This window comes from Thamnophis sirtalis, unplaced genomic scaffold (assembly GCF_051295495.1).
Source record: "Thamnophis sirtalis isolate CommonGarterSnake01/CBP01778 unplaced genomic scaffold, rThaSir2_p1.2 scaffold_7, whole genome shotgun sequence".
Classification (NCBI taxonomy): domain Eukaryota; kingdom Metazoa; phylum Chordata; class Lepidosauria; order Squamata; family Natricidae; genus Thamnophis; species Thamnophis sirtalis.
In genome coordinates, this window is record NW_028261387.1 from 78,000,559 (window position 1) to 78,072,647 (window position 72,089).

The 72,089-nt window shown below is 40.0% G+C and overlaps 1 pseudogene; it reads left to right on the forward strand.

The window, feature by feature from the left end:
• Window positions 1-40,927: 40,927 nt before the first annotated feature.
• LOC106542820 (small ribosomal subunit protein eS12 pseudogene) lies at window positions 40,928-41,356 on the forward strand (annotated as a pseudogene).
• The last annotated feature ends 30,733 nt before the right edge of the window (window positions 41,357-72,089 follow it).

A 72,089-nucleotide genomic window follows, 5' to 3' on the forward strand; every position in this document is an offset into this window, starting at 1 on the left:
CACTCTGCAAGAAACAACAGAGTCCTAATTATGCATAGGAATGCCCTACAGACCCAATCAACATGTAGCTGTAGACCATATTGTAGTATTTCATGGATGAGCTAGAAGATAAGTGCTCCACATGAAACTAAGCCAACCTGCTTTCATCTCCCTTGTTGCAAGATTGATGCTAGCCCTCCAGGTATATCAGACAGAAAGTATGGCCAGAGAAGTGAAGTTTATTTTATTGTTGTTGTTGTTAGTTGTGAAGTTGTATCTGACCTATCGCGACCCCATGGACAACATTCCTCCAGGCCTTCCTGTCCTCTACCATCCTCTGGAGTCCATTTAAGCTCACGTCTACTGCTTCGATGACTCCATCCAGCCACCTCATTCTTTGTCATCCCCCTTCTTCTTTTGTCCTCAATCTTTCCCAGCATCAGGCTCTTCTCCAGTGAGTCCTTCCTTCTCATTTGGTGGCCAAAGTATTTGAGTTTCATCTTCAGGATCTGGCCTTCTAAAGAGCAGTCAGGGTTGTTCTCCTCTAGGACTGACCATTTTTATTGCTTTGCAGTCCAAGGGACTCGCAGGAGTCTTCTCTGGCACCATTGTTGAAAGATCTAAATTCTTTGGCGCTCAGCCTTTCTTATGGTCCAACTTTCACATTGCAATTGGGAACTTTATTGTAAGGCTACATTAACATAATCTTACAAGTCTGAAAGTACAAATCTCCCACTGTCAGTCTTAACTGCTTGATTAATTAGGGTGTGTCCTTCTGGAGTTTCTTTCTCTGACCATTAAGTATCTGTGAGCTCCTTCCCCTCTTGTCTGATCATTCCCCAGGCAACATCTCTTCCCCTCATTCCTCAAAGTCTTTTCCACATAGCATTACGTCCAGTCATCAGCCACAGTCAAGGACAGTAATTATTGAGACACTTAATCTTAATAAATCTTCAGAAATATACATGGCAGGAAATTCAAGCAATGCATGCGACCAGGTAAGGATCAATCATAATGGAGCTCCATCTAAGAGACTGATTTTTTTCAGTTTCTCTTAAGTAACGGGCTGAGAGAGCAGGGAAGATCTAATAAAGTTGAAGAAGCATTAAAACAACAATGGAAAAACAGGAAGGGAAATCCAAGATGGCCAGGAATGAAACAAAAGATAACGAGAAAAGAGGTTTCTTCTTAAGCTACAGTAGGAAGAGTAAAAGAAATCTATCTATCTATATAAAAACGGCTGTGTGTTTGCGTGCTCAGGTGTGTATGTTCCAGCGTAACTCTGGAACACCTTGAGCAATTTCAATCAAACTTGGTACACAGATGATTTACTCTCTGGAAACTAATACTGTGGGGCTAAGACACCCCTAACACCCCTCAGAGTGTGTGTTCTGTTAAGATACATCCTGTTGTACCTTAAAATGACTTCTACTGTACTGTCTTAAAATTGTACTGTACTGCCTTAAAATGGCTTCTATTGTGCAGTGCAATGGAATTGCCATGGTAATGGCTTCATGGTACTCCACAAGAGGGCTCCCTCTGGTAAGGAGAAAATCCAACATTAGAAGTTACGTTTGGTTTGGACATTTCCCCCTATAAATAATACCCGGAAAATGCCGGGTTATCGGCTAGTAGAAGTATAAAATCTTCCTTTTAAAAAAACTGTGATGGTGCTCAATCTTCCTGAGTTTCTCACTTGCTGAAAAGGGATCAATCACTGCTGAACAACAATCCTTTCTGCTTTGTGCTCCTATGAAACCATTTTCAAGTAATTAAACAACAATTGTGTTGCTGATACTAACCCAAGCTAGTTTCTTGGTCCATAAAGCACCCATTGTCAACTTATGAAGTAGCCCATCAATATTATTGCCAGGCATAACATTCAAGGGATGCTGGATGAGATAATAGAAAGAAGGGAAGAAACAAGATGAAGCATTGTGATGTGGGGATAGCAAAGTAGTTTGTCAGTTCAAGTGCCAGCTTGGGATGTTTTTCTAAAACAATTCCATTTCAATAAATGTGCATTTGTGACTCATTACTGTGCATAGACCAAGTGTCTTCCCTGAAGGCACTTTTTGCAATGGGGATGTCTCCATTTCTGGCTGCACAGGATCATAGATATTTGAAGAAATTGCAAAGCCGACTTCCTGATAAGGAATAAGCAAAGTGTTTTGTGGATGGTTTTAAATAACAGGCTTCTGGTTTAATTCTTTTATTTAATGGAAAAGTTTTACATTTTTATTGATCTTTGTGTCCTTAGGATAGTACTAAATTATCTGCCTTACACATTTAGTGAGACAGAGCAGAGACAAATGTAAGTATTATAATGTGTTCTCAGAATCTGGAGGTTGTATGCTATGATATTATAAGCAACTAGCCGATTACCCGGTATTGCCTGGGTATTTATTTATAAGGGGGAAATGTCCAGACCAAACGTTATTTATAATGTTGAATTTTTCTCCTCACCAGAGGGAGCCCCCTTATGGAGTACTGTGAATCCATTACCATGGCAACTCCACTGCACTGTACAGTAGAAGCCAGTATGGCAGTATAGCATAACAGGCTGTATCTTAACAGAACACACACCCCGAGGGGTGTTAGGGGTGTCATACCCCCACAGTATTTTTCATCTGTGTATCAAATTTGGTTGAAATTGCTTGAGGCATTCCAGAGTTATGTTGGAAAACACACAGACACACACACACACACACACACACACACACACACAGCCTTTTTTATACAGCATATAAAGGAGGAGGAGGAGAAGGAGGAAAAGGAGAAGGAGGAGTTGGTTATAACAACTAATTTTCCTTATTGCCATTGGAGGTGGGTTCTCTTTCATTAGAATCTGGATGATGATCTATTAGCTGCTCTCCTCTTTTCAGACCTTTCAACAAAATGCATACAGCTTCTTGAGTCTCATGTTCACCCAAAAGATCTTTAAATATATGTAGGCTGCACTGTCCTAGTCCTTGGTATAATCCCTAGATGGTGGAGATTATGCAAAGAGCAAGTTAAGTGATTCTGTTAATATCAAACTCCAACGTACCTCCAAACAGAAAATGGAAAGGGTGCAAATATCTATTTGTTCTTGTTTTTAAGTTGGAGAAATCCAGGGCCTCTGCTAGGAGACTCTGATTACAATATTAATATAGTTATTTTCTTGTATTGCTCCTTTGTAATTGTTTTGTTACCCATGCTCTAAATCAGTCTCTCTCTCTCTCAACTCAGCAACTTTAGGTTGAATTCTAGGAATTGGTCTAAATCATGGGTGTCAAACTTGTGGCATCACATTGTCATTACATGATGTATCGTGACTTTCCCCCCCTTTGCTGAACTGGGGGTGGGGGTGGCCAGGTGTGACACATCCAGCCCATGGGCCGCGAGTTTGACACCCCTGCTCTAAATTATTCTGTTTCCCATAGTTTGCCTTTCTTGGTTCAAGAAAGGCAAACAATATCCCTTTATATGTGTGTGTGCGTGTGTGTGCATCAGTGGTGGGTTTCAAATTATTTTAGAACCTCTTCTGTAGGTGTGGCCTGCTTTGTGGGAGTGGCTTGCCAGCCAAGTGACTGGGTGGGCGTGGCCAACTTGTAAAATGTGGTGAAACTCACTTAACAACTCTCTTGCTTAGCAACCAAAATGTTGGCTCAGAAACTCTGGCATTTGAAGCACGCAAGTCTTAAAGCTGTCAAGTTACAAGACCCTTGCACCCCTAACCCTTTAGAAAAAAACCCCCAGGGGTGTTCAATTCAATTCAATTTATTAAATTTATATGCCGCCCTTTTCCCCCGAAGGGGACTCAGGGCAGCTAAGGGGACTCAGGGCGGCACAAACTTGACAGCTTTAAGACTTGTGGACTTCAACTCCCAGAATTCCTCCTCCAGTCATGTTGGCTCAGGAACTCTGGCATTTGAAGCACGCAAGTCTTAAAGCTGTCAAATTACAAGACCCTTGCACCCCTAACCCTTTAGAAAAAAACACCCCTAGGGATGTTCAAACTTGACAGCTTTAAGACTTTAAGGTTTAGATAAGACTCTTAGAGGTGGGAGGGGCAATTGGTGAGCCAGCCAATCAGTGAGCAGTGGGAGGGGCAAGCGTGGTGCGGATGGGCAGGGGGAGGGAGCTGGAACCAGTTGTAAATGGCATGGTAGATTTGTGGAACCTCTTCTATAGAAGAGGTTAGAACTGGCAGGAACCCACCCCTGGTGTGCCTGTGTGCGTGTGTGTGTGTCTGTCTGTGTGTGTATGAGAGAGAGAGAGACAGAGATACACAGAGTGAAATGATGATTATTTGCTAAGATTGTTGTCAATCTTTAGAATGGGTCCCTTCCTCCTGGGTGTGTCTCATCTGTCATCTTGACAGGTCTCTAATCCACATGCAGGGAAATGCGTAATCAACCTGCCTTCATGCAGCTCGTGCTTTTCATTTAATATGCTTCAGAATCTCAAATGGGATTTTATATTTTCATTGTGTTTTATGTGGAGATCATTCTTTAATTGAGTGTTATGGCTTTGCTCTTTTTTTCCTTTATCTTATCTTAGTGTAACCTCTGTAAATTCATAGCGCTACAAGAGGGCTTGCAAAGCAACTACTTAAAATTCTATTTTGCATTTTCAAAAGCCAAAAAAGCATTTAGTCATCAGGTTTCTCTTCAGTCTAAAAAGCCCTTCTGTCCACATAATCTCAAAACAGTATAGAAAAGATTATGTCCATAGTCTTCTTGCTTCAAAAGGAGGCTTGCTCTGAAAATTAATATGTCTCATCATCCTGAAACCAAAGTGTGAATCAATGTCCCAAAGGTGTTTTTTCAAGAGGCAACTGAACTTTTTTTGTTTTTTCCCTTGAAGAGGTTTCACTTCTCATCCAAGAAGCTTCATCAGTTCTCCTTCAGAACTGAAGAAGCTTCTTGAATGAGAAGTGAAACATCTTCAAAGAAAATCAAAGAAAGCCCAGTTGCCTTTTGGAAAAGCACCTTTGGGATAACCATGACCTGGATAACTGAGAATCTCCATTGATGTTTACATAACAAACATTTCCTATTAAAAAAAATACATTCATAATGTTTCTTATATTTCAATATCGCAATTCAAGCAAGGGGTTGAAGGTTTAATTGTTTTGACTTCACCAGAATTGTCTCTTACTATCTCTTTTTACTGAACCAACAAACAGCTTTTTCTCTACCCAAATATTGGCCTAAAAACCTTACCATAGGAGTAATTAACTACCTGGAAGTGGGGGGGATAAATTCAGGGCAAGATACAAATTGAATTCAGTAATTACATATTTAATTTATTCATTCATTGGATTTGCTGCAAAACCTCAATAAGTGGTAATATTTGATTGACTTTCTCTGGGTTCTGAAGTTATACAGAATTGAGTTATAGCTATCCAGACCTCCAGGGCATATCAGAACTGTTGATTAGATTGATAGAAAGAAATCAAAGAAAAAACAAAAATTTGAAGAAAACTAGAAAAGTAGTTTCTGATATTCTTTACAGCAGTTGTAAGTACAATTATATTTTTACATCTTTAAATTTGCATCATATTCTTCTTTCTGCAATCTAGCTCATCATCAGAAATATAAATCACAAGTTCATTTTTTTCATTTTTATGGAAAAAAAGTCCATAGGAGCCTTTTGGTCCCCAATAAATGTAGATAACATCTTTTCTCTAATCAAATAAGTCCATTTATCCTTTTCAGAAAAACTGTAGATTAGTTTGTGAAGATGAACATCCTGGAAGAAAGAAACAGCAACCAACTTTTGCCCAGAAAACAGCACGGATCTATTCAAGAAGTTCCCAATGTTTGAACTCAAGATGAAAAATATTTTACATCAACTCTCAAAGTTCAAGATCACCTATCCTGTACTTTTCCTCCAGTTGCATTCTCATAACAATGATGGGTTGCGTTGAGAGATTGCTATCCAAAAGTAATTGTGTGGATGGACCTGAATGTGAAATACCTCATCCTCACACAAAATCCGACCCATAGTGCTTTAAAATAAATATAGCATAAAACTAGATGTTTCAATAGTTTCCAACTATGTGAGGATTTAACAAGAGAGTCTTAAAAGCAAATTGATACTTTCCTTTGGAAAATGCTGCAGTACAGAAAAAAAATAGAATCTGGCCCAATCTTTTGAATTCAAAAATCTTCTGTTTGCTTCCCTTTGCTCAGTCTTGGCAGGTATAGGTGAAACTGCCCAAAAAGGTCCCAGATGAACCCTTGTCAAAAATAGCAATAGCACTGAGACTTATATATCACCCAGGGGTGGGTTCCTGCCAGTTCTAACCTCTTCTATAGAAGAGATTCCACAAATCTATAGTGCCGTTTAGAATCGGTTCCAGTTCCCTCCCCCCGCCCGTCCGCACATCAAGATGAAGAGCGAGAGGAGGAATTCTGGGAGTTGAAGTCCACAAATCTTAAAGCTGTCAAGTTTGAACACCTCTGGTTTTTTTCCCTAAAGGGTTAGGGGTGCAAGGGTCTTGTAACTTGACAACTTTAAGACTTGCGTGCTTCAAATCACAGAGTTTCTGAGCCAACATTTTGGTTGCTAAGTAGGAGCGTGGTTAAGTGAGTTTCACCACATTTTACAAGTTGGCCACGCCCACTCAGTCACATGGCCAGCAAGCCACTCCCATCCAGTCATATGGCTGACAAGCCACTCCCACAAAGCAGGCCACACCTACAGAAGAGGTTCTAAAAAATTTTTGAAACCCACCACTGATATCACCCCATAGTGCTTTACAGCACACCTTGCGAGAATTACAATGTCAGCATATTGACCCCCAACTTTAGTCCGCACTTTTTTTTCAATCCAAATAAAATATTTCCATGATTTGTTAGTCTTATGTGTCTCTTCCTCATTGTTGACTCTTAGATTTTAGATATCTTGAGGTAAAAAGTAATTTTCCTCCTTCCTCTTCTTCTTTTTCTCCTCCTCCCCCCCTGTTTTTGTCTTCTTCTGATGTTTTCTATTCCATTGTTTGTATATCTTTTGGAAACAATTCCAAAGATTAATTTTGAAAGCAAGCAGCCTAGATTTTATTGTGTAGAAAATTTAGATATATCTTTTTAAAATAGCTGTAAGGCAATTAATTAAATATTAATTAAAATCACGGTAACAACATCAATTAATTAGGGTGCTCATTTGAAGTCATTGGTAATAACTTGAATTTCTGGCTCATTAAACCAACAGTAGAAATCCTGCATAGCATCAGTTCCTTTGCTGAAGAGTATTAGACTCTGTGATGTGATCACTAAAGAAGAAAGCGAAACAACAGAAGCAACTCCGGAATTCTTCAGACAATATTGCGAAGACGGAAATTACTTATCAGCTAGCTTTTCTCCCTATTTAAAGCTGGAGAGCCATTTATGCTTCCTTTGTTTTTATGACAGCAGTTCCATCCCAATGCTTTTAAAAAGTAATTAGTATGGATGCATCAAAGATCTATGAAATATAATTATTGGTATTTACTCTCTGCCCTTATCCTCTCCTAATTACTACTGATTGTTGAAGCATCAAGAGTGTTCCAGTTCATCAAGCAAAGAAACAATTAAAAAACAGACATGCGGCATCTGCTTATAATTTAAAAATCTTTGAACATACCGGCAGATTGTGAAATATAAGTGGGACTGCCTTTGTTTTTGGATAGGCAGGCTAAGTTTTGCTGCTAATTATGTTGCAGGAAAATCTAAGATGACTTGGAAAAAATAGTAAATCTTTTTTTTTCTGTTTCCAAAAGGAACAAAGTCTTCTCATATGCAGAATTTCAGAATCACTAGCATTGTTAATATCAATAAGACAGATATTCTCTGAAAGGTGGCATTAAACATTGGAAATGGGTAGAGTAGAAAATAGAGTAGAAAATAGAGTAGAATAGAATAGAGTAGAGTAGAGTAGAGTAGAGTAGAATAGAATAGAATAGAATAGAATAGAATAGAATAGAATTCTTTATTGGCCAAGTGTGATTGGAAACACAAGAAATTTGTCTTTGGTGCATAATAGCAATAGCAATAGCAGTTAGACTTATATACCGCTTCATAGGGCTTTCAGCCCTCTCTAAGCGGTTTACAGAGTCAGCATATTGCCCCCAACAACAATCCGGGTCATCATTTTACCCACCTCGGAAGGATGGAAGGCTGAGTCAACCCTGAGCCAGTGAGATTTGAACAGCCGAACTGCAGAACTGCAGTCAGCTGAAGTAGCCTGCAGTGCTGCATTTAACCACTGCGCCACCTCGGCATAAGCTCTCAGTGTACATAAAAGATATGTGATAAATCATGATCATAGTCATCATAAATACATTCATTATGAATCATAAAATACAACACTTAGTGATAGTCATAGGAAACTAAATAAACAATCAACATAAATCATACTAGCAAACTAAATAAAACAATATAAATCATAAAGATACAAACAACAAAGTTATAGTCATATGTAGAAAAGGAAATAGGTAATAGGAAGGATGAGAAGAATAATAGTAATACAGTCTTAGTAAGTAGCTTGACAATGTGGTGGGAATTAGTTGTTTAGCAGAGTGATGGCATGGGGGAATTACTAAAACCTTCTAGATGGGTTCAATCCATAAGTCTCAGAATTCCTAGCCATTCTTCTAGTTAAATGAGACTTCTAGAAGCTGTATCATCAATCAATTTGAAACATATCAGTTTGGATAAGGCTGATATAAAATACATGGGAGCCAATCTATTATTTCCTTATTCACAGGACCATGTTGATGATGGAACTTACTTGAAGTTTAATTGTTTCCAATACACAATCTGTTTTTCATGATATCATTTTTCTTTCTGCATCAGGGAAACTGCCTTCGAACAAAGACCCTCCATCCATCTGCCACATACTGAACTCTCCTACACTATTCTGCATTGCACTGGCAATATGTTACAATCTGTTGCCCATGGATAGTTAACGTAACTCATTGGATCTCATCCAAAGTTCTTTGTGGACCTCTTTCTGGAGGCAGATGGGAATCTAGTCTCTTTAATGGGGAAGCAAAGCACAGACAAAACATGCCACAAAGCACTTTCATCTGATGCAAAGATGATGGTAGGAAATGGACGTGTTTACTACCACTTGCAGAGCTCTGACATATTTGATTGCCTGCTACAAGTGGTTATCTGATTGCAGGCATCTGCCCACAAGCAAAAGAATGTGCAAACATGGAGCCAGGGATGATGATCCTGAAGGAAGTAATTCCAGCAATGACTGAGGTGGATCTGGCAGGGCCTCAGGAGGACACCCTGCCTGCACCATCCGGGCTCTGAAGTCCAGCCACCCAGCCCTTAGCAGAGGTGTGCTTTAAAGATACAGTGGCAGAGCACTAGTAGACCGGCCGGAAAACAGGCCAGCAGGCTCTAATCTGTAAAGTGTCCAGATCTTTAATGGGGTCATGGCTCAGCTTGGCTTATTTATTGGGTTCATTCCCTGAGAGAAAACATTGCGATAGATTAGTCATGTTTATCTTCTGTGCTTTGAACTCTGGATTCCACCTCACTGTGTCTCTCGTCTTTTCCCTTGGATTTGTTGCTTGCAAAATCCCTGGTCTTGACCCATGCCAAGCCTTGACTACATTGCAGTTGATCTAGCTTGAAAGGACTCTCTGCTTCTAGAAGTTTTGCCTGAGTATGCCTATTTCTGGATAGCGGCAAGTTTCCAACTTGCTATCTGGTTGGCTGGAAATCAGCAGTGCTGGCACAGAAAACGCTACCATTTAGGAATATCAAAAAGAAGTTGGTGTGTTTCACTCAATATAGAAAGGCCTTTGATTGGGTAAATCAGTAGAATAGGCTTAAAACAATGGGAATCCCAGAATGTCATATTGACCTTATGAAAAGCATATGTGAAAGCCAGGACATCACAGTACAGACAGAGCATGGTAAAATACTGACTCCAGGTTGGTAAAGGAGGGAGACAAGGATGTATCTTCTCTCCTTATTTATTAAATTAATATGTTGGATATATATTCTGAGAAGCTGGATTGGAAGGCAATGAGTTTAGCAACTTGAGGCATTACCAAAGCACTAATATGAGCTTTGGCTCAGTGGTTAAAGATGCTGAGCACAGGTTCAAGACCTGAGTGCTGTGAAGCGAAGTGAGCTCTCATTACTTGCTTCAGCTCCTGCCCACCTAGCAGTTCAAAAGCATGTCAACTCAAGTAGATAAATAGGTACCATGTCAGTGGGAAGGAAACATCGCTCCATGTCCCTTGACAGATAGTCATACTAGCCACATGAACCTAGAAATGTTGTTGGACAATGCTGGCTCCCTCAGCTAAGAAACAGAGATGAGCACTGACCTTTAGAGTTGGACATGACTGGACAAGGGAACTGACCTTTAGAGTTGGACATGACTGGACAAGTGCTCTGAATGTCACACTGTAACCACATATAAAATGCTTTTCTTCCCAATAAATAAAGTGTATTTGCCCAGAAACATCAAGTGTAGAAGATACAGCTTGGACTGTGAATAAAAAGAAGCTGGGGATATGGATTTGTTTCTGAAGGGCACCAAGTTAAGGTGGGGCAGTTTAGATATTATTGAACCAGATGGCCCATTTGCCTGATGATAAGGCTATTACGCTGATCCATTCCTTTTTACTCAAGGGACAGCTATGGTGCAGTATGTTCTTACTTGGGATTAAGCCCCCTGAATTTAGTACAAACTACCTTTGAGTTAATTATTCAGATGCTCAAAAGGCATGTTGCAGTAACGCTTACCTCGTTAATCTCAGAACAAGTGTTGAAAATTGCTTCTAAAAAAGATACCTTGCATAATTGGGCAAAGCATTGCAATGTTTTGATGAAGCCCTTCCATAAAGGTGGGTTCTGAGTCGTGATGCTCAATTACCGAAAACAATTTAACAGCAATATTTCCCTGTGCCCGTCCGCAGGGAAAGCAGCCAGTGATGGCAAAAGCATTTTTATTACCTTCAGATAATAAGTCTCTCAGGAAGAAGAGCCAAAAAGCAGGACTAGCAATTTAAGTCTTGAGAAGTAGATATTGTCCCTTGTGCAGAAATGTATTTATATGTTTATCAAACTTCTATCCCAGTATGACCCAACAACATTTCCATAATGTATGATGTAACAAAATAATTTAAGCAGGGGTGTCCAACCTTTGCAAGTTTAAGTCTTGCAATTTCCAGAATTCTCCAGCCAGCATGGGAACTGAAGTGTACAAGTCTTAAAGTTGCCAAGATTGGACACTGTTGAATTAAAGAGACATGCCAGCTAAACGTTAAGAAATTTTCCTAAAAGTAAAAGCAATTCTGCCAAAGAGAAGCAGTGGGTTTTCCTCAGTGGTGAAATCTAATTTTTTTTCCTATCAGTTCTGTAGTGACCATTGTGGTACATAGAATGTTAGTGAGTTCTTAGCCTGAACCAACAGCATCTATATATCTATATATCTATATATCTATATATCTATATATCTATATATCTATATATCTATATATCTATATATCTATATATCTATATATCTATATATCTATATATCTATATATCTATATATCTATATATCTATATATCTATATATCTATATATCTATATATCTATATATCTATATATCTATATATCTATATATCTATATCTCTATCCCCCCCCCTCCCCCTCTCTCTCTCTCTCTCTCTCTCTCTCTCTCTCTCTCTCTCTCTCTCTCTCTATCTATCTATCTATCTATCTATCTATTATCTATCCGGCTTAGTGGCTAACACAACTGCCTAATATGTAATACAGCACAGGTTCAAATCCCAGTAAGGGTATGGATAGCTCATGAGAGTTAAATAGCTTGAAATAGATCTATACTAGTCTCCCTTTATTTATTTATCAGCACAAATGCAACACACACACACACACACACACCATTTTCTGTTCTAACCAAAGGAAGCCAAAGAATCAGGCATTTTCTTCATCCTGAAAGTCAGAACAAAGCATACAATGGAACTAAGCTAGTGACAATACTGCTCTGGAGCTTAATTAAACAGGCCCCTTACACAGAGTTGTTAGGTGAGGCAAAGCATGTGTGATTTGTAGGTCCCCTGCAGTTCCATCTTTTGAAAATTAGAATTTCTACCAAGAAGGCAAAGGGAATTAAGGAGGGGGGAAGTCCCTGGCAAGCTTGCCTAATTTTTGTCAGTACTATGCAGAATTCCTGCTGTCCTTTCTGACACCCTTGCCAGCCTCTCACCGTTATTAAGTTCTAAGCCCAGCAGGAATACAGCTTTTAAAATAACATATCACACACAAAGTGGTGGGAAGGCAGAGATGTCATTAAAGTACATGGGTGATTTAAAAAAAATATCCACAGCTGTGTAATTGTAAGCTTTGGGATAGGAAGAATGGCTGTATTTCTCCTCAGCGCCATTAAAAACAAAACTTTGTTCAATAAGTGGGGAGGGGGGGCGGAGTCCATAAACATCCAGGCATCCTTCAGTGACAAAAGGGACAGATTACCCATCAATATACTCCGTCTGTTCCTATCTGCTGCAGCTTAATAAGAGGTTAAGCGGTAAAGAAAATGTTGGAGAAATGCATTGCATCTCTGACAAGTGTTTTAAAAAGCAACCTCTTGGCAATTTGTTTGTCAGATGTTAATAGAATTCAAGAGACTAAATAACCATCAGAGATCAATTTGTTGAGCTGTTTTTCCCTGAAAAGAGGTGGAGAACAAAATAGGAACATATATTGTTCCTTGGCCAAGGCAAGATTTGAAGTCAACACTTTATGAATCCATTATTAGCTGGTAAATCTACCATAGTGTGGAGGAGGAGAATGTAATGGGCTACAGGAATAACTCCGAGGAATAGGAAGAAGAGCCACGGGCAAAACAAACGGTCAGATAAAAGAAATCTGGGTCCAAAACAGATTGTAATCAGAGAAAATATCCCAAACTTGACCCCCCCCTTAAATTGCTTTAAAGGCAGGGAGGCAGCTTCAGAGTCACAAGATTCTATTACTGTAACCCTATAATGAAATTAATTTTTAATATTGATAGCTTTGGTGTTCAAATCTAGTCTACCCCAGAGGACTGATGGAGGAGGAGGATGAAGAAGAAGAGGAAAAAGAGGAGTAGTAGCAGGAGTAGCAGGAGTAGTAGTAGAAGGAGGAGGATGAAGAAGAGAAGGAAAAGGAGGAGAAGGAGGAAAATGAGGGGAAGGAGGAGCAGGAAGAGGAAAAGGAGAAGAATGAGGAGCAGGAAAAGGAGGAACTGGAGGAAGAGGAGGAGGAGGAGGAGGAGATAGAGGAGCAGGAGGAAAAGGAGGAGAACAAGGAGTAGAAAGAGGAAAAGGAGGAGAAGGTGCAGGAGCAGGAACAGGAGGAGATGCACTGCTATCCATCCGTGTTAATAGATACTTCTGCAAACTACTGTCTTAGTGCCGTTTGACTTCCTCCCTTATAGGAATTTTTAATTGTTTAAAAAATCAACTTAATAAAAATTAAGAAATTGACCGCAGAGATGCAAAACATCAGCATCTTTACTTATTATAATCTCAATTACAGTCTCCCCACCCCAAGCTGGAAAAGGACCCCAGGGGACAAATGGAATTTGTGGGTGGAAGGCTGTGCCATCTGTTTTGCTAGGAAAACATTTTGACTTATGTACAGTACGAAAGCCAGAAATATGTCCTCAAAAGTTGATTCAGAAAAGCTATATCACATAGAAGCCATGCACTTAGAAAGAAATTCTCACCCAGATTGCCGGACAAAGAAATTGGATGGATTGTTTCTCTTGATGTTTCCAGCCAGAGAAGAAATAATGCAATGTTTTCTTAAGGCTAACACTACTCCTCTAACAGTCACAAGAGCAATTTCATCATAAAGGCAAAGCTTGGGAAAAGCTTTCTCAGTTCCCTGGGATTTAATTGAAGTGTGAGAAAACAGGGAAACTGAAAATGAATAGAATAGAATAGAATAGAATAGAATGGAATGGAATGGAAGGAACAGAATGGAATAGAATTCTTTATTGGCCAAGCGTGATTGGACACACAAGGAATTTGTCTTTGGTGCATATGCTCTTAGTGTGCGTAAAAAGACAAGATATATTCATCAAGAATCATAAGGCACAACACTTAATGATAGTCAAAGGATACAAATAAGCAAACAGGAAACAATACGTGTCAATATAAATGTATAAAGGATACAAGCAACAAAGTTACAGTCCTGCAGTCATAAGTGAGAGGAGATGGGTGATAGGAATGATGAGAAGACCAATAGTAATAGTAATGCAGCCTTAGTGAATAATTTGACAGCCGTGAGGAATTATTTGTTTAGCAGATTGGTGGCTTTCTCTTTGTCTTGGTGTGCAGTGCTCTATAACATCATTTTGAGGGTAAGAGTTGAAACAATTTATGTCCAGGATGCGAGGGATCTGTAAATATTTTTGCAGTCCTCTTTTTGACTCGTTCAGTATAAAGGTCCTCAATGGAAGACAGGTTGGCAGTAATTGTTTTTTTCTGCAGTTCTGATTGTCCTCTGAAGTCTGTGTCTGCCTTGTTGGGTTGCAGAACCAAACCAAAATTCCTGAAGAGAAAATTGTCCAGTGACAAGTTTCACTTGTCCGGTGAATTCCAGAAATATGTCCAGCCAAATATATTTCTTGGCCATCTCATTGCCATGTTCTATTCATGAAAATCTCTCTAAAGTTTTATTCTCTTTTGGAAGAATGCCACTAAACTGAATGAGAGCAGGTAAAAAAAACACCACAAAGGAAAAGAATTGTCTTTATTTCTAGTAATAAAGGCAAATAAACCATTAAGACCTGATGGATGAGTGATGCTATCCCAGTGATAGGACTTTCACTGGCATCCTGTTGATCATTGAATGTTGGAGTAGATGGTCTGATTCAGAACAGCTGTTCTTAGGCTGTTATGCTAAATCCTTTGTAATACGGACAAAATGTTCAAAGACTAAACAAATTCCACTAAAGCTAATGAGAATGATTCCTAATAGGCATACTGAAAAAAAGGACTGTGGGAGGAGATCAGAACTGAATTTTGTATATAAATCCAGAATCAGAACTCAATATGACATTGTGGAGGTTGAGTTGGATCCTTTAGCAGCCATTATTCATAATGACATGGATGGGAATAATAGCACTGATTAATTAGAAAGATCTGCCCACCAGCTCTACATGCGCGCCTTTGTCGGGTTTAGTCCTATGCAAATTTCCCAACAAATGTTTTGTTTGTTAACTATTAGCAATTGCTCTCAGAATGTTTTCAAGTAAAATGGCATCCCTCTGTGATTAAGGGGTTAGAGACATAGGTGGTAGAATATGGGCAGAAAACAAAGCCACAAGCTTCCACTAATAAAATATATTCAATTTTAGAGTGGAAGAGTATTGTTGAATATATCTTTTTTTTTTTACTGAGTGATGTGTAGTTGATAAGAGAAATGACCAGGAGGATGGGTGTGTGTGGAGAGAAAGAGAAATGTCATTAAACGGCGCAGTGCTTAGAGTGCAGTACTGCAGGCTACTTCAGCTGATTGCTAGCTGCCTCACCAGCTCAAGGTTGACTCAGCCTTCCATCCTCCCAAGGTGGGTAAAATGAGGACCCAGATTGTTGGCGACAATATGCTGATTCTGTAGATGGCTTAGAGAGGGCTGTAAAAGCACCGTAAAGTGGTATATAAGTCTAAGTGCTATTGCTAAATTTACAGTTATGACAATGCTAATATGCCCGGTTGTGTTTTTTGTTGGACTACCTTGAAGAATTAACAGACATACAACCAACCCCTCCCTCTTCAAGGTTCAATTGAAGTAAAGAAGCAAACTTCTAACAAGGTTTTTCTTTCTGGAAGGATGGGGTGATTCTTTCTAGGACACAACACATGCTCAGAGGCAATGGAAGGACCAATGGACAAGTGACAAGGAGAAATGATTAACTTTATCTGTTTACTGAAGTGGAGGGAAGATACTGATATTTATCTGAACAGCAGAGAAGGCAGACATCTTAAAACTAAACTGGTTGCATGTAATGTCATTTATTCAAAGGTCAACAGCAGTAAACGTTGATCTCTGCAATGGATTTCCAGAGAAAAAAATTGCAGTAGCACTTCTCATGTGATCCTGAGGACACAGATAAACCCTCAAGTGCTTCAACAACCCTACAAAAGGATGCAAATGACCAGCTGCCTGCAAGGAATATAAATCCTTCAATTTTCCACTATCCTCTCAGAGCTGAAGAATTTTTGGATGAGAAGTGAAACATCTTCAAAAGAAAAAACAAGAAAATCCAGTTGTCTCCTGAAAAAACACCTTTGGGATAACCATGACCTGGATGACTGAGAATTTCTACAGACTTTCACCATCTGAATTGTGCAGAGAAAAAAGCAACCATCTTGAGAACTGAGAAATTGTTTTTTCAAGTGTTTAAGAGAACTGCTTTTTTCTGTTTGATCCTTAAATCCATAAATAAATTCAGACTTCAAGATCCTGCCAAAAGTCTCCGGTGGTCTCTTTATCTAAGAAGAAACAAGCTCAGATGAGCCATTTGTCTCAGATTTTAACACTGCTCAAAGAAATGTGCGTATATAATTATTGACTTTTGGAACTTGTTTCTTTATACAATTAAGATATGAGCGTAATAGATTATGTACTGCTTGCAAGCTATTAAAAATGACCATATGGCTAAATTATTTCAGAAGTTGATGTGGAAGCTATTTTTATTTCTTAATAAATCTGTACTGTTACCATTCATACTATGAGTTTATTATAAGTAATAAGAGATTTTGTATTTTTTTTTCTCCTTATGAAATAGTTTTAGTTGGCTGGCCAAAAGAAAAATAAAGGTGAAGATCTGCTGTAAATTAACTCTTTCTCTGTTTTCTTTGACTTCATTCTACAATTTCTTGGTTGGGATACCAACAGGGGTGGGATCCTACTGGTTTAACCACCAGTTCACTGAGTGCATGCTGTACCCGCGTGCTCTTGCTTTGCTCACACATGCGCCTGATGCACAATGCGTATGCGTGCACAGTTTACTGAAAACTCACCTTCCACATTACTGCTGGCAAGGAAAACAACGGAGGTGCAGCAATCCACTTTGCTGTGCTGATCAGCTGAGCTTCAGAAAAGGAAATACAGGTGATTATAGCGCAGGTGGACTCACTTCAAAGTTGGAACGAACCGGTTTGCTCCCAGCTGATAGTCGGAGCTACTGGTTTGTCTGAACCGGTCCGAACTGGTAGAATCCCACCCCTGGATACCAAACTCAGAGCTGGTTTGGTATAGTGATTAGTAGAAACCAGGAGACTGTGAGCTCTAGCCCCAATCCTAAAGGCACAAAGCTAGATGGGTGGTCTTGGGCCAGTCATTCTCTCTCAGCCTTATGAAGGACGAAAGAGCAAACCACTTTCAATAAAACTTTCCAAGAAAACTACAGGAACTTGTCTGGGCACCACAACCCACCACTACTCAATTTTTTAGCTATATTGAAAAGTAAGGAGATACAAGTATTCCACCTGTCATGCTTCCAACAGAAACCTTGGCTGTATGGTTTACTTGCTTCCATCCCTTATTTTAAGAAGCTTTGCCAGAAGCTGTAGTCCTTAACTACAGCCACAACTGAGAGCAAAATCTTGAGCAATAGCAATAGCAGTAGACTTATATACTGCTTCATAGGGCTTTCAGCCCTCTCTAAGCGGTTTACAGAGAGTCAGCATATTGCCCCCAACAATCTGGGTCCTCATTTTACCCACCTCGGAAGGATGGAAGGCTGAGTCAACCCTGAGCCGGTGAGATTTGAACCGCTGAACTGCTGATCTAGCAGTAGCCTGCAGTGCTGCATTTAACCACTGCGCCACCTTGGCTCCTAGAGCAAAGTCTATTGAGCAAGATGCCCAATGACTGCTTCACTCAACGACCACAATCCTGGCACTTCTGATTGCAGTTTTAAGCAATCTCCTGGGTCGTTAAGGAGATGGAGTGAAAGAGCTGCCTGCCAAATTCAGCAACACTTCATGCACAGAAGAGAACTCCTCTGAGTGGCTGCAGTAATGCAAGCAAAATCTTCAACATCTTTGTAGCTCAGACTTTTTGCAAACATTTCGTTCTCCATCTCTGCAAAGCTTCCTCCGTTAAGGCTTCAGAAGAAGTTCAGGATTCCCTTCCAGTATTTGTACTTTGTTTTAAGTCTGGAACTCAGGGAGTTTGGTTGGTGATTTGGAGGTTTTCTAGGAGGTGTGAAATAACTGTTTGCTAGTGTAAGGTTTTTGAGTGCAGCTCAGAATCTGGTAAATCCAATAAAACTCTGAACATGAGACAACTGATAATCAGGTTTATTTTTCTGATCAGAAAGCAAAACTAGCAATAGCTATAGCAATAGCAGTTAGACTTATATACCGCTTCATAGGGCTTTCAGCCCTCTCTAAGCGGTTTACAGAGTCAGCATATTGCCCTCAACAACAATCCGGGTCCTCATTTTACCCACCTCGGAAGGATGGAAGGCTGAGTCAACCCTGAGCCGGTGAGATTTGAACAGCCGAACTGCAGAACTGCAGTCAGCTGAAGTAGCCTGCAGTGCTGCATTTAACCACTGCGCCACCTCGGCTCTTGGGTGACCTTTTTATCACCCACCTTAAACAGAGCAGGTAGAGAGAAAAGCAGGTGCATACATTAACTAAAACTTTTTTCTTTTTATAGTCTACACATATTGTAGACAATAAATATGTAGACTATGACATAGAACATCATAGTGTTAGAAAGATTATATCATATCCATGGTTCATGCAAACCTCATGATTGTTTCAGCGCTCTGAAAACAAAGGGTCTTAGAAGGGGAAAGGAATACATTTTCTGGCATATAGTCCAGAGCTTTGTTAGCATTATTATCTCTCATTATGTTACAGTGCAGGAAGTTAAAACCCACCCCTCTCCTAGAAAGATGAAATATCCTGGGAAATATTGGAAAGGCAGAATTTTATATTTCCCTGGATCAGAAATGGAGAAACATGTTTTTAAGCAGGAAGTAGAGTCACTCTTAATAGCCCCCACCTTTGTCAATGGGCCACTAAAAAGCCTGGGCCAGTCTATCCTACATAACAAAGATCTCCCCCTTTCAGATCCAGGGTGATTGGATTAAGGCATGATAGTATTAGCGCTTTACCCATCTCACCACACGGCACCTGGGAAGAAGGAATGCTCAACCAAACGTGGACTCAAAACACAGCCTACAGAGTTGCTCCTGCATGGCCCCATGGGAGTCTGACAACCAATCAGAATACAAGATCAAGATCAAAGACCAGAGAGGGCATAAAGCCAGGAACTTTCAGCATCTCTGTCTCTTTTTCTTCTTCACCCAACATCTGGAAGCATGTGATCCCCCTTTTCTGTTCAGGAGCTCAAACCATGTGGTCCTGTCCACCATTAAAATCATCTTTCCAAACAGCCTCCATGTTTCCTGTGGTTTTTTCCCCCACTTGGAACTGAATCCAGACATTTCTTCCAAAAACAGCAAACCGGCAGAATTCACATTTTGCATTTCACAACAAATTACTTTAGTTAGGCTAGTTGGCAATTTGCTTTTATCCTTGCAATTGGCACATTAGGTTACAATGGAGCTCAGCTCAGCAGGGAATCAAAAGTTGAGTTAGATACCCTCTGTGTATGCTCTAATCCTTTCACAAGGAATAAGATTATCTCTACATTGGTATGCCTGATTATCCATTAACGATTTGGGCTCACCACAACAAGCTGTTTAATGGAATACTGTATAGATAGCTGTGGCTTAGTGACCACAATTGGGCCAGGTAACTCTGTCACTAAACACTGTGATTTCTAAGAGAAACATTATGAGGTGGCAATGGGTCTATGACCTCACTTCCTCTTTGGTTGATAAGCCCTGTGCTGCATTGCAACTTACAATTTTCCTTCTACCTTCTCAATTGTCTTTGCTTGTTTGCAAGTCAGTTGCAAAGCACATAAATGGGACACTACAATAGTTGTAAATGTTGTCTGGTTGTGAAGAGACCAAATGGTGATCAAATGACAATGAGCCACTGTAACAGTCATAAATGTGAAGATTGCTTAGAAAAATGTTTTACAGCATCCTAACGTCAAATGGTCACAAAACAAGGTAGTTGATAAAGCGAGGATTATCACTATAGAGCCCACTGAATAATTCTAGTCATTTTGTTCTTGAATAACTGCTCTGGCTTTTTCTCTATGCTTTTTCTGTGAAGCCTGATAGTAAATTGTTGTGGTTATGCTTTAAATTACAGATACCTAAAATTAGACAATCAGGTAGTGGGGGCAAAAGAACTAAAGCAACAATCCTCTTCTTCTAAATCAAGATCAAAGAGCATATCAACTTTGTTTATTCATTTTTGCTCAGAGCACAGAAATGAATAAAGAACACATTAAACTTCAATGTTAGATGAAGATTTATCCTTCTCTGAGAAGGTCCTATTATTTTTATTGATGTTGTTATTTAGAAAGCTTTATCTAAAATCTCTCTCTCTGTTCTGACCTAGGCTTCCTCAAAAAGCTGCTCATTCCCATTCAGCAAAGACCTGGTAAACAATCTTTCAAAGGTGAAGTTATGACCACAGACCTTATCTAGCTTGGAAAGCTGCCCTGTAAATATTTCCAAATGCAGTGCTGTGCAAGGAAAAACTTGGCACAGAGTCTCTGAGATTCACAGACAGATCTTCACACTCCTGAAACGAATGAATGAATTGTTTCCTACAAAAACCAACTCCTCTTTCACTCCTCTAGGGAGGGTCCATTCACCATCCACCTGTGGCTTTACCCCCAAGTCGACTCTGATTTCTTAGCTGTTCTTTTCTTCTGGCAGCCCTGTGCATGCACATCCTGGGAACAGGCTCCAGCTGTTTCTCTGCCTCACTGCTGTCTAGCTCCATAGGCAACTGAGAACTGCCAGATGGCCTTGGCTCCATCTCTGCCTCTAATGCAGAGCCCTTGTCCGAGCCTTCCCCAGCCTCCAGGACTGGCCCATCTTCCTCCCCAACCTCGTCATTGTCCGACTCTGGCAGGCCACAACTCACTCTCTCTCTCTCTCTCTCTCTCTCTCTCTCTCTCTCTCTCTCTCTCTCTCTCTCTCTCTCTCTCTCTCTCTCTCTCTCTCTCTCTCTCTCTCTCTCTCTCTCTCTCTCTCTCCCTCTCCCTCCCTCCCTCCCTCCCTCCCTCTCTCCCTCCCTCCCTCCCTCTATCTCCCCCCCCAAAAAAACTAGTGGAGATTTCAGTTATAAAATACCATTACATAATTAACATTTTGTTTCATATAAAAAGAAATCTGGAAGTTCATCCACTTGGCTATTTTCAGAATGTGAGATAAAGGAGACATAGGCATCTTGATTCCATTTCTTTCTCTCTTTACTTATAATCAATCTCCATAGCCCACTTAGGAGAAAAGATGTGTGTATCTGTAGCATCACATATCACGGGAGCCCTCAACACAATTCAATTTGATTTTTGCTCAGAATTTTGAGTGAATCTAACCACTGGCACTTATAAACCAAGGTTGTAACAGAATGGAGAGAGCAACTTTTTCCCAGAGAGCAAGAGAGACAACAAAGCTTGGAAAATTTGGCAGGGAGAAAGAAAGCTAAGATGGCCACTTCCTAACAGAATATACAGTTATGCAGATAGTTGCTTTGTTTGCTAATATTCTGTTTATAGGTGAACAACAGAAAAGAGCTATTCCAAAGTAACTCCAGATGTCATCTTGGTACGTTAGGACTGATAAGATTTATAGTTTAGCATGTTGTGTGAATCGAGTCAACTGAGGTTTATATGCTCTATGTTCAATAGCAAATAATTACTAGCTTAAGAGTTATATGGGCATCAAATCATAGGACATTGCTAGACATTAATAATCAATTAATGGTGTGGTTAGGAACTTTCCATTAAACCAGATCCTGATTTCCTCCTCCTTAATGGTTTATGTTTCCTACTTGCCAAAAACCTCACTTTTATGACAGAAGAAGCTGGGTCCTGATTGCCAGTAATCTGGTTGACTGATTTTCAGAAAACTCAATTCACTTCTAAAGCAAGTGAAAAGTCATTTTGCACTATTATGCAAACTGCAGTTTGTAAAATGCTTACATGGAGATATTTTCCTATACTTGCCTTTTTGTGTTTCTTCACAATAATCTCCAGATCTATTTGAAAACAGTCAGAGGAAAAAACATGACATTCTTGAAAATTCATAAAGATGCATTGCTATCTTGAAGGCTGTCGATAGAAATCTTATTTTGGCTATTTTTTCATGCATTTTTTCTTTCGTTCTGTTCTTCTTGTGTTTTTCCTGCTGTTAAGAAATTAATCTTCTCCTCCTAACACAGCTTATATTACATGCCTCTCTCACTTAAATTGCGAGGAAATAAATATTTACAAGCAGCAAGAAACCAGAACATATACAGATTATTTTCCCCAAGACATTTTATGAAAAATGAATTATACTGCAAAGCAGCTTTTTTAAAGTAGTCATTCAAACTGGCAACAAACTGAATCAGAATGCAAGTTTCATTTATGAAACCATTTTCTTTTATTACTAAATGTAGTGTGAATGAAAGTGCAATGCAGTAACAACATAAAGCAAAATGTAAATTATCTGAATGGTAAAAAGAAAGACTTATAACATTGTAGGCATTCCACCAGCATACTCGCCTGGAACAAATGCATACATTTTGCTTCCTCCGACCAAGATATGTCAAATTTTCTTTTTATTATTCTTATCAATACTTATAATTTTTCCTTGATCCACAAGAGGTGCTTTATTCATAAAAGGCATCACGTTTTTCCTTGTTTTATCAGACAGATGTAAAAAAAATGTATTGCAAAGGAACATTTTGATAATACCAGCAAATAAATCCAAAGTTTCACTGTAAAGCACAATTTAGTAGTTTAATTATTTATTAGCACAAAACGTCTTTCAACCTTACATCTACACCAAAAGAAAATAATTTTCTTGGCTGTAATTCCCCATAAACCCTTAGCACAAAGGGCAAGCTTAGACATGTTGAAATGTTCATTTATTGCTGCTTGCTGATCTGCTTTGGAGTATTAAGGAGAAAGGAGTAGGGAAACATTTTTAGCAAAAAAAACCAAAAACCCAAAACCCAGATAAATTGCTTTTGCTTTGTTTAGAAATGGTCTGCCACTTCCTGCTTCCATCTTTTTTCTTTAAAAAAAACCCCTGTATTTTTCATTTCAGAGTTACCTTTAAGAAGGACCGTGTTAAAGAATTTATTCTCATCACTGTGCACAGAAATCCATCAAAGATTGAAATTTAAATGGTAGCAGTGTTCCAATATCTCAGGGGTTGCCACAAAGAAGAAGGAGTCAAACTATTCTCCAAGGCACCTGAGGACAGGACAAGAAGCAATGGGTGGAAACTAATCAAGGAGAGAAGCTACTTAGATCCGAGGAGAAATTTCCTGACAGTTAGAACAATTAATCAGTGGAACAGCTTGCCTCCAGACGTTGTGAATGCCCCAACACTGAAAGTTTTTAAGAAGATGTTGGATAGCCATTTGTCTGAAACGGTATAGGGTTTTCTGCCTAGGCAGGGGGTTGGACTAGAAGACCTCCAAGATCTCTTCCAACTCTGCTATTGTATTTATATTTGAATTTGTAAATCATCTTAATATTCTTGGGATTCTTCAGGCTAATTTGTTGCTTCCTTTAGGGTATTGGAAGAAATGTCCTTCTGGGTTGAGTTCCAAGTGGGGGAAAAGACACTGGATTCATGGAAATTGCTTGGAAAGAAGGTTTATTGATGATGGACAGGACCACATGTTTGAGGTCCTGGGGGAAATGGGAAGAGATGCTGACAGTGCCTTGGTTTTATACCCTCGCTGGGCTTTTGAAGTTGAGCTTGTATTCTGATTGGTTGTCAGACTCCCATGGGGCCATGCAGGAGCAACTCTCTAGGCTGTCTTAGGCTGTAGGTAGTCTCAGGCTTGGTTGAGCCTTGCTGGATGATATAATCTTCCCAGGTGCCATGTGGTCTTTGGGCAATTCCTACTATGGCTCTGCCTGAAGGAGGTAGATCTTTGTGGCTCAGGCCTTAATGGCCCATTGACAAAGGTGAGGGGGGGGGTGTCTGAGTTTCTGCCTCCCTTTTATGGGAAATATTCTGCTCTTTTAACATTTCCTAAAATATTTCATTTTTCTAGGAGAGGGGTGAGTGCTAACTTCTCACAAGGGTAAACATCAATGTTTTATGCAACAGAAAAAATATTTCTGCTATGGTCTTCACTTATCCGCTTCTCTTGTTTTTATAAACTTAATCTTCTGAAGCCATGTAGGGCAATCCTTAATTGTCTTCCCTACCAACTCGATAGGCTAAATGGAGTGAAAATCAGAGCCCTCCAAAAAGTATTTGTGGTCCTTGTGATAATAAATCCCCCATCCTACTTGTATCCAAAAGGGAAAAAAGGGGAAAAAATTACAACAGTAAACCAAGTAATACTGAATTTCACAAGCAAGTTTCTGTAGTGTAAAAAGCAGGAGGAGGGGAAAAAAAGAGGGATATGGACCAAATTCTTATCAGTTTAGCACCTCTTCCTTCCTCTAGTGAGGGGTAGCTGCCAAACCCTCAAGCTCACATTTCCATTAAAGCAGTGTTTTTCAACCTTTTTTGTGCAAAGGCACACTTTTTTCACGAAAAAAATCACGAGGCACACCACCATTAGAAAATGTTTAAAATATTTAACTCTGTGCCTATATTGACTATATCTTCTCAATTTACAATTATCTCAATTTGCAATTGTCTTTTGTGAAGTATAAATCAATTTATCAATTTAAAATCCACTCTCTTGAGATTATACTTCCTAGAATGCTAGCATCCATCCAAGGGTATGAGGTAGGTATTACCTAGTTCCTCACTCATTATTCCAAAACTGAAAGCTAACAACAGCATCATTGAAGTATAGGAACAGTATTGGGAGAGGACCAATTGAGGGCATTCAAAATCTTGGAACTGTTTTGCATGAGTATAGCCTGTGCTTTAGCTTCGGAGCCATCCTACAGGAGCGAGTCCAGTGAATTTGACGGGGGTGGGGGGGAGCAAAGCTGCTCCCCGAGGCGCCGCAGGGAAGAGGCGGCAGAGGTGGGTGATCGCGGGAGAAACTGCGCTTGGGGCGGCGGGGCTTGGGCTCCCTTTCCGAGGCAGCGCAGGGAAGAGAGCAGCGTCTGCGCTGCTTTTGCTGGAGGTGGGGGAGCGCATGGGAGTCTTGCGGTCTTCTGCCTTTCAGGGTTCAGGGCGAGGCTCGTGCGCGGAGTTGCCCCTTTGGGCTCGTGTTCATCGTGGAAGGTCTCCCGTTCCAGCTTTGCGATTTCCCCCTTCCCGAGTTTGCCTTGAACCTTGCCCCTTCCTCCCTTCCTGGGATGAGAAGAGCCCCGTCGGCTTGTCTGGGCCAAAATCTGCCTGCGGGAGGGTGACGGGAACGGGGAGGAGGAGGAGACATTGCTAGGAAAGCGGGGGTGCTGGCTTCGTTCCTCTTGCTTTGCGTTCAATCTCCTTGTCCTGATTTCTCTGCCGGGAAATAAGCCCGGAGGAGCCAGGTGCAAGTCAGCGGGCATTTGCGTGGTGCCGCGAACGCGATCCCGGAATCCCCGGCTGGGGTTGTCAAGCAGACCAATCTGCAGCGCTCCCGAAATGGCGGGCTTATTGGGGGAAGCAGTGGGTTTTTTTGGAAGTGAATGGCCTCAAAACCTGCGGAATTCAACAAGTTTTGTTTTGAAGAGCTCCGCTGAAAACACCCAGCGGGTGTTTTTCCCACGGCACACCTTACACTATGTCATGGCACACTAGTGTGCCGCGGCACAGTGGTTGAAAAACACTGCATTAAAGGACCTGAAGCTCAACAGCTGGGAGGAGAGCTCTGAAGCAAACTGATTCTCAAATAGACATACACTTTGTCTTTGCAGTACTTTCAGCTATGCTACATCTTAACTGGAAATATATCAAGCACTGCGGTCTCAAACTGCTTTCAAACCAATCAGAATTTTCACATGGAAAAAGTGGCATAAAGGATCACATCAGGATACTTTCCAACAGCGTAATATTAAATTCCTTGACTTCTTCTTGAACTAAATAGTAGATAATTGCTGTTACTATGTTTTTATCCCAACTTACACTGAGGTAAGAGTTTGCCCTTAGTACAGAGGTGGGTTCCTACCAGTTCGCACCTATTCGGTAGAACCGGTTCGTCAAATCTACCGGACCGGTTAGAAGAGGTCCCACCAGTGGACCCTACAGAAGAGGTTCCAAAAATTTTTGAAACCCACCACTGCTAAAGGGTTAGGGGTGCAAGGATCTTGTAACTTGAAGGCTTTAAGACTTGCATGCTTCAATGCCAGAGTTTCTGAATAGCTACTTGGACCAACCTAAGTACTAATTCATAATTTCATATCCGGTCACATGTGTGGCAAGCCACTCCCACAAAGGAGGCCACACCCACAGAGTAGGTTCGAACAATTTTTGAAACCCACCACTGCCTTAGTGGTGTGCTCTATGTGCCCTGTGAATAAACTAATGTAGAAATAAATATTTCTTAGATTTACATTATAAATGCGATATAATTATATTACACTATGCTTATATTTGACATTGATGAATATCAAATTAAGGAATACATAAAAGGAGCTTCAGCTTGTTTATTTTATGTTGTGTGTTTGTGTTGGTGTGTGTTTGTGTACTTATAGCACTTTTGTTCTACTTCATTGCTCTGAATTGCACACACATACAGATATATGGTAACGGTAAAGGTTTCCCTTGCACATATGTGCTAGTTGTTCCCAACTCTAGGGGGCAGTGCACATCTCCGTTTCTAAGACAAAGAGCCAGCACTGTCTGAAGATGTCTCCGTGGTCTCATATGGCCAGCATAACTAAATGCCGAAGGCGCACGGAATACTGTTACATTCCCACTAAAGGTGGTCCCTATTTTTCTACTTGCATTTTTTACGTGCTTTCAAACTGCTAGGTTGGCAGAAGCTGGGACAAGTAAAGGGAGCTCACTCCGTTATGCAGCACTAGGGATTTGAACCACCGAACTGCCGACCTTTCTGATCAACAAGCTCAGTATCTTAGCCACTGAGCCACCGCATCCCTTACATAAATATATACCCATATCTAATTTTATATGGTATTTAGTTATATATAGTTATAATGTTTTTGCTGTATTTTATTGCTCTGAAATTCATTTATATTATGCACATTCTTAACATGAAACCTAAACCTTGGACCAAAACGTAACTTTCAGAAAAACACGTCCTCCTCACTACAAGTAATTTTAAAGAAATTGCGTTAAGAATTTATGAGTAGGACAATGTGCAGCAGCCTCTTTCTTTCTGCTATATGTGGAAATAGTTACGTCTAATTAAATTGATGGAAGTTTTCATTTGTAAAAACTGTAAAAAAAATCTCTTGTTGAATTTGATTTATGAGACCAATGAATTGCTACACTTGGAACATTTTATCAGGGACCTAATGCATTGGTGCTGACAGAAAATCAATGCATTTTAACACTGCTTGCTATATGGCATTGTGCAGTATAAGAGTTGGTTCCAGATGCTGCATAGAGAGACAAATGGAAAGATAAATTGTAGAAGAGCCCACACAAGCTGCTGAAAAGATTTTAAGGCAGCAGATTGGATATGAAACCAGGGTTCAACACTATTGTCAGCACAAGCTAAAGGGTTTCAGGATCAGATTCAACTCATCCATTCCCCTCTCATCTCCTCTCAGGTACAAGAGCTTCTCATGGTGCATTATGGGAAAAATAGTTCCAAAGTTCCCTTTCAGACTGGTCAATTTGCATTGGCATCAGAATAGAATAGAATAGAATAACAGAGTTGGAAGGGAACTTAGAGGTCTTCTAGTCCAACCCCTTGCCTACGCAGGAAACCCTACACCTCTTCAGGCAAATGGTTATCCAATCTCTTCCCCAAAACTTCCAGTGTTGGAGCATTTGCAACTTCTGGAGGCAGGTTGTTCCACTGATTAATTGTTCTAACAGTCAGGAAATTTGTCCTTAGTTCTAGGTGGCTTCTCTCCTTGATTAATTTCCACGCATTGCTTCTTGTTCTATCCTCAGGTACTTTGGAGAATAGTTTGACTCCTCCTTCTTTGTGGCAGCCCCTGAGATATTGGAACACTGCTATCAGGTGCCCCCAGTGAGGAGTGGGTTCCTGCCAGTTCTAACCTCTTCTATAGAAGAGGTTCCACAAATCTACAGTGCCGTTTAGAACCGGTTCCAGCTCCCTCCCCCTGCCTGTCCACACATCATCAAGATGAAGAGCGAGAGGAGGAATTCTGGGAGTTGAAGTCCACAAGTCTTAAAGCTGACAAATTTGAACACCCCTGGGTTTTTTTTTCTTTAAAGGGTTAGGGGTGCAAGCGTCTTGTAACTTGACAGCTTTAAGACTTGCACGCTTCAATGCCAGAGTTCCTGAGCCAACATGACTGGAGAAGGAATTCTGGGAGTTGAAGTCCACAAGTCTTAAAGCTGTCAAGTTTGAACACCCCTGGGGTTTTTTTTCTAAAAGGTTAGTGGTGCAAGGGTCTTGTAACTTGACAGCTGTAAGACTTGCATGCTTCAAATGCCACAGTTTCTGAGCCAACATTTTGGTTGCTAAGCAAGAGCGTTGTTGAGTGAGTTTCACAACATTTTACAAGTTGGCCACGCCCACCCAGTCACATGGCTGGTAAGCCACTCCCACCCGGTCACATGGCCGGCAAGCCAGTCCCACAAAGCAGACCACATCTACCGAAGAGGTTCTAAAAAATTTTGAAACCCACCACTGCCCCTAGTCCTTCTTTTCATTAAACTAGACATATCCAACTCCTGCATTCTTCAGATGTTCTATGGCACAGAAAAAGAGGATACATTTTTTCTCAAATCAAGCAGGAATTAAGACTTGATTTTTGAGGGAGCCAATAAAGTATTTTTACATTTACTAAGATTCTTTTGAACTTTTTAAATAGCGCTCTCTCTCTCTCTCTCTCTCTCTCTCTCTCTCTCTCTCTCTCTCTCTCTCTCTCTCTCTCTCTCTCTCTCTCTCTCTCCCTCCCTCCCTCCCTCCCTCTCTCTCTCTCTCTCTCTCTCTCTCTAATATATATATATATATATATATATATATATATATATATATATATATATATATATATATATTTATATATATATATATATATATATATATATATTAGAAGGCATTTATCAGCTTTCAGCTTTGTCCTGTACTCAAAATTAATACCATCATTAGACAGCAAGAGGTTACATGATTTAAAACTCTCAGTATTATCACACTGAAATTATCCATCACTCTTCATAATGCATTACTGATTAATGCTTCTCTGAAGTTCTTAAAATGTTTTTGTGTATTTCCTCTGATGCTGAGAAAAGTTCAGTAAAGAGTTCTATCAGAATAAAGGTCACGGTTACTGGAAGATCAACGAGGAGAAACTAAATCCTTCATATGCGTGGTACACAGAATGTGTGATTTTATAGGTGCAGTAACGGTTCTTATATACTGAATACAGCATTTTTGGCCTCCCGAAACCCCATCCCCTGCACCAAAATGGCTGTGCAGCCTTTAGGAGCTTTTCAGAGTGCTCCTGGGGGCTGGGGAGGGCAGAAATGAGCAAAAAATGGGCCTTTCATATAAGCCTCCTAAAGGATATGCATGGAATTTTTTTGACAAAGAATGGGTCTATTTTCACAAAAAACAGACCATTTTTTGCTCATTTTTGCAGGGGCCCACTACCCAGGAGCACTCTATAAGCCTCCTACAGGCTATTCATGTCTTTTTTTGAAAAAAAAAAAAAACCTGGCCTGTTTTCATGAAAAACAGGCCGTTTTTGGGAAGGCTGCGGAGTGCAAAACCTTTTCTTAAAAAATTGCTTCTTCCAAACCTTGGTGCATCTTATACTCTGGTGTGTCTTATACTCCAAAAAATATGGTATATTCTTGGCAGAAGGGCAAAGCATTCCAAGGTAAAATAAACTTGCCTTCCTTGGTAAAATCCAGGGAGATGAAACTATTGAAAAGCAAGTGTGATTAATTATGAGCCTGTATAAGCTAGTCAGAAGCTTCCAAAGGTTGTAGACCTAACTCAGAAGTTCTGTATGCTTTCTGATTTTTGAAGGGGTCCATCTCTCTGGGGATCTCTAAGAAGCTGTTTGTTTCATTGTTTATCGTCTGTATTTTTCTAGTCTGTTTACTTTTTGCAATCTTCCTATAAAATATGATATAATCGGTGGTAAAAAAAATCATTTTTTCAATTTCTCTTTGCCTTTAGGTATAATTATTCTTGTGCCATATATTTTTTATAAAACGTGCAGTATGGGATGAAAAAATATTTGGTGATTATTTTTTTTAAGATGGGGACTCCTTGTTTTTACATTTGATTAAAATGCAAAGGATGGACGTAAAATGAACAGCATATGCCCCAGGGGACAAAGAAAGAAAACAACTTCAAGAAGTTTTATGGTATGACTCAAGGAATATGTTTGCTCCTTTTTTCTTTTTCTTTTTTTGCAATTTTCCTGGCATAATAAAACCCAGAGGGCATTAAAACCAGGTTTCTTAAAAACCTGTCTTGCCATTAATTAAATACTATGACAAGGAAGTAACCTTGTAAATTCTTTAACAGTACCAAGACTTGTGTAAATTCATTCATGCATTAGATTGAATGAAACGGCAATCATACATTACTTAGATCTGTGTGTCTCTAGTTTCCTTTAGAGAGCAAAAGATTTATAAAGGCAGAGAATTTAGGTGGCCCTGTCAATTGAAAGATGGAGGATGACCCCCACCAACCAGACACTAGTGAGTGTTGGGATGACAGCAGGGGTGGGTTCCTGCCAGCTCTCTCCCCCCACCTGTCCGCACATCATCAAGATGAAGAGGAATTCTGGGAGTTGAAGTCCACAAGTCTTAAGGCTGTCAAGTTTGAATACCCCTGGGTTTTTTTTCTAAAGGGTTAGGGGTGCAAGGGTCTTGTAACTTGACAGCTTTAAGACTTGCGTGCTTCAAATTTCTGAGCCAAAATTTTGGTTGCTAAGCAAGAGCGTTGTTAAGTGAGTTCACCACATTTTACAAGTTGGCCCTGCCCACCCAGTCACATGACTGCCAAGCCATTCCCACTCAGTCACATGGCCCGACAAGCTACTCCCACAAAGCAGGCCACACCTACAGAAGAGGTTCTAAAAATTTTTGAAACCCATCACTGGATGACAGGGCCTCTACTATGAGCCATGAATTGATATATATGGGTGGTTATCTAGGGCTGATCCCTAAGAGACCCAGCTGGTAGTCCTTGACATAGAAACACATTTGGGACCCAGAATATTCATTGCTAAGCAAGGTGGTGGTCAGTTACAGATAATTTTACAACTTTTTTTTGCTTTAAACAAATGAAACAAATCACATACTTATTAAACATTTGTGGTGGTGTGGTGGCCTAGAGGTGGTGCTCTTGCCTCACAATCAGGAGGCTGTGAGTTCGATCCTAGGTAAAGGCAACTATTTCTCTCTGAGCACAATGAGAATATATGTACTGAACAAAACTCTGCATTGGCAACAGGAAGGGCATCTGGCCACTAAACACACTTCTAGCTCTATTCTGTTGCCCAGACTCCATCCTGCAAGCAGTGGTGGGTTCCTAATGGTTTGGCCCGGTTCAGCTGAACTGGTAGTGTTTTGGCGGCCTGGGTCACTGGAACTGGCAGAGACCCAGGCCTGCCATGTCTCTGAACTGGTTCTCCAGGTGGCGCCATAGACGCTGTGATCTTTTTTTTTGGGTTTATGCACATGCACGGAGCAGTTTTATTGTACTACACAGCATTCATCAAGCGCGCACAGCGTGGCCATGAGCAAAATAGTAGTGACTGCTGGAACCCAACCCTGCCCGCAAGGTATTATCGGGTCATTAAAACATGATGATGTCATAGTTATTAAACATTGACTTTGCCTGTCAGAAACTGGCTAGAAATATCACAAATGACCCCAGGACACTGCAACCATCCTTAATACAGACCAAGTTTCCCAAATTTTGTTCATGTGACCATGGAAACACTGATTATGTATGAGTTACTTTTTTCAGCACTGTTGTAACTTCAGTTATTAAATGAATGGTTATAAGTCAAGGACTACATGTATTTCAATAGCAGATCTGGTTGATTAGATTAATTGGAGATACAAAAACTTCTTTTTGGCTAAGAATGAAGGGCAAGGCTAATCAATCCCAAGATTTTGTAGGAAACATCAGTGTGCCATTTCATGAGAAGAAAGACAGACAAAATGTGTTTTTCTCCAAACCACAACTGGACTTTCATGATGTATCTTGAAAATGTTTCACTTCTCACCAAGAAGTTTCTTTAGTTCTAACTAACTGGTGGGAAAAGGAAAAGTTTTATACTTTTATCAATCAGCCAGCCTTCAATGGATACTTGATTCCTTACTCCATGCTTTCTATAGTCTTGAATGTCTAATTTAGTGTATATTAAAATATATATAAAGCATAATAGTAAATTTTATTTGTTTGATTTATATCCCCACCCCTTTTCTCCAGCAGCTCAAGTCAGCTTATGTAGAATACAGTAGTACTTTGGTACTCAAATGCTTTGAAACTCATCGAATTTGGTACTCAATGCACCTTGATACGAAATTTTGTCCAAATACGTATCATTTATTTGGTAAACACACAAGCTAGAACTTGTTGGTGTCGGCTGTCTAAATTATCCCTTATAGGAAAAATGTGTTTGGTACTCATTCTTTTTGGTACTCATCATCCCTCCAATTAATGATGAGTACCAAGGTACCACCGTATTTTTTCCCTTTAATAATAGATAATAATAATAGTAATAATAAATAATAATAGATTATCTAAAATAGATAATAATAATAGAAAATAATCCCTTTTTGTGTGTAAAAAGAATATTAAATCCTCTAACACTAGAAGGAAACATGTCTATGTTAATGTGTAATCCCTAGAAGGAATTAACAGCAGTGGGTCTATGTAGCTAAAATCACTAAAATCCAGAAAAAAGTAGGAGGCATTGTCTTTTAATCAGTTAATTACTTTCAACTTATTTAATTTAGTTTACTTATTTGAAGCATTTAAAAACTTACTCCTGAAGTTACATTGCTCTAGAGATAGTCTTTGATTGTGTCCATGGGAAAAACTTACTTGCTAAATACTTTTGACCAAACTTGGGAATCCTGTTTCCTCCCATGGGAGGGAACTTAAATATAATTAAAATTAAATATTCATTTAAAAAAATGATTTTTATGACTGACTCTCACATACCTAGATGCTTCATTAATCATCAGGTCAATATAGGGCTGAATTCAAGGCAGTTATTTTGGTCATAATGACATCACTATAAAACTTAGAAAACCTTGCAGTTGTTTAAGTCATAAAAATGTCAACTAAATATAAGGACCAAGGTTGTTGTCCCAGTACAATTTCCCCCCAGTAATATTTCACATTCTTGTCTTACTTCTTGAACCAGATTTACAAGTCTTTTCACAACAACAATATTCCAGGTACAGCTCTCTTTCTCTAAAGATATATCAGCAGTCTTCTAACTCTTTTCAACTGCTATCATGAATAAATTAGCAATTATGTTCATTAATAGATGAAGGATTAAAATGCTTTTGATTAAAAAAATTTTATTATTGATTGTAAGCAACCCAAAGAATATGCAACTATTAAGAAAAGCAGTTGCATGTATGGCAATTCTCAACTAACCAGAATTCCCGTTGCTAAGTGAAACAGTTGTTAAGTGAATTTTGCCCCCTTTTATGACCTTTCTTGCCACAATTGTTAATTGAATCACTGCAGTTGTTAAGTTAGTAACCTAGTTGTTAAGTGGATCTGGCTTCCCCACTGACTTTGCTTTTAAGAAGGTCTCAAAAGGTGATCACATGTCCCCAAGACACTGCAACCATCATAAATATGTCAGTTGCCTAGCACTTACAATACATTTATAATAAAGCTATTATTATATACTTTATTCATTAAACATGAAACTCAGCCAACGGAACATTCAAAAAATGTATTACAAATACCAGTGACTGGTGCTAATGGTTGATACGGTTTGCTGCCAGCGTCCTACAGTAGGTATCAACCAAGTACCTTCTTAAAATATAAGATGTTCCAAGTAGCGCAGTTTTTTGCAGTTCCGCTGGTGTTATTGCAGGAAGCTGCAATTTGTTGATGTATCTTATAAAATTCTTGGACATGGTGCCAAGTGCCCCAATGACAATGGGTATCACTGTTACATGCTTCATCCATAGCTGTGTAGTTTCGATGGCCAGGTTGCAATATTTCATGATTTTTTCTAGTTCTTTTTCTCCAGGAGCAGCGATATCAATAAACTGTACACTTCGGCCCTCTACAGCCGTGATATCTGGCGTGTTGTGCTCCAAATGACGATCCGTTTGTATTCGAAAGTCCCACAAGATCTTCACCTTCTCATTTTCGATAACTTTTTCCCCTTTATGGATACAGGTAAATCATATTTTTTACATAATGACCAGTGGATTAATTTAGCAACTTGGTCGTGTCTAGCTTTGTAATCAGTTTGTGCAATTTTGCTGCATTCACATATTAAATGTGAAACAGTTTCGACTTTGTTTTTTGCAAAATTGGCAGTTTGGGTTGTCAGTGGATTTTTGTATCTTCACTTTCATGGCATTAGTTTGTAGTGCTTGTTCTTGAGCAGCCAGTATTAAACCTTCCGTTTTCTTTCTTGATAGTTCCCATCTTAAGCCATGTCCATGTCAAGTTCTCATCACCTTTTCCTTCAATGTTTTTCAAGTGCTGTCCGTGCAGAGCTTTGGTTTTCCATCTATTTAATATGTCATCCAGCTGTTTTTCCTTATATTCTGCCTTTGTTTCTGTTGTTTTTATGCTGTTCTCCTTTTTCACAGCCTGCAGCAATTTTTCTGTACTTTGGTTCACATAATCATTCAAACATATAATCATTCAAACTATTATTATTATATGTGGTTAATCTTTGGTGAGATTCACAGCCTTTGGGACTGGTTGGTAGCTCAACAGCTCAAGTCCTAACCAAGGACCTAGGAACTGTTAAGGTAACATCGGAGGATATAAGTTGTTCCATGTAGGGTGGTTTTTTGTAGAGTCACAATGTACAAGTCTGATAAATTTAGAATTTCCAAATAGCGAGGTAGCCCTTTAGGTATTGCTCCAAGGGTTCCAATTACAATCGGGACAACACTTGATTTCTTTTCCTACATTTGCTCAACTTCAATTTGCAAGTCCCGATACTTTGTGATTTTTTCTTGTTGCTTATCTTCAATTCGTGCATCACCAGGTATTGCAATGTCAATGAACCAAACTTTTTTCTTTTCAACTATTGTTATGTCAGATGGTTTGTAGGTCAAGTGCCTGTCAGCCTGAATTCTGAAATCCCACAAGATCTTGACTTTTTCATTCTAGAACCTTCTCAACCTGATATTTCCAGTGGTTTTTGCTGTACTCAAATCCAAACTTCTGGCACAATTTCCAGTGAATGATCTTAGCAACTTGGTCATGGTGTTGTAGGTAGTCAGTTTGTGAAATTTTGCTGCATCCACTGATCAAATGGTCGACTGTCTCTCATTACAGAGACGACATTTGCTATTGGTGGTAACATGCTGAATTTTTACCTTCATGTAATTTGTGGCTAAAGCTTGTTCTTGAGCTGCCAAAATAAAGCCTTCTGTTTCTTTTTTCAGTACTCCTCATCTTAACCAGTTCCAAGTCAGGTATTGCTCCAAGGGCTCCAATTACAATCAGGACAACACACAATTTCTTTTTCCACAGGCGTTCAACTTCAATTTGCAAGTCGCGGTACTTTGTGATTTTTTCTTGCTGCTTATCTTCAATTCGCACATCACCACATATTGCAATGTCAATGAACCAATCATCATCATCATCATCATCATCATCATCATCATCATCATCATCATCTACTTTATTAATTAAACATGAAACTCAGTCAACTGAACATTCAAAAACGCATCACAAATATCATTGTCTGGTGCTAATGGTTGATATGGGTTGCTGCCAGCATCCTAGATATCAACCAAGTACCTTCTTTGTCTTGGTCACTTTAGAGTTGCACGCCCTGGTTCCCCAGCAGTAGCAACCGAGCCCTGTAGCCCATTTTTTGACAGATATCCTGGAGCCATAGCATCTGACCTGGTCCTTGTTGACTCGGGCGATGACCGATCTAGTATGGAATTTTGTTGATTTCTTCTCATCATTGGTGATGGTAGGTCCCTGGGTTGGTTCACAGTGGCTAAGCCACTACCGATCTGAAGACTGGCAATCCCATAACCATAGGGACCGCACCCAATAGCCATCCACCGGTTATTGTTGTTGTTGTAGTAGAGGATGTTTTCACAACTCATAAAAAAATAGAAGTGTGGTATGTCAGGCAAAACGAAGAGGTAATAAAGCCCTGTAGAAATACAATCTTGACTCTTACTATCGATAAGTCAAGGCAGAGCTGCCTTAATGTACTTGCTGATAACATAAAATTAACCTAACACATTTTTTTTTTGCAATAAACCTGAGGAATGAGATTTTGTTATCTGTTTTGTTGATTATTGGGGGTGGGGAAGGATGGCTGAAGCTTTCCAATTTCATACAGTAAACCTTTTTTAAACTTAACATTCAAATATTTCTATCTGCAATTTTTTCTTGCCTTTTCAATATAAAAATGTTTTAAATAGTATTTTTACACACAAACACACACACACACCTCCCTCTCCCTCCCTCCCTCCCTCCCTCCCTCCCTCCCTCCCTCCCTCCCTCCCCCCTCTCTCTACATACATATATACCAGTGGTGGGATTCAAATAATTTAACAACCGGTTCTCTGCCCTAATGACCATCTGAGTAGGTGGGGCTCGGTGGTTATGTGGCTGGGTGGGCGTGGCCAACTCAAGGTCACTCAGATCAGCTTCGCCTTAGCTGTTACAATGTAATAAGGGTTAACCGGAGAGGCAGTTTCTGTAAGCAGGTCAATAAAGATTAGGCTAGAAACAACACCAGAATGTTTCCTTCCTGCCTTCCTTACAGGATTAGCCCTGAAAAGTGGAAAAAAACAAAAGGAGATTTCTTCCAACAATCGCTTCTCTGAACTACTTAGAAAGTTACCAACCGGTTCTCCTGAATAGGTGCGAGCTGGCTGAATCCCACCACTGATACATACATACATACATACATACATACATACATACATACATACATACATAACATAACATAACATACATACACACACATACACATACACATACACAATACACATACACATACACATACACATACACATACACATACACATACACATACACATACACATACACATACACATACACACACATACATACAACCAGTTTGGTGCAGAGATTAAAACTAGACTAGACAAGACACCAGGAGACAGTGAGTTCTAGTCCTGTCTCAGGCAAGAAATGCCTGTGGAGATTCTCAGTCATCCAGGTCATGGTTCTTCCAAAGGTGCTTTTTCGAGATGCAGTTGGACTTTCTATGTTTTTCCTGGAAGACGTTTCGCTTCTCATCCAAAAAGCTTCTTCAGTTTTTCAGAACCTGGAGCCTGTAGATGGTTTCTCAGCTCTTGCAAGAGGCCAAAGATGAACTTTTTTTTTTTGAGAATCTTGCCAAGTAAACAGCAGGGACTAATCCAGGCAATTGCCAGTTGTCAACAATGACTCAAAGGTGCGCGCACATATAGCACCCACACTCAGATCCATCTTTGCTAAATTGATAGAACACTGTCAAGGTGTGATTGCAAGACATTTTAAAGGGAGAACAGCATTACGTGTCACATTCTAGACAGTTGAGTGATTGGGTTATTATTGACTTTTGTTCTTTTACAACAAACACATTTAAGTAATTAGTTACTCATTAAGCCAAGTTTGATTCCTGATGACTGCATAGATGATGGTTGACTTATACCCACTAATTCATAGTTGTTCCAAAAATATTCCAGTTATTTCTTTCATCCTGCGTGTTTACCTTACCCCCTGCCTTCCCCAATGAATTTTTTTTAGTGTTACTTCAATCTATAGGTGTCAAACTCGCTGTGTCATATTACTGACATGTGACATATCGTGACATTTTTTCCCCTTCATGGAGCTGGGAAGGGTGCAACCTGGAGGTGGTATTCAGCCAGTTTTGACTGGTTCTGGCAAACCGGTAGCGGAAATTTTTAATAATTCAGAGGACCGGTGAATACCACCTCTGGCTGGCTCCACCCCTATCTATTTGCTGCGTCCTGAGTCCCAGCCCATTGGCTGGGTCTTCTTCTGTTGCCCTGCACAGGAGAACAGACCTGGAAAGCAGGTTAGTGGGGTGGGGAGAGAATGGGAATTTTACAGTATCCTTGCCTTGAGTGGTGTGGAAATGGAGATTTTACAGTATCCTTGCCCTGCAGTGAGGTGGGAAGGGAAGAAATTTTACAGTATCCTTCCCCCTGGCGTGGGGAGGGAATGGGAATTTTGCAGTATCCTTCTCCTGCCACAACCACCAAGCCATGCCATGCCCACAGAAAACCAGTGGTAAAAAATTTTGAAACCCACCACTGGCGTAGACTGTGTATGACACATCCAGTCTGTGGACCGCCAGTTTGACACCCCTGCTTTAATCCATCATCCACTCACATTATATGCTCAAATTTGTAATTTCTCCTTAGTCATCATTGCTTTGAACTTTGTTTGGTGCAGGACCTATTGACTAGTTCTTATTTTCCTTGGTTTTTCCAAATGTTTATTATGGTACAAAAGTGAAAGTATGAATGAACTGATTGTTTACAATTCAAAATTTCCTTCAGATTCGGCAGGAAAAATTTTATGGTCTCCTGGTGAAACACATTCCATGATGAAGTCTACAGTTGGTCTTATGAAGCAGGTGAATCTCTGGATAGCAACACATTGCATTCAAACTATATTGAAGATCAAAATGTATTTGGAAAGATAAGTTATTGAAAGTCTTGCCATCATATTCTAACATTAAATTTGATTCACCATTAATATATCTCATGCTGCAAATTACCTTTATGCAAGTCTACCCTAGCCTAAAGCAAAATGATAATGCTGTGATTAAAATATCGATTAGGATAATTGTAGCACTGTAAAATCATGTAATGAACATTATAAAATTTGTTTCTATTAGTCTTTTCATGCTTTGTATCGCATATGTTTTAAGACCAGTAGTAATGCCAAGCTAGTTTGAAATATATGCAGAAGTTAATGAGAGTTGCAATGAAATGGGATAATAAAATTTGTCATCTAAGGAAGAGGATATGTCTCACACAGGAAATAAAAATTATCTATTCCTTGAGAAAAGTATTACTCCTTACTAAAAAAAACAACCTTTCTCAATCTGATGCCTGTCATAAAAGTGTTATGATTCATGTATCTCAAAGCTATTAAAATTTTAATTTTTTTTTACAAAACTTATGGGAATGTCCCATGTCACAATTTAAAATTATGTCAGGAGTGAATCCTGACAAAAATCTCTCATTACCTGTCTTCTTGATGGATTAACTGACTTCCAAAGCATTGGTTTGGTGCTACCCACCACTTTAATTCTCTAAATGTGCCTATGGATCCATACAAGGTCAGGAACATTCCTGAGATGTATCCTTGGTATTAAAGAAAATGGTGGGTTGAGATTTTAATCAGGTGAGTCAGAATGAACATGCCTATGGTCATCAATTAGCACAAGGGGCTCTATGGCTTTCCTATGGTCCATATATCATCCAGTATATTCTCAGCTTTTGTCTGAGTGGAGATGATAGGAAAGTGCTGTTTGCAAGATGAAGATCTTGGCTGTACAAGGCAAGTAGGACACAAGTGTCTAAAATCTGCAGTAGGCAAAAGCAGTGGAGATGCAACCCATCAGATTTCATTGGGGTTTCATTGCAGATCAAATGGATTGTGAATTGACTGTGTTCAGTAATAAGTAAGACTGGACACTAAACCCGAAACTTAAAAGTATAGACTGAAATTTCAATTTGTTGGGTGGAAAAAGTATGTTGCCTCCTGCAAAAAGAGTGAAAATCCTGATTTTTAAATGCTATCTTTGAGCGCTTCTCATCTGTCTACAGTTAAGGAAACAGGGTGCGTATTGGAATCCATGCTGAGAGCTTCAACCTCAAATCAGAGTGATTCTTGTGATTAAACAGCTATATTTTATCCACTCATGCGGAGAGAACACAGTCCCTGTTCTAACACAGGGGCTGATCCAGACTTTAAAACTTAATTGATCCAGGGATTTCCCAAGTAAAATCCCTTTCTTATTTTAAACAAACCTATCATCAAATCCTCCGTCAGCATGGGGAGCTCTGAAATGCCATTTTTCTCTGTTTTGGAGTATCCAATTTTTTTTAAAAAATCCAGTTTTGAATTTTTTACATCTTTAATCATTGGGGAAACCACTTAGAAAGGCAACATAATCAGTGCTGGGATTGTCCCGGTTTAACAACCGGTTTGGTGATTGTGCGATTTGTGTGTGTGTGTGTGTGTGTGTGTGTGTGTGCAGTTTGAAGAAATCTTCACTTCCGGAGGAGTAACACAGCTGATTGCCGCCACGATCTGCTCTGCCACACGAATCAGCTGAGAATATAAAGGTAGTTAAATAGCGTGTGGGCTCATCTGATCGTCGGGGTGAACCGGTTCGCTTCCAGTTGATCGTCGGAGCTACCGCTTCACTAGAACCGGCTGAACTGGTAGAATTCCACCCCTGAAACTACTCTGGATTCAACCGGTGAAGCTCCCAGGATCTCCTCTCCCTTACACCATAGACTGAGCAATCTCCTTAAAGGCATACAAGTGTTTCAGAAGCACATGTGTTTCATTGGCGACTCATGGAATTTTTAAGGAACTCCGGGTGGGAGCATTTACCACTAACCATGACAGAGGAAAGCATAACTGCTGGAGGCATAATGGATGTCAACACCGCCCTTTAAGAAATGCTGAAAACGGCACTTATCCACGATGGATTAGTTCGTGGAATTCGTGAAGCTGCCAAAGCCTTGGACGAACATCAAGCCCATCTTTGCGTTTTTGTATCCAATTGTGATGAACCTATGCATGTAAAGCTGATTGAAACTCTTTGTGCTGAACATCAAATCAATCTGATAAAGGTTGGTGATAACAAGAAGCTTGGTGAGTGGGTAGGTCTCTGCAAGATTGTCAGAGAAGGAAAACCTCGGAAAGTTGTGGGTTGCAGTTGTGTGGTTGTTAAAGATTATGGCAAAGAATCTCAGGCCAAAGATGTCATTGAAGAATACTTCAGGTGCAAGAAATGAACAGATAAAATACATTTGAGCTGACAATAAAAAAAAGAAAAAAGAAGAAGCATAGAACCTGCTCCCTTAAACGTTTTTTCTGGTGACACCAGTCTACCAAGGCAACCTGGTCTACTCAAATATGGGACGAAGTATACTGTTTCCACGTTCACCGTTCAGCCCCAATTCAGCCCCAATACTTCCTTAAACCATCCTACCCTTCTCCTTTCCTTGACAAATGCATTCACTCCATTCCTCTTTACATAGCTTCAGGGAATCCTTCTAACTCTTCCTGCCCATCTTCTTTGGGGGCTACACCTCCTGTCTATTTCTTTCAGCATCTCTATGCTTTCAACTGCTGGGCATTTTATTTTCTAGTGAAACCTGACTGGCTCTCTCAAGCCATAAGCTGCAAAGTCATTCCACAGCCCAGGCTGCCTTCTCCTCTTGTTAGCTGTAGACAACAGGCATCTCAGCTGGGCAAAAGTACTGTACTGCAAGCAGAAAAGCCTTTAGCTCTTTCTCCTTTCTCCTGGTGTTTAAAAAATTATTTTTCCAACAACAGAGGGGAAAATTCCCCATTATCATACCCCAGCCCAGGGCTTTTATAGATTTCTGAATTAATTTTTCTCTTGCTGCCAAATTTTTCTCCATTTTATCCCCAACTCTCATTAACTGATCCACTTAAGACCGGGTAAAGCTTTAATTTCAGGAAGTTTAACAAGAGCAAACTATCTCTAATTCCTATTTCCTGCATCCTAGTTTAACTTTTTTTCCTGGATTCTATCAATGTTACAGCAACTATGTAGGCTACATCATTAACCACGTTTCATATTACCCATCCAGAGATGTCCATGTCTGTTTCAAAAGGGCAAGATGGAGGGTGCAACATTGCAATCAGACTCAACCTGCTGACATGATTTTGTGGCTATTTTCTCCTACTGGCTTGGCAATTGCATTGGGAAAGACTAGTGATTTTGTCTTATATTTCTTCCTGCTGTTTATCTTCTCCAGAAGTTAGCTCCAACCCTTTCACATTCACCATCCAATCACCCAACGTGTCTCATAACTCAAAACTTGCAGGGTTTTAGTTGTTGTTTTGCAAGATTTTATTTGAGAATGTTGAAAATTCATACAGAATTTCATGGTCCTTTGCTTGAGGTATTGTGAGACTGTGCAATTTCTATACAAAATTTCATGATCTGAAATCTTGTGACATTTGGTGGCCTCATGAATTTTGGCCTATGGATACAATTCTAAACCAGATGGGTGATCTTGGGAGGCAGTTTTCGCCCTCCCTGGAGCCTGGCGAAGGTGAAACCCGCTCCCCCCATGGTGCAGGAGGCTGACTAGGCCACACCTACTATGGCCACGCCCACTCAGCAATTGGGCAGAGAACCTGTTGCTGAAATTTTTGAATCCCACCCCTGTGAGAGACCCTCTAGAAAAGAGATACTACAGGAGGAAATAGTGGCAAACCACATCCCACAATATTGCCTTGAAAACCAAAAATTTCTGTCCACAAGGTCAACAGAGGCCAAGCCCTGTTGGAAGGAGTTGTTGTTTTATTTTATCCCAGAGGAGACTTTGCAACCGCATTGAGGTTGCTTGTTTAGCTGGGAGATGAGCAGTTATATACATCAGTAAGTTATGCAGAGCTCTTCTCCAGCTGTCTTTCGAAACAAAAAAGAATGTTAAGTACTGAGTTATGTTAATCCAGTATAGTTAGGCACACATCTAGCTAACATTTTCTTTGATCCATGATATATTTTGGGGGACTCCAAGTTATTTTAGATTTCTGTCAACTACCTGGACAATCCCCTCCGGTTTTCCTGGTAACTATTTTCATCATTGTCTTCTTCTAAGTTTGCTCAGAGTTAAGCAAGGGTTAAAAGGTGAAAAATTCCTTATGCAAAGGAGGCACGTGGTTCTCTGCCTCCTGATCTGGCAACAGCAAATCGTGCCTAAGTTGCCTTTTTATTTAATTTTTTACATTTTCATCATAGCGGGTGGACAAGAGGAGAGTTGAAATCCACGGCTAGAAAAGGTATGTGGATCGGACGGAGGGAGAGAGGGGAATTCAAAATTATTGTAATTTAATTTGTAATTTTTTATTGTGAGGAATTTGTGTGTGTGTGTGTTTCTTTCTTCACAGCTGTGGGGTTGGAGGAAGCGGGGGGCGAGGCGGTGGAGTGTGGCACGGGCAGGGATGTTCTCGCCGCTGTGTCTGACAGGCCAGGCATCTCGCATTTATGCCCGCCATAACTGCAAGACGCCTGGCCTGTCGGACACAGCGGTGGGGTTGGAGGAGGCGGGGGGTGAGGCGGCGGAGTGCGGCAGCAGTAGGGATGTTCTTGCCACTGTGTCCGACAGGCCAGGCGTCTTGCGTTTATGTCCGCCATAACCACAAGACGCTTGGCCTGTCGGACACAGCGGTGGGGTCGGAGGAGGCAGGGGGGGGGTGAGGCAGCGGAGCACGGCAGTGGCAGGGACATTCTCACCGCTGTGTCCAACAGGCCAGGCATCTCGCATTTATGTCCGCCATAAACGCAAGAGGTCTGTCAGAAGCAGCGGGGAGAACATCCCCGCCGCTGCTGCGCTCCCCCGCCTTGCTGCCCACCTCCTCCATCCCCGTCCGCTGCGGGTGTTCCCTCCCCCCAAGTTGTTTCATGAACGTCCGCTAACAAAGAATTGGGCCCTCGCCAGCCATGGCATGATTCAACCTCTGCTTTTCTTTTTGAGGCACCCTTCTCTGCCTCCCAAACCCCCCTCCCAAAAAAACCTCCCACTTCCAACTGGTTGGCATTGCCAAGCGGAGAGCGACATGCCAGGGGGAAATGCCAGCCCGACCGAGACTTTAATGGGCTATGGAGGCGAAGGGGAATTAATTGGGTTGGCTCTTGGTTGGCACCGAGGGTGCCCCGAGCGGGTTTCGTGGGGAGAGGGTGTAGGGGGGGGGGGCTTTCCTGCAACTGGCTGAGCCCTGAATAGAGGCGGCTGTTTTCCTGCGGCTTCTTTATGGCTTTGTCAGCAGCGGGATCGCTTCATGCAGGCGTGATTCATATGCAGATGGAGATGTGGGGAAACAGGGAGGTTGGCAGGAGTTGAAGAAAAGAGGAGGAGGCGGGGGACAAGGCGGGGGAGCGCGGCAGTGGCGGGGACGTTCTCGCCGCTGCCACGCTCTTGCCTCACCAACTGTAATCCTCACCGCACGTCACTGCCTCGCATCCAAAACGGGCCGCCTGTAGACAGCTCCATGTGACAACCCTGGAAGGGGCGGGGTGGGGTGGGGTGGGCGGTGTCAGCCAAGGGTGGGATTTGGAGGTTCTCCAAACTGGCCTTAATGTTAGCTATGGGTTCTCCTGAACAAGGGCGAACCCGTAGCAGCCACCCCTGGCTCTCTTATCCTTATAACAAAAAAGTCAAACCCTGTTCAGCTGTTGAAGATCACTCAAGGTCAATGAGATCCTGCTCACTTTAAATTCCTTGGTTTTTTTTTTTTTTAAAAAAAACCAAACTAAAACATCATGATAAAAAGCTTCATGACAAAAAGCTACTAATGAAGTTTCTCATTATGGGACTATCAACAAGAAACAGGCATTGCGGTATCTCCTGGCAGGAGGTAATAAATGTAAGCTTTTGTGCCTACAAGTGCCTTTCCTTGATGGAAGTGCCAATTAATTGACTAGGTGTTTGATAATGATTCAATGAAGATGGCATTTTTAACAATGCTTAAGCAGAAAGACTGCAGATGGGTGCCTGGCAATGAGACGAAAGAAGCAACAATATCAGTGTTAATTTATTAAAAGTGGCACCCTTTTAATACACTGATTCATCACAGAGATTCAGGCGTGTTGAAAAAATGAAATTGATTAGGCATATTTCAATTAAAATCTACTTCAAAGTTTTCTGCTTTTTCAGATAACTTTTAATATTGTTATATTCAAACTCCAGCCAATGGCGAACATCTATGGGCAAGGGGTGTCAAAAAGACATACCCCAAAATGACAATTGCAACTATGTAATTGAAGCTTCATTACTTTTTTATGTGATAGGTGCAGAAAATGAAAAGGGCTTCAGTTGTGCGGTTACAGCTACCATGTTGACTTTTTAAATCCCTGGTCATCCCTGCAGCTATGTTGATGACCTTGGAAAAAGTGCTTTATGTTATAATAGCCTTTTCTCCCATTTATAGTTATTGCATCAGCTCTGTGGTCACCAGATCGAAATTCAGGTGCCTTGAAATCGACTTGTATTTCTATCTGTTTTGCAACCTTTTATACTGGTTTTTAACCAAAAAAAGTGCAAAACTGAAGCTGAATTCACTTAATGACCACATGATTTGCTTAACGACCACAGGGATTCACTTAACAACCACAATAGAAATAGTGGAAAAATTAGTTACGGTCATGTGGTGATATGACTGCCCCAACTTATGACATAAATTCTGATCCTAATTGTGGTCATAAGTAAAAAACCAACTGTTCTTACTTTTGCGCCACGGTGAGCACAGCGGTTAGAATGCAGTACTGCAGAATACTTCTGTTGACTGCCGGCTGCCTGCAATCTGGCAGTTCAAATCTCACCAGGCTCAAGGTTGACTCAACCTTCCATCCTTCCAAGGTGGGTAAAATGAGGACCCAGATTGTTGGGGGCAATAGGCTGACTCTGTAAACCACTTAGAAAGGACTGTAAAGTACTGTAAAGTGGTATATAAGTCAAAATGCTATTGCTATTGCAGGGCCAGAATGAGCAATAAAGCAAGTACTTGACATATCTCAGTGTAGAAATAGATTCATCATCTGAATGCTGTGTCATACCTACTTTTATAGCTTTGGATATGGAATTATTTATGCTAACCTGTAATAAAATTGTGTTATAGTAAAAAGAGTGAAAGATACTTTTTGCCTCAGGGACAAATGTAAGAGTAAATACTCTTTGCTCAAGACAGTTCCTCAGAAAATATACATTATGAGTAAAAAATACTTCAAATACTTTTAAATCTCTATAGTAACCATAAAAGGAATATCTTCCTTAACAGACATACAGCAGTTTTGGTTTTAAATATATAGTTCTTGACGCAATCACAACTGGGATCAGAGTTTCAGTCACTAAGCAATACAATTTTAAGGAATCCATCATATGACCTGATCCAATTTTATGACTATTTTACTGTGGTTAAGTGAATCATATATTTCAACTTTGAACCTGTCAGAAGCTATGTTACTGTTCCTCAGTTGCCACACAGAAGGAGAAGGCGGGGGGGAATGCCTTACTAGACACAACACAGAGCTTTCTTATGGGAACCAAGGTCATCTCCACTGGTAATGGATAAGGTCAGGGAAGGAGTACCTGCACAGCCTGCTAATTAACCTAATTGGCCAAAGTGACCTGTGACCTTGGGGATGGAGTAATTTCCTATTTTAATTATATTGAAACCACAGGAATTTTTAGAGTTGGTTTTCCTTTAACCAGTGCTGATATGATGTATTCAATAAAGAAGTTCTTTGATGTGGATTCAAGTCTCAGAGTTCTGATATGTTTAGGTTCATTAGTTGGAACCTTGACAATATGACTTTTAAATGAATTATGCAGTTGCTAAGCAAATCCAGCATCACTAATCAGTGTTGCTTGTTTGAAGCTCTCTGGGAATGTCATAAACAGTGATCACATGACCCTGAGATCCTGCAACCATTGCCAGGTATGTCATCATGTGACACAGGGATGGTGTGACAATTGTAGTTTCAAGGATTGGTCATAAGATACTTTTTCCAAGGCCATCATAACTTGGAACTGTTGTTAAATGAATAGTCATTAAGTAAAGGACTAGCTATAGAGCAATTGCTCAAAAACAATATTGTTCAGACCATCTCATAACATCACAAAACACGAAGCCAATCAAGTAATTTCATACCCAGGGCTGCTCATTAGAATATTTAGAATTTTACTTGTTCTTTGCCTTCTAAAAGAACTTGCCTTGCAATTACTGCTGGAGGCAAATCAGAGAGATGTCTGGGTTTGTAATTTCAAAAGATGAGCAGCTATTGAGCCTCTGCCTATTTTGTCTACTTGTTCATTTTACCGTCATTATGGTCCACTCTCATTAGCAGTTCGACCCTAGAAGAGTTCATTGAGAAATAGAAGCCAAATTGTTCATTTATCCCAGCTTTCAAGCAAATGGGGGAAAGCAGTCATAGAAAATACTTTTTTTGATTTCATTGTATGTTTTTTTTAATGCAACCAGAAGCTCACAAAGGGCAAGATGTTAGTAGAATTAGGGGCATCTAGGGTGGACACATAAGTCAAGATAATGACCATGACTATGTGATTGGAGTCCTACCCTTATTTTATATAGACAATCATGAATATTCTCCTGACTCTGAAAACAGCAGGAAAGAAACTGGGATTTCTGGCCTTTTAAATATTAGTTCTGTAGGATTGGAGATATTTAATTAAAGCCAGTATATTCCCAATGAGAACTGAGTACTATGGTTTCATTTGGTCCATGTAAGGATTGTAACAAATGCAGACTTCTGGTTTGTGAGAATAGGATGTTACTTAACAACAAATCTGAAAATGGAAGGAGAAGTTTTGTTTTGTTTTGAAACAAAGATTCACTTTAAATGATTTGCAGATAATGGGCCAGATGCAGTTTCTTGGTGTATTTCTTTCTCTTTTAAAAAAAAATTCAGCAAAGACTAGCTTTTCTCTCAAAGAGATTAGCCTTGTGATAGCATAATAGTTTATCCGCACCTCACCTTCAAAAGTCCTTTTGTAAAGCAGCTTCAGAGATCAATTAGCTTGGAGAAGAAAGAGAGAAAGTTCTACATAACAGTTCAATAAGAACTTACCCCCTCTCAGAGACATGCAGAGTTCATTTATTTGAATCTCTACTGACTGATGATCTGCCATTAACTTAGTGTCAGCTCTTAGTGATCACACAGATAGACCTTCAGGATGATCTGCCCCAACCTGGCCCTTCATGTTTTACAATGGGGCACTCATTGCTACTGAAATCCTTTCCTTTCCTTTCCTTTCCTTTCTTTTCCTTTTCTTTCTTTCTTTCTTTCTTTCTTTCTTTCTTTCTTTCTTTCTTTCTTTCTTTTTTCCTTCCTTCCTTCTTTCATTCTCTCTCTGTCTTTCTTCCCGCTCTCTCTTCCTCTCTCCACCTCTGTCAATGACTCTGGATGGCTGACAATTCAAAAAAAAATTACTATTATGACACTAAAAACAATAAAATATCCAAAATAAATATACATAGCAGTTGAGATACTAAAATAGAATAGAATAGAATAACAGAATAACAGAGTTGGAAGCAGTGGTGGGATTCAAATAATTTAAAAACTGGTTCTCTACCCTAATGATTTCTTCCAACAACCAGTACACCAAACTGCTCAGAAAGTTAACAACTGGTGCAAACTGGCTAAATTCCACCACTGATAGAAATTAATCAAGGAGAGAAGCAACTTAGAGCTAAGGAGAATTTCCTGACAGTTAGAACAATTAATCAATAGAACAACTTGCCTTCAGAAGTTGCAAATGCTCCAACACTGAAAGTTTTTAAGAAGATGTTGGATAACCATTTATCTGAAGTGGTGTAGAGTTTCCTGTCTAAGCAGGCGGTTGGACTAGAAGACCTCCAAGGTCCCTTCCAACCAGTGATGGGATTCAGCCAGTTCGCACCTATTTGGGGGAACTATTTGTTAACTGTCTAAGCAGTTCAGAGAACCTGTTGTTGGAAGAAATCTCATTTTGTTTTGTTTTTTCACTTTACAGGGCTAATCCTGTAAGGAAGGCAGGAAGGAAACATTCTGGTGTTGTTTCTAGCCTAATCTTTATTGTCCTGCCTCTCTGGTTAACCCTTATTATGTTGTAACAGCTAAGGTGAAGCGCCCATCGACGTGAGTTATGTTGAATTGGCCACGCCCACCCAGTCACATGACCACCGAGCCCCACCTACCAGGCTGGTCATTAGGGTAGAGAACTGGTTGTTAAATTATTTGAATCCCACCACTGGATAGAGATTCTTGGAAAAGGTGATACCTCAGGGGAACCCCTGCTTGTTAAATTCTCAAGAAACTAATGCATTTGCACAATGTCTCCAAAGTATGATAATTTGATCCTGGCCGTTTATGCCTTGAGTGAAAACTCTGGATTGATTTGCTTTACGATCCATTTATCTGTTTTCATGGTTATCCATGGGATTCTCAGCAGTCTTCTCTGCCATCAAAGTTCGAAAGCTTCACTACTCTTTCAATCTTGCTTTTCATAGTCCACTTTTCATGTGATCATTGAGGATTGACACTAACTTGATGACACATAATCAATTTTTACTTGTTTGATAACAGTTCTCTGTTGGGTTAGGTCTACCGTTGATCAATTCAATAACTATTTCTTTTTGGGGAATGTTTCAAAGGTTTAGAAGTGTTGCCTTTTTATAACCAGAGCATGCATTTAGTATTTGTTGATTATTAGAATAATGTGCATTTGCCTGCTTTATGTTTAAAATTACTCTGAGCATTTCTGGCGGTAATTTCAAGAGAGGGAGGTGATGATTTTCATATAGTTTTAAAACTACAAAATCTCTTTTTCCTCATTTTTGATGCAATGCTACCACTTTCATTGTTTTTTTTAAATAATCCACATTTAAACAGTCTTTGAACATTTCCTCACTAGAGGGCCATAATACTACCCACCTATTGTTGAATCAGCAGAATATTATAGTTGCCTGAAATTTATTGTCTGTATTGCCACTCTTTATTGCCTCTGTTCCCAGTCATTGCTGTACTTGACTTCTCTCTGAAGTATTGGATGACCCAAAGGATTTTACATAACTTTGATTGATGGAGTCAGCTGAAAGCTCTGCTGGCATGAAATCTGCTGTGTCCCATTGCCAATTCCTATTTTACTCGCATTGCCTCAATTGTAAGCTGCTGAACTTTACATCTGAAAGCAAAAAAGAAGTTTTTGGAGAGTGGGGATGCATTCTGTGTCTATTGGTAGCACTTACAGCAACGATGTTTTCTCCTGAGTTCACAGGACAACTGCATGGTCTCTAGAAAATATGAAATATACAGTGAGTCCTTGACTTATCAGCCATGGTGGCACAGTGGTTAGAATCTGTATTGCAGGCTACCTCTGCCCACTGCCAACAGTTTGATCCTGAGCAGCTCAAGGTTGATTCAGCCCTCCAACCTTCCAAGGTCAGTAAAATGAGGGTCCAGATTGTTAGGCGCAATATGTTGACTCTGTAAACCACATAGAGAGGGCTGTAAAGTACTGTGAAGTGCTATTGCTATCACCACCATTCACATTTACGATGGCCTCAGAATGGGTGCTATTTGTCCATTGAAGCTCGTCCAGACATTATAAATGGTCATGCTTCCTCCTGAAGCCATATGACTGCATTTTGGGCTCTTGTCAACCTGTTCACATTCATGACTAGTTGCCAAATATCTTGCAATTATGTGATCGTCATTCACATTCTTCTTTGCTGACTTCCCCAGAAAGTCAGTGGGGAAGCTGGCAGGGAAGATTGCAAGCCTTCCGTGATTGGACACACAAGGAATTTGTCTTTGGTGCATATGCTCTCAGTGTACATAAAAAAAGATTCATTCATCAAGAATCATAAGGTACAACACTTAACAATAGTCATAGGGTACAAATAAGCCATCAAATCATACTTGGAAACAATCAATATAAATCAATATAAAGGATACAAGCAACAAAGTTACAGTTATACAGTATAAGTAGGAGGAAATGGGTGATAGGAACGATGAGAAAATTAATTGTAATAGTAATGCAGACTTAGTAAATAGTTTGACAGTGTTGAGGGAATTACTTGTTTAACAGAGTGCTGGCATTTGGGGGAAAAGCATTTCACCGAGGCAGCCATTGACGGCATCATCTTTGATCACATGATCACACACACACACACACACACACACACACACACACACACACACACACACTCACACACTCACACACTATATGCTGGAGCAGGAGGTTTTACTGGAAAACTTCCGAGGTAGCCTTCCAGTTCTATTCTGATTTATTGATTGAATTAAGGAGGCACTGAAAGGCTGTAAAGGATAGTTTGCCAACAGATGTAATGTCAGTGCCTTTTTAAGTTAAATTTCTACCATACTTTTTATAGAAATATATTGTTGCTTTGCAGCATCTTTAAAGCCGTTTTGAGAGGTGCAGCATGTATGATCACACTCGCTCCGTAACATCTTTTCAGCTTCAAAGTCTTATTCCGTTCCTAATTAGTGCAATCACCCAATTTCTTTCCAAGATAATGGTTTACACATGTCGGAGTTAGCCTTCTCTGCTCTCAAATGAATTGGCAAGATATTATTTTTAACATGATTACAGCTAAGAAGGACTTAAGGTTGCCTTATTCATTGATTGGTGTCGAGAAGAAGGGAACATTGGAAACAAAGAGAAAAAAAATGTTGCCAAGATACATTTCTACCATGGTTAAGTACAAGGAGTTCCTATTTGCTATTTACTTCTCTTCCAAACCAATCAGCTCTCTCTGCCATCTCACTCCTCCTCCAATCTAGATTTCACTGCAGCTTTGTCTGCATACTATATTTGGAATTTATTATATGTGTCTTGTTTTCAAGTTGAAAAATACATTCCCATTTTTTTTGGTAAACTATGCTTGCATTAATTTCTTGACCATAGTAGTGAAATGAATGAAAGAAAAATTACCAATGAAGAAGAAAAATAACAGCTCCCAAAAGAAACCAGCATGGCTGCATAAAGAACTCTCTGACAAATTGAAAGGCAAAAAAGATAAATATAAAAAGTGGAAAGGGGGGGACATAACTAAGACAGAATATCAGCAAATAGCTCGAGCCTGTAAAGATGAAGTGAGGAAAGCTAAGGCTCACAATGAAGAAAGGCTTGCCACAAAAGTAAAAAAAATAACAAAAAAGCTCCCTCCAACATGTTAAAAACAAGAAAAAAGTTAAGGAAACAATTGATCCATTGCTGGGGGAAAGTGGCCAGAAGGTGACAAGCAACAGGGAGAAAGCAGAACTATTTAACTCATTTTTTGCATCTGTCTTTACACAAAGGGATAAAACAGTCCAACCTATCAAAAACAGCACCACAAAAATCAGATTAGGAACACAAGTTGAAAAATGCCCCAACACTGGAAGTCTTTAAGAAGATGTTGGATAGCCATTTGTCTGAAACTGTATAGGTTTTCCTGCCTAGGCAGGGGGTTGGACTAGAAGACCTCCAAGCTCCCTTCCAACTCTGCTATTGTATTGTATTGTATTGTATTGTATTGTATTGTATTGTATTGTATTGTATTGTATTGTATTGTATTGTATTGTATTGTATTGTATTGTATTGTATTGTATTGTATTGTATTGTATTAAGTATCATCATCTGTGATGCTTGTTTTCAATTTCCCATTCTAGTTCTACCCCTGGAATTTCCTAGCAATCTCCCTTCTAATAATTCACCAGTTCTGATTCAGTTTAACTTTTTCATCATTTTCTGACTCCCAGATCACTTGTTAGAGAAGTTAAGTACTTTAACTCTGCCTTTCTCTTATGAAGTTCTAAGCATTGATTGTTAAATGTCCTATTATTTTCTTTCAAAAATCTAATAGAAGACACAACTCTTCTAGCCAGAAGTGTATGTTGCTCTTTACTGCTTTTTACATTTTTCAATATTTTAAATGTTCTTTACATTTAATATTCTTTATTTGTTCCTACTATTTTGAAGCCTTCAGAGCAACCTCACTTAACAGATTTCTTCCTGGCAATGCCACAATATACTTTGAGTCCTGTGTCTTTGAGTATTTACAGGTAATCTTTGACTTACAATTGAGACCCCAATTGTTAAGCAATGTGGTTGTTAAGTGAATTGTGCCCAATTTTACAATCCCCCCCCAATGGATGTTAAGCAAATCACTGCAGTTATTAAGGGACTTGTGCTATCGCTGAGCTAATCCACTTTCATTCATTGACTTTTCTGGTTGGAAACTAGCTGGGAAGATCACTAATGACAATCACATAACCTTGAGATCCTGCAGCAGTTGTAAACACATGCTGGTTGCCAAGCACCCAAATTTTGATCCCAGGACTGTGAGGCTGCTGCAATGGTTGTAAATGTGTGGACCGGTTGTATCTCACTTTTTTTCAGTACTGTTGTAACTTTGAACACTTAACAAACAGCTGTAACTCAAACCAATAGTTGTAACTCAAACAAATGGTTGTGACCTGTATTTAATTTTGTTTTACACCCTACTTTTTGTGCTTCCAACCACACATGACCTCTACACTATCTTCCTCTCCTTGGACTGTTGATTTTTAATCAACTGTTCTAGTCATATGATTTCTCAATCATCTCTAATTAGAATGTAGAAGTTGTTGAAAGCTTTGTATGCTTTTTGAATGCCCAAGATTGATAAAAGACCAAATTCTACAATGCCATTGGAATTATGTAAAGGTCAAGACTATGAAGAGCAAAAAAAAAAAAGAGGAATATAAAGTTGGACTATTTAATCAGGGATAAACTATATGTTTGATATTTCTAATAAGTCCCTGTGGACTTTTTGTTGCACCAGAACTGAAGGGATTATGACTTGTGACTTGCACATAGATAGAAGTTAGGCTACAGGAACAAAAGGTTTTAAAAAAATCTGTAATGTTAAAAGAGGGTGCACTTTTTGGTCCTTGTGTATTGTAAGATACATTATATATAATAATTCTCCCTCTCTCTCTCCCTCCTCCCTGTCTCTATCTCTGTCTCTGTCTCTGTCTCTCGCTCTCATATCTATCACATCTCTAACAATGTTGGTGCATAGATATAGGATAGATATAGGATATATAAGATATAGGATAGATATAGGATATAGATTACTTTTGCTTTTCTTCCATGACTCAGCTGTGACAATTTCTCTCTCTCTCTCTCCCCCTCCCTCCTCTCAGTATTGGTGCACCAGATTACTTCTGCTCCTCTTCCATACTTCACCCATGAGAAACTGTTGTATCTTGGTGCACACAAACCAAACCAATGTGAGATTGGACCAAAAGTACAATACAACTCTCTTTCTATGCATTTGTTCTTCATGATTGCTTTCTGAAGGGATATTTTTGCTTTCTTTTAGCAATCTTGATTCACGGTCTTCAATCCATCAGCTTCTTCACCTGCAGTCCAGTCCTGATTCTTTGTCTTCCTATCAACTCTCTGAGGCTTTATTGTTACCGGACTCCATCTTCCCTCATACTTTTGACCCTTCCTGTCCCTTCTGCGGCACGTCTCCTATAACCTTTCCTTCAAGTGTTCCATCTTCATCTGTCTCTCCCTGCTTCAAGAATAATGAAAAGGTTGCTGCTCTTTCAGCAGCCCCCTCACATATCCTGGTTTATTTTTTCTGTTGGGACTTGTAACAGCTGAAGGCTAAAAAGAAAGTCAACAGGAGCCCTTTCTAGCATCATTGTAGTTCTTGACTGGAAAGAGCTACACCCAGGACTTTAATCCACACCTAACACATGGAAGAATCTCAAAAGGAAAATAAGATTCTTCCTTTTGCTTTATGCCACTGTAATCCCCCCCCCACAATAGTAATATAGTCTGACATTTCCATGTGTTCATTCACAATGTATGGAGAATCAAAGGAAGCTGCTAAAGCACTGTGTTTTCTGTATGTTGGCTTCCAATTTACTTTCCATTGACCTGATCTGTAGATACCATGTTTCTCCAAAAATAAGACCTACCCGAAAATAAGTCCTAGCTTGATTTCTATACATCTGCCAGATATAAGCCCTACCCCCAAATAAGCCCTAGTTAAGACCCCACCCACTCCACGGTGCACAAGTAAAAATTAAGCTAGGGTGGGGATGGGAGGGTGTTGAGCTGCCCTACTGCTTACCTTCGGACAGTTGCAGCCAGCCTTGCACACCAGAGGTAGCATTCAGCAGGTTCTGACCAGTTCTGGAGAACCAGTAGTGGAAATTTTGAGTAGTTCGGAGAACTGGTAAATACCACCTCTGACTGGCCCCACCCCCATCTGCTCTCTGCCTCCCGAGTCCCAGCTGATTGGGAGGGAATGGGGATTTTGCAGTGACCTTCCCCTGGAATGGGAGGGAATGAAGATTTTACAGTATCCTTCACCGGCCATGCCCACCAAGTCATGCCCACAATAGTAAAAAAAATTGAATCCCACCACTGTCACACACCCCGACACCTGCCTTGCCGGCCCACTTCTTTTGCAGCTGACAAATACAATACAAATGCAGAGTTGGAAGGGACCTTGGAGGTCATCTAGTCCAACCCCCTGCCTAGGCAGGAAACCTTATACCATTTCAGACAAATGGCTATCCAACATCTTCGTAAATACTTCCAGTGTTGGAGCATTCACAACTTCTGGAGGCAAGCTGTTCCACTGATTAACTGTCAGGAAATTTCTCCTCAGTTCTTTATGTTTAAATGTTTTATTCATTTTCATTTTCAATTTTGTACATTCACTTATATACTGAATATTTGCAATAATAATAATGTAATAATAAAAAAAGAAAAACCCCAACCTAAACACAACTCATCATAAACCCAACCTATCACTTTCATACACCCCTTCTTCTCCCCCTCCAACTTTCCTTTCTCCCTCCAACGATCACCCCTCTTACTTCCCTTTCCCCTCCTATCTTCCTTTCTCGCCTTCCTCACCCTCCTTCCCCTCTCATCCTCCTTACATTCCCCTCTTCCTCCCTCCTTACTTCTCCCTCTTCCTTTCCTCTACTTCTCACTTTGGTGCATTTCTCTATTCCTTAATCTATTCAGTTACTAAAAATTACGCTAAAAAGAAAAAAGAAGGAAAAAAAATAAAAAGAAAAAAAAAGAGAAAAATAAAAAGAAAAGATAAGGATCAACAGTATACAAGTGTATTCTTCTTATTCTATATATTGAAACTATATCTCCACCCACCCACTCACCCCCAATGAACCCCCCTCCCTAATCCCCTCCGACTTCCCAGGTCCCACACCCGGCACAGTTCAGTACCATTCACCTTCTAAAATATCTTATTAACAATAATAATGAAAATAAAATAAAAAGAACACTCCGAAAAAGAAAAAAAAACCGAAAAAAATAAATAAAAAAAAATTAAAAATCTTTTGCATTATGCTCAGCCTCCCATCATTCTTAAAATTTAAACAGTATAAATCATTCCATTGATATTTTGTCCTTGTCCCTTACTTCTTTGATATTTACCCCCATCTTCCTATAGACTCTCTAGATAGCCTTTCTTAACCTTATATTCAAATATTAGTTTATACAAAAATCAATTTATCTTCAAATACAGAGCAGTCTAATCATACTTTCGCTACTCATCTTCCTACCCTTCGTTTCTCATCTCCATTCCTCCCAAGCCCAAATTCCATAAGATTAGGATCTCGCTCTTCACTTTAAAATCCTGAGCTTTTTATGTTATACTTCAAGCATGTAAATCCGTAAAATGTGTGCCCAAAATCCATACCACTTCATTCAATCCCAAGATCCCTTCATCGATATCCCGCTCCACCTTCCCTTCTGCCCCACTCCTCCCGACTCCATTCATCCCAAACCGCAATTCAAATAAATCTTAATCCCCGCTTTCCTCACAGAAAACAATTCATGCGCAGTTTGGATTGAAATTCAAATAAGTCTTATAAAAGTCCCGTATAATATCTGTCCAAAATAAGCAATGCTTCTTTCCATTCCTCATCGGTACACAGCTTTACCATTTCATACCAAACAGAAATCCTAAAATTTTAATCAGTCCCAGAGCTTAGAAAGTATTTTAAAGACATCGCTGGATCTATATTCTTTACTCTTCTGCCCTTCCGGAAAGAGAAGGCAACCCTCTGCCTTATAACCACGTGTCCCGCTGCTTTGAAAATATGATTAAATCCTCAGTTTCCGCTCTTCTGCCTCTCCAGTAGGGGGAGAACAACTCCCTCCTTCTTGTAACCAAGTGAATTGCTGCTTGTCTTTCCTTCACCTTGTCCTTCCGCATTTCCGACTGAGTCAAGAAGTCCCGCCTTCAGAGTTTTATAATAAAAGTCCCGAGCTTCCGAAACAGAATTAATACGAAATCTTTGATTTTCGAGTGTAACTGTGATTCCAACTGGAGCTTCCCATTTATACTGTATTTGACGATTTCTAAGTTCTTGGGTTAAAAAAGTATAGCCTCTCCTTGCTTGCAGCATCTGGAGCAGGATTTCTTTAAAGACAAACAAATCATGGCCATCGATTCGGAGCCTGTTATTGTAAAACTTTTGGATGATCGCATTTCTGGATTCTTTTGTGAAAAAGTATATAATTATGTCTCTTGGAAGCTGTCGTTGTTCTGCTACACACGAATTCTGGCGATAGATTTTTTGAATATTCCAATCAAAATTGAATCCCGGACCTCCCACCGCTTGGCTGAAAGCTTCTACAAACGTCTGTTTCAAGTTCTCTCCTTTCTTTTTGGGCAGTCCTCTGACTCTTATTGCAAACGCCTTTCTGTTATAATTTATCATTATAAGTTGTGTTTGAGTATCTCTAATCTCTTGTTGTAATGCTTGGATGTTGGAAGTCAAATTAGAATTAGCCTCCTCCAAAGTTTCCAGTTTAGTCTCCATTTCTTCGATATAATCTGTCAAAGTAGACATAACTTCAAACATATCCACCTTTATTTGGGCAATTTTAGTCTGTATTTTGTCGCATAAATCCAGCACAAATTCTTTGATTTCTTGTTTAAAGTCATTGAGTATTTGAAAAAAAAGCTCCTGTGTCAAGGAATCTCCAGTAGGGGGTGTAGGAGGCAAAGGCAGCGAATTACTAACAAGTTCTTTAAGCACATGCGAGGGGGATTTTTTTGCCTGCTTAGACCTGGGAGGCATTATAGATAAAAGCTGAGAATAAACAGATAAACAGTGTCTTCACCTGGTCAGTTCTCAATAAATTATTTGTAGATTTTGCTTGTTAATGAGTAGCAGTCTCCGGGGAGATAAAGCCGGTTAGTTACGTCATCAATCACCAGCACAGTAAAAACGCCATTTTGTAGCCCAGTTGAACAAAGAAGTTTCACAGGAAAAACAAGGCTGGTGTTTAGATAGTTATAAAAAAAAACATCACAGGAGTAAGACCCGCTCGTGTTAGCCTTAAGTTGCTTTAAGCAATTTATCATTGTCCTGAGGGGGGGGATCGCCTGTCTGGGGCTGCAAAAAGGCAGCTGCGAGGAACTGGCTGGAGATAAGAGCTCAGTTACGCTGGATCTCTTCTCCGTTCGCAGCCCCCAAAAAAAGAAAGGGGGCTGTGAACTACGAATAAATCCTAGCACCTGAGCTTCTGCCTGCCCCTTTCTGCCAGAAAGGGGTGATATCTATTGATCTTAATTAGATATACAGACCAGAACTCTGAGAGGGGTTCCGTTGAGCTCCTTCGGCGACAGGCTCCGCCCCCAGGAAGTCCAGGAAATTTCTCCTCAGTTCTAAGTTGCTTCTCTCCTTGATTAGTTTCCACCCATTGCTTCTTGTCCTGCCATCAGGTGCTTTGGAGAATAGTTTGATTCCTTCTTCTTTGTGGCAACCCCTGAGATATTGGAACACTGCTATCATGTCTTCCCTAGTCCTTCTTTTCATTAAACTAGACATACCCAATTCCTACAACTGTTCTTCATATGTTTTAGTCTCCAGTCCCCTAATCATCTTTGTTGCTCTTCTCTGCACTCTTCCTAGAGTCTCCACATCTTACATTCTACATCGTGGTGACCAAAACTGAAGGCCAGCAAGTCTTTCCTGAAAGCCTCTGCATCTGATTACAGAACTGTGGATTGACCCAGAGCTCTATTATCGGCTACAGAGGCCTTCAGAAAAGCCTTGCTGGCCACAGAGGAAGTTCAAAAAGTAGTCTTGGGGTGACCCATGCAAGTGAAGTGAGTAACTGGAAAATATTCCCCACCACAAAAATAAGACCTGGTGCCTTTTTGGTCACAAAAAAAAGATAGGGTCTTATTTTCGAAGAAATATGGTATTATAAATGTCATTTATAAGTATGCCATGGCCAGTGTTGATTGATTAAATGCCTGTGAGAGGAATTTTTGGGGAGGGAGGGGGACTATTGTGCCTTTAATTAAAACTTTTTTTTCTTTGCAGATTCTCTGCTTTCATTCTTTATAAATGAAGCGGCAATTAAGAGTAAACTATTTTTATTTACTTCACTGTGGTTTATAATGATACATAACACCTGCATTGAGACCAGAGATATTAAAAGCACTTGAAAAGAACACTTTGAATAATTGCAAGAATTAAAAGCCTGTTAATCCTGAATACATTCATTATGCCTTCATACAGTAAGCCAGAGTCTATACTTGTTCAGTCCCGACTCCATATCTAACAAAAAGGAACTTTAAAAACTGTCCAGTTGGCTAGCTAGCAAGAAAATCCAATTGATTAGCTAGCAAGAAAGTCTGAATGAGTATTGGAAGGGAGGCATCTGACTTCTATGATATAACTTTGACTAAGGATTATGACTAAAGGAAGGATAATCTGGACTATATTGCCTGAAAATGCTTCAAAAAAATAAATAGCAATATAGCAATAGCAGTAGACTTATATACCGCTTCATAGGGCTTTCAGCCCTCTCTAAGCGGTTTACAGAGAGTCAGCCTATTGCCCCCAACAATCTGGGTCCTCATTTTACCCACCTCGGAAGGATGGAAGGCTGAGTCAACCCTGAGCCGGTGAGATTTGAACCGCTGAACTGCTGATCTAGCAGTAGCCTGCAGTGCTGCATTTAACCACTGCGCCACCTTGGCTCCTGTCTTTCTACACAAAACCTCAACATCAATATGAAGCTTATTAAACAAACCTCTAAATTCTAGCATCTCGGTACAGTAGAAGCCTCAAGAGAAAAGACTTCCTAGCAACTAAAATAACTACTCCTGTCTCTGCTTTCATTTTAACTTTGCATTATTTTCAGCATTGCACACTGCCTATTTTATTACAAGTGCCAAGCATTGCCCTAAAATGTTCAGCTCTTTCCATGCTGCCATGAACAGTTTTAATGCTTGAACATTGTTCTATGCTAAGTATCGGCAGCATTTGTGGGTGTAAAGGTAATATCACTGTTCCATCCAGTTTTCTCCCCTTACTGGCTGAATCAGCAAACTGATTCAAATCATGCTTCACACAATAATGTGAAGGCTGCATCTGATTCCCTCTAGTATAAAATCTCAAAGTCTAAGGCTAGGATTGATGTGGGAACATACTGTAATATTGGTATAATCTCTGTTGACAGGCATTCTAAAAACATTTGCTAAAGTTCCCTGAAGAAAGTGAGATTTAGTTTTGGATAATCGTGCATTGCATTGCATTGCATTGCATTGCATGAATAAATTTATAAGTCACCCCCTCATTATCCAAACAAACTCTGCATTGCAGGGAAAGTTTGGTGTAGTGGTTAAGGCACCGGACTATAAAGCAAAAGACTGTGAGTTCAGGTCCACCGTTGGCTGCAAAAACCAGCTTGTGTCCTTGGACCTGTGACTCTTTCTCAGCTCAATTCATCTCATGGGATTGTTGTGAGGAAAATAGGAGGAGGAAGGTGTGTTGGTATGTATGCCGCTTTAAGTTACTTGTAAAAATAATGAAAGTGGGATATAAAACAAACAAACAAACAAACAAACAAACAAAGCATTTGCTATATAAATCCTAACGTGCCATTTCATTTTATAGCTCTCACTATAGCGATAATAAAGAGCATGGACAGAGTTTGATGCTCAAATCAAATCCCTGGGCTCATTACGTTGGGACTGTTTTATGGGAAAATATTGTAGTAGTAGTTGTAGTTGTAGTTTATTCAATTTGTATGCCGCCCTATTCCTGAGAGACTCAGGGCGGCTAACAACCAAAGAGAGAAGGGGATACAAATAGGAAAAAAGACAACAAATTAAAATATAACAACAGTCGCAACTTCCAATGGGGCAAGAATTTCATCAGCCCCAGGCTTGCCGGAACAACCAGGTCTTCGTGGCTTTGTGGAAAGCCGGAAGGGAGGACTTCAATGGTTGGAATCACATTACCTCTTTTATATTCTATGTTGCAAAGGTTCATCTGATTTTGTGGCAATGAAATACATTACATTTCATTCCCACAAACAAATCCTGTGCATGTATATTATTTTCAGTTCTTTTTCATCACTATCATTAAATAATTACACATTTCTCTTCCGTCAGATTGATATATATATCTCATTTTGCAGTTGCAATCTAATGTAATGTTAACAGTGTTTCAACTTCTCTTTCCTCCCTCCTCATCCATCAGTAAAGTTGTGAAAGAAATCACATTGGGGTGCGAGGGGAAGGGTTGTTGCTGTTGTTGTTTTGAGAATAATTGCAGCAGGAGGGAAATGTCCTTTTCATGCACAGGTGCGTGCACAGTACCAATACAAACATAGTGATCACTTCAGTGGTGGGTTTCAATTTTTTTTAGAACCTCTTCTGTAGGTGTGGCCTGCTTTGTGGGAGTGGCTTGCCGGGCCATGTGACTGGGTGGGAGTGGCTTGCCGGCCATGTGACCGAGTGGGAATGGCTTGGCAGTCATGTGACTGGGTGGGCATGGCCAACTTGTAAAATGTGGTGAACTCACTTAACAACGCTCTTGCTTAGCAACCAAAATTTTGGCTCAGAAATTTGAAGCACGCAAGTCTTAAAGCTGTCAAGTTACAGGACCCTGGTACCCCTAACCCTTTAGGGGAAAAACCCCAGGGGTGTTCAAACTTGACAGCTTTAAGACTTGTTAAAGACTCCCAGAATTCTTCCTCTCACTCTTCATCTTGATGATGTGCGGACAGGCGGGGGGAGGGAGCTGGAACCGGTTCTAAACGGCACTGTATAGAAGCGGTTAGAACTGGCAGGAACCCACCCCTGGATCACTTTCTCTCACAAATTGCCCAGATGTCCATAAGGATTTGGAGGAAAGTACCCATTTGGCATGAATAGGATTTGCCTTTCAAAGTTTATTGTTCCAGAAGAGCATTGATAGAGAACTGGAGAAGGAACTGAGGAGACAAAAAGGAGAGTGAGAGAGGTTCTACATGTCTACTTATCTACCATTCTTTATTTAAGAACACCTGGTGTCCTACTTTCCATCTCTATTTTTCTGCTGCACATAAATGGGTCAAAGCTGAAATGTCTAAAGGCCACACTCTTTAATTGAGCCGAGGTGGCACAGTGGTTAAATGCAGCACTGCAGGCTACTTCAGCTGACTGCAGTTCTGCAGTTCGGCTGTTCAAATCTCACCGGTTCAGGGTTGACTCAGCCTTCCATCCTTCTGAGGTGGGTAAAATGAGGACCCGGATTGTTGTTGGGGGCAATATGCTGACTCTGTAAACCGCTTAGAGAGGCTGAAAGCCCTATGAAGCGGTATATAAGTCTAACTGTTATTGCTATTTAGGACAGTCCTTGTGAACTGGAATCTGTGTGTGTATAAGAGCTTTGGGTATTGTAGTTGGTATCCATGCATATATGTGTTTGGGGGTTGCTTAGATTCTGCAAGCTGGCAGACACAGCATTGCAGTCCAAGCCATGCTTCTTTTGTATTGCCAAATAAGACTGTATTACTATTATTCTTCTCTTCCTTCCTAGTATCCATCTCTTCCCACTTATGACTATAACCATGTTGCTTGTATCTTTCAAGTTATATTGGTTTATTTGTTTACTAGTACAATTTGATAGCATATTAGTAATCTTGACTATCACTAACTGTTGTACCTTTTTATTCTTGATGAATGAAGGCATTTTATTCTCCTTATGTACACTGAGAGCATATGCGCCAAAGACAAATTCCTTGTGTGTCCAATCACATTTGGCCAATAAAGGATTCTATTCTATTCTATAGCCATATGCAAAAGGGCAAGGCCATGCCTGCCATCTCGCAGATTTTGAAATGCCCCCGCAATACCTACGGGTGGGGTTAAATCTATACCAATTTTCACTGTAAATGATCGTAGCTTTGAAAGAATGGGAAAGTTCTGCAACATCTTGTATTCAGTCATCTTAGAGAGAGAGAAAAATAAATCCCAATCATGTCAAGGTCAAGGTTATCCTAATTCCACTGACATGTTCATCCAGGTTCCTGGAAGCAATATGGAAATAGCTTGCCTTTGCCTCCTTCTGCACTCTATTAACTTCAGCCTTACTATTCTCTGGATCAGTGTTTTTCATCCTCAGCAATTTTAAGATCTGTGGATTTCAGCTATCAGAATTCCCCAACCAGCATGCTCTGGATGCTTCCTTCCTCATACTAATCAGGCCCAAGATTCTTTAGCTTCTGAGCTTCTGCACTAGCTAAGACAACTCTGAATGTCACATTGTTCATTCAGCCCCTTTCTGAATCATTTTGAAAACAGATGCTTATTTATCTCACCACTTCTTTCAGGTTTCTCATGAAGTCGATTTTCTCTGTCTTCTGTCTTTCTTTGTGAATAAGACCAAAAATCATACTTTTTCACTTGCTCTTTTTCTTTTTTACACTGATGCTGCTAACTGAAACAGCAATTATCGTTCAGTGCTAATTTACTAACAAGTACAAATTATTTTTGTGGTTTGAATTTGAGGTCAGATTTAATTTGGTTCCTGAAATATGCCATCCAAGGCTCCTAGGCATTTTAAATTAGCTATACACTGTATGTGCAAAGAAGGCTGTGAGGGTGGAGAAAAACCCAGGAGTTTCTAGGAAAGTTGTAGAACACCTCATTTCTATGTAGAAGGCCTCGTTCAATTCCCCAGGAAGACCAGAAAGAAAATCCTGAAAGAAACAAATTGACATAATATCAGTGCCCTACAATTCACTTATTCATTTCCCATTTTATCGGCTTCTTCTTATGGATTTGTTGTCATCTGAACCTCACCATAACACAATCTTGAAATTCACATTCAAACTAGTGCCGGGGAAATCAAGAGATCCAGACAGTTCAAATGAGTGTAAAGATTTATTGCAAGCTTAAGTTCTCTACAAAAATCTGAGCTAGTAACGGTCAAGGAAAATGAGTAGGAATTAAGAAGGCATTCAAGGTGGGCTGGACTTAGATCCCTTGTGGGTGCACAGAAACTCATGACTTATAGTGCATTTGACCCCTCCCTCAGGCTTAGCTTGATCATCTCCTACAAGTGTACAATCAACCGGCCTTTGTACTGTGATGTATTATTAACAAATTTTAGAAGATGAAATTCTGTACATTGTTCCTCTTCTTATTGTTTCAGTTTGCCTCCTTTTTCTCAGCTACACATTCTACTATCACATTTTACAGAAAATGTTTCATGGTTTAGTTGTTGAAGAATGTACTGCTCTCTCTCTCTCTCTCTCTCTCCCACCCTCCCTTCCTCCCTCCCTCTCTCTTTCTCTCTTCAATTGCAAGATCACAAGATGGAATTTGCATCGATGAATGTACATTTTCCACTTTCAAAGTTCCATGCAGTGTCTACACAGGCATGGAAATGCATTTCTGAAGCTAAGCAGGATGCTCAGAACACTCTTTTGCACATTATTCCAGCTCACAGCAATTCAACAAGAAAATACACTGATGGCCATTGTGATTAGCTAGGCAAGCAGTGTCCAGGAGAAGAAAATATTCTGTGGTATCCTTATATAGAAATATCCAACTGGAAAACAATTTCCGTAGACTTTTTATATGTGTTTAAGTACAGGGGAAAAAGAAGATTGCTAAACAATTTGTGCCTAAAGATAGGTTGAGAATATATGATAGAGATTGAGTCAGAATCCTAGTCATCTATAGATATAGATAGACAGAGAAACGGCTCGACATAGTTCAAACTTTTTAAACTGTAAGCAAACTTTTTTTTTATCCTGTCTAGACTAACAACCTTTGACTTGCATCTGGATGTTTTTCTATGTCATAACTTTAAAAATGAATAAGTACTGTTTTAAAAGTAGCTTCCCAGCACATATAATTAAACTGTAATATTCAAGGATACTCTGGCCTCCTAAATCTCTTTGCTTCTGGCTCCCAGCAATCAGACCTGGCTAACTAAAAGTCAGAGGGAGGAGGATGTGCCCAACATCAGTCTGAAATCAGAAATTGTGAATTCAGAAATTCACAATTGTGAAATCAGAAGTTATGGGTACTCCATTGCTGGTTGCTTTTAAGAAGAGATTGGACAGCCATTTGTCTGAATGTATTCTGCTTGAACAGGGGGTTAATATTGTCATGATTAGAATGGAATAGAAAATAGAATAGAATAGAATTCTTTGTTGGCTAAATGTGATTGGACACACAAGGAATTTGTCTTTGGTGCATATGTTCTCTGCATACATAAAAAGAAAAGATACATTTGTCACGAATCATAAGGTACAACACTTAATGATAGTCATAGGGTGCAAATAAGCAATCCGAAAACAATCAATATCAATATAAATCGTAAGGGTACAAGCAACAAAGTTAATATTCAGGATTAGGAATGGATGCCAATGAAAGAAAAATAGTTTGTTGTTAGTTTTTTTGCAGAAAAAACAGCACTTTTATTTAATGCAATGCTAGCTTTTGCTAAGTGAATAATAGTGAGAGTAATGGTATCTCACTTCTAGTAACATCATCATCCAGACCAAGTGATACAGTCACTTTTGATATGTGATATTACATTTACTTTCTGGCACCCCACTGCTGATTCTCTTTGGGCACCCAGTAAAATGACATTGGCCAGGTTTTGTTTGGTTGCAGATATAGGAAGTGGGACTCGATATGCCTAGCTTAAGCTTGTTTTGATTCCTTGAAGGCAATCATGCAGTCAGTTTGCCACTGTCTTCTTCTGGGATATCTTTTCAACTTCCAATCTAAGCCCATCCATGCCATCAAAGGATTAGCTAAATTTAACCTTGCTTAGCTTTTTGACATCACCTTAAGTCAGTAGGTTAGATGAGCTACAGGAAACTCTTGTTCCCATTGAAGTTGCTGATTATATTTTGCAAAAATATTTTCCCCAAATAGGTTGGGTTAGGTATTGATTTCAAATGCAGTCATTTTTCATGTACTATCTAGATCTCCTCAAGACCATAAAGGACATTTTGATGAATAGGTAGAATTTACTTAATTTAAAAGCAAGGAATTCTCATTAATATTATACAAAGCTCTTACATTACACATAACAGACTCTTAAAGGTTTTACAAGTTCTAGGAGAATTATTTGGAATTTGAATGATGCATCTGCTTGGAAGTCTTTGTGACATAAAATCCATTAAAATGCATTTAGCGAGTCATAACGACTTGAATATGATAAACATTCTTAGTGTAATACATTCCAAACCTTTAGGCATTGGTTTGAGTCCATAAACAGACTGGTACAGTTTTCATTTTTGGGTGGCAATCTCTGATCAGTCAGAGATTGGGGGGGGGGAAAAGGGAAATCTATCCAACAGTGTTTCTTATAGAAGTCTGCTCTTGGCTGAATGTCCATATTTCCACATAAATTGCCGTGACATATGAATTTTCCGCAATTCCTCCTGATAGCTGCCAGGTTTGTTATTGCAAAACATTAGAAAACTAAAATACACATTTCATTTGACTAGTGGTGGCTCAAAATATAGGCAATTTCTCTGGCTGAAAAATTAACAACAAGAGCTCTGGGAAATCCTTACAAAGAATACATTTTTTCCCCCCAAAATCTGGTTACCATTTATGGCTATATTAAAAGAATTGTTCCTGTTGAGTTATCTTTGTACAAAGGAGAATCTGGAAAGCAAGAGTGAATATGAACTTTTAAAGTGCTGTGTTTTTCATTGTTATATATGCATTCCTATTTGTCTGCCTGTCAAGCTATCTATCTGTCTGTCCATCTAGTGGCACATCCAGACATCTACATTCAAATGCAATTCATCCGTCCTTGGGCTGAGCAGGAAAAAAAAATCCTGATGTAAATTTGTATCCTTGAGAGCCAAAACCTATTCTGTTCACATTTTTTAACATAGCAATTTTATTGAAAATTACAAGTTACAACAATAAGAACTAATGCAAACTAAAAGAAGAGAAAAAGTAAGTGCAGAAAAAAAAGAGAAAAAGAGAAATAAAACAGGAAAATAAGAATAAAGAAAAAGAAATATATAAAGGCATGACTTCCCCCTTTATCACAAATATAAATATTTTAGTAACTTATCACCTTCTCCTAAAATATAAAATATGGTGTCTCTTCCCCCTCCCATATTCCATCTCTTATCTATAAACAAATCCATTTCAGTCCTGATTATAGCAGAAGTTCATAAAGAGTTACCAGAGATAACAACATATCCATGTTAGAAAAAAGGTTATAAAATGTTTGCTCAGTAAAATTCTCTCCTTCCTTCCCTTCCCCCTCCCTCCCTTTTTCCCTCCTTCCCTCCCTCCTTCCTTTTCTTTGGTCCCTGCAATTCCAGGCTCTTGGCAATTTATCTTAGACCTGGAGAGTCGAAGGACAGGATCATTTGGCTTTATTCATCAACCAAAGGTGTAAGACACAAAGAGGCTGCAGTCAATTTTTGGCAGGGGAAACTCGACCTGAACTCCAATTTAGCAGCAGACACGCAGCAGCTTCTGGGTGTTTACTTGCCTTGGTCTGCCAAATCAAACATTCAGCTCTTCTTGACAGATTTTCTGGCCATAAGACTATTTTGCTGACCAACCGCCAATTGCTAGTCAAGGAAAAGCACAAGGAAAGAAAAAAACAGCTAGGCCCAAGCTGGGTGCACGTGCTTTCTTATAAATGTCACTTTGAAGACTTCAGCTCTATCATCTTCTTCATGGTCTACACACACACAAACACACATGCACACACACACACACACACAGAGGGAGGGCAGAGGGGGGAGGAGAGAGGCAGAGAGACAGACAGAGACAGAGACAGAGAGAGAAAGAAAGAGACACACAGAGAGAATGAGAGACAGAGAGAGATGTAGACAGAGAAAGAGACAGAGATACATAGCGAGAGAGAGACAGAGACAGAGAGAGAGACATACACAGCGAGAATGAGAGACAGAGAGATATAGACAGAGACAGAGAAACAGAGAGAGACAGAGAGACAGAAAGGAACACAGAGAAATAGAGAAAGAGAGACAGAGACAGAGAGAGAATGAGAGGCAGAGAGAGATAAAGACAGAGAGGGAGAGAGAGACAGAGAGAGAGCATGAGAGAGAGAGAGAGACAGAGACAGAGACAGAGACACAGAGGGGGAAACGGATAGACAGACAAAGACACAGAGAGAAAGAGAGACAGAGACAGGGAGAGAATGAGAAACAGAGAGAGAGATAAAGACAGATACAGAGAGAGAGCATGAGAGAGAGAGACAGAGAGAGAATGAGAGACAGACAGATACACACACAGAGAGACGGATAGACAGACAAAGACAGAGAGAATCAGAGACAGAGACAGAGAAACAGACACACACACACACACACAGACAGAGACAGAGAGACAACTGTTAGTGTGTTTGTGTGTGTGTGTAAGTGAGTGATGTATTGGAGGCCAAATAATTGCATGAAAAGCAGAATGAAAATTCAGTTCATAAGTAAGTAAAAGTATAGATAGAACCGGTGTATTTTCCATAAGACATGTTTCCATTGAAAAGTTCCAATGGATGCATTTGGGTGTAGTTGTGTGTCTACACTAGTAACAGAAGTACTTTTAAGAGCAGTTGCTCACATTAAAAAATCAATTTACTCCGAATCCCCAAAGTTGCTATTTTGACTGTTTCTGCAGCAGCGATGTAAGCATTACAATATTGTACTGCTTTCTCTTCCAGATGGAACAACCCTGTTTCTTGGGCAAAATGATGCTGGAGAAGCACCCCAGAATGTTCCCTTCCATATTTGATCATGGCATAAATGTGCAAAGCATGGCTATTATGCCCACATCTAAATAGGCACCAGCTGCAATAGTTGAAGACTTCCTTTCATTGGGTATTTTCTGAACCGAGAAAACTCTGGTGCATCTTACGTTGAGGTAAGCCCAACGGTGATTGCAATCCTCCAATTTTGCCTGCCTCCTTGTGGATAATGATTGGTTTTCAAAACAGAAAGCACTGTATTTAATCCTGAACAACGGAAGGGAAATTGGTGGTGCGGTGTTCATATAATCGTACACCACTTGCTTTCCATTCTGTAAAACCAGGAGATGCATCAACTCTTTGGTGGGATGAGTCATAAGTTAAAATAATCTTTATTTCTCTTTCTTTTTCTCTCCCCTCCTTTGCTCTATGAATATGAAAACAGGACTTTGTTCAATTGTCTTTGACTTACAAGCAGAATTGGGACAGTAATTTCTATTGGTAAGCAAAGTGCTTACTAAGTGAGTTGCACTTGATTGTAATTACCTGGGGCATGGCATAGAGGCAGCACAGTCAGCTGACAGTTCAAACAGCCCCTTTATTGCTCCAAATTTCCCGAAATGTTCCCTTGTTTCTGGTAAGTCCAGAGCAAAGTGATCACACACCAGTGGTAGGTTTCAAACTTTTTTAGAACCTCTTTCTTCTGTAGGTGTGGCCTGCTTTGTGGGAGTGGCTTGCCAACCATGTGACCTGGTGTGAGTGGCTTGCCAGTCATGTGACTGGGTGGGTGTGGCCAACTTTTAAAATGTGGTGAAACTCACTTAACAACGCTCTTGCTTAGCAACCAAAATTTTGGCTCAGAAACTCTGGCATTTGAAGCATGCAAGTCTTAAAGCTGTCAAGTTACAAGACCCTTGCACCCCTAACCCTTTAGAAAAAAAACACAGAGGTGTTCAAACTTGATAGCTTTAAGACTTGTGGACTTCAATTCCCAGAATTCCTCCTCTCGCTCTTTATCTTGATGATGTGCGGACGGGTGGGGGGAGGGAGCTGGAACTGGTTCTAAACGGCACTGTAGATTTGTGGAACCTCTTCTATAGAAGAGGTTAGAACTGGCAGGACCCCACTCCTGACACACACACACACACACACACACCTTCAGCAGCCTCTGTCTACAAGTAGTCCAGCACAACACTATGAGTACAATGGCTGCAAAGCAAGAAATCCAGCAGGGCAAGTCAATTAGTCGAGGAAACAAAAGGAATAAGGCAATTACATTGGCAACAGCACTCAACACTCAAATTCCCTTCCCCACAGCATCTCCTTAAGTCTCAGTCCCCAGGTGTGCCTTGTGAAGAGACGCAGGGCATTCTCCTCCCAAGTAGTCGTCTCAGTCTGCGCTGTTCTCATCTTCTCTCCACTCTCCATGCTTAAGGATCAGGAGGAGGTGGTCCTTGCTCATCTCCTGAGCTCTGTCTCTGATGTCCACTGCTTAGCCTCTCTTGGACATCCTGCCCCTCTTCCTCCCTGCCTATAAGCCATTCCAATCTTGAAAGACCCTGGCCTGACTCGGCACATTCCTCCCCACATTCCTCTGAAGCCAATGAAGCCACCCCCTCAATCCCTGTTGGCTAGAGTTCTGGCTTGTTTTTCTTCACAGATTCAGGCTCCAATGGGGGGGGGGGGGCGTGACACTGATTTTATAACCTCTTTTGCCATGGTTGTTAAGCAAATCTGACTTCCCGCATTGACTTTTCTTGTCAGAAGTTGTCTGGAAATGGCACAGATGGTGATCATGTGACTCCCAGGACATTGCAACTGTCGTAAATATATGCTGGTTACCAAGATGTGACTATCGGGATGCTGTAATGGTCGTAAGTATGAAAACCAGTCATAAGTCACTTTTTCAATGCCGTTGTAACTTCAGATGCTCTCTAAATGAATGGCCGTAAGTTAAAAAACAATGCCTGTATTATAAAAAAAAGTTAAAAGATAGCAATTCGGTAAAGCTATTGTCTTCTTCTGCATTATTATGCTAATATGGGGAAATAAAATAAAAGAGATTGACAGTGCTAAAGTCAACAAATTAATTTCTAGCACGGGGAGGTATAATTAAGGCCTTCATTAGTGTCTTGTTCACTAACATTTCATGATTTTCAGCTTCTTCAAAAGGAGCATTATTTAAAATGCAAATAATTTAAATAATGTCAATGGAAGAAAAAAAAAGGTTTTTTCTATCTGGGTTCCTACAAGTCATGATTCTATGCCCATGTTTTTTAAAAGACATTTGTTTCCTTAAGTACTGTTAAAACATGACTCACAGTGGTTTGCGTTCATCTGACAGAACTTTAAACTAAATGGCCTCAATCAAAGTCAGGAAAAGAATGACTGATGCTGATTTGGACCATACTACTCCAGTCTATCCTTCTTATTCAGTATAGGAGCAATAAAGATCTGAATATATTTGTATGCTTGTGGTACTTTATTACCAAAAACTTGCAGCTGCTCCATCTGTATGTGCCCAGAGTAAATGAATCATAATACAGATGAAACAATAATGGTGAATATCTGTAACTCGGGTGTAGGATGAGGATGAAAGTTCATTCTCTGAGTTTGTGGGTTGGTTTCTGAATGTTTTGTTACCAAGCTAGGTAAATCTTCAGCAGAGTATTTTCCCCTTGAAACTCCGCTGAAGATGTTACCTAGCATGGTATCGAAATGTTCAGAAACCAACCAACAAGCTCGAAGAATGAACCTTCACTCTCATAGATGAATCACTTTGAGAGAAACACTCAAGTGTTGGAAAAAGATTATTGTCAACTCATAAAGCATTGGCATGTCTGTTATCAAGTTGCCATGGTGACTAAATGAGCCAAGGTGGCGCAGTGATGAGCCAAGGTGGCGCAGTGGTTAAATGCAGCACTGCAGGCTACTGCTAGATCAGCAGGTCAGCGGTTCAAATCTCACCGGCTCAGGGTTGACTC